The sequence below is a fragment of the Oncorhynchus mykiss genome, chromosome 5 (assembly GCF_013265735.2).
Source record: "Oncorhynchus mykiss isolate Arlee chromosome 5, USDA_OmykA_1.1, whole genome shotgun sequence".
NCBI lineage: Eukaryota > Metazoa > Chordata > Actinopteri > Salmoniformes > Salmonidae > Oncorhynchus > Oncorhynchus mykiss.
The window spans coordinates 54,896,404-54,968,492 of NC_048569.1; the positions used below are offsets into that span (position 1 = coordinate 54,896,404).

At 43.2% G+C, this 72,089-nt stretch overlaps 3 protein-coding genes across 4 annotated transcripts; 2 read left to right on the forward strand and 1 right to left on the reverse strand.

Annotated features, from left to right (window-relative positions):
* Positions 1-2,692: 2,692 nt before the first annotated feature.
* On the reverse strand, positions 2,693-28,349 carry LOC110524065 (elongation of very long chain fatty acids protein 1). Of its 2 annotated transcripts, XM_036977860.1 has the most exons (10): positions 28,243-28,349; positions 18,366-18,476; positions 11,898-11,997; positions 5,685-5,781; positions 5,357-5,547; positions 4,888-4,968; positions 4,636-4,692; positions 4,431-4,536; positions 3,845-3,981; positions 2,693-3,562 (listed from the first exon to the last, which is right to left on the reverse strand). In XM_036977860.1, the coding sequence occupies exons 4-10, from the start codon at positions 5,743-5,745 to the stop codon at positions 3,236-3,238; spliced, it is 960 nt and encodes a 319-aa protein (XP_036833755.1). In that variant the 5' UTR covers positions 5,746-5,781; positions 11,898-11,997; positions 18,366-18,476; positions 28,243-28,349; the 3' UTR covers positions 2,693-3,235. The 2 variants fall into 2 exon arrangements, with proteins under 2 accessions (XP_036833755.1, XP_021459051.1); XM_021603376.2 differs by lacking the exon at positions 11,898-11,997 and having other exon boundaries at positions 28,243-28,348.
* A 1,580-nt stretch (positions 28,350-29,929) lies between these two features.
* Positions 29,930-38,791, forward strand: LOC110524066 (MOB kinase activator 3C). Its single transcript, XM_021603378.2, has 4 exons — positions 29,930-30,301; positions 34,851-35,427; positions 36,729-36,931; positions 37,938-38,791. The coding sequence occupies exons 2-4, from the start codon at positions 35,010-35,012 to the stop codon at positions 37,965-37,967; spliced, it is 651 nt and encodes a 216-aa protein (XP_021459053.1). The 5' UTR covers positions 29,930-30,301; positions 34,851-35,009; the 3' UTR covers positions 37,968-38,791.
* Positions 38,792-58,843: 20,052 nt separating this feature from the next.
* Positions 58,844-60,887, forward strand: LOC110522873 (transmembrane protein 275-like). Its single transcript, XM_021601325.2, has 2 exons — positions 58,844-58,967; positions 59,653-60,887. The coding sequence occupies exon 2, from the start codon at positions 59,807-59,809 to the stop codon at positions 60,629-60,631; it is 825 nt and encodes a 274-aa protein (XP_021457000.1). The 5' UTR covers positions 58,844-58,967; positions 59,653-59,806; the 3' UTR covers positions 60,632-60,887.
* The last annotated feature ends 11,202 nt before the right edge of the window (positions 60,888-72,089 follow it).

The following is a 72,089-nucleotide window of genomic DNA, read 5'->3' on the forward strand; positions in this document are numbered from 1 at the left end:
AAGATCACCTCCTCGTCTCACAAACATTGAGATAAAGGTTGTTGTCTTGGCACCAGATTACAGATACTTTTCAAAAACTAAATGAATTCTTTTTGGATGACTTTAAATCCCCCCTAAGGTTGATGTCTGCGTCCCTGTGTAAATCTAATTAGCATATAAAAAAAATCCCCATAACAAACAGTTTAAGCTAGAGCTATTTTTTTGCGTTGGCGGTAGCTTCCGAGCAGTTTGGCCTAAACTATTATGACCCCTCTATGGAAAGATGAGACTCTCACGAACACGATGGTGTTCGATCTCTACGACCCTCACAAGCATCTTGGGACTTGTTTGGGACTTGTCTGAAGTCGGTACAGACAATCTGCCAACTTCTGTCAGTAGCATCCGGACAGTTTGGGCTACACACTAATGTGTGTAGACTCCCATAAGGTGAGACTCCCACAAATACGTACATGTCGATTGTTTTGCTCTAGGATGCCCACAGACCTCACAAGACTCGTATGAAGGTCCCCTGTTACCAGTTGAAAAAATGAATTTAAGTATACTTTATGTATGTAGAGACTGTTCAGTTCCAAAAATAACGGGTTAAATACATGCAAACAAACTGTTTCCTGATCTTTCTTATATATCTCAGATATAGGCCAGATACTTCAGAACAAACTTCCTTTAGATTTTTGTTTTGGGGGGGGATATCTGTTGTTTGTATGGGCTAATAGCAGTAAGGCCAAAAATATTGTAATATTTTTGTTGATACTACAAAGGGTCTTAATATTCTAAATCAAATAGAAAAGGAGCATTGGTATGACATTCTTAAAACAATTCCATATAGATTAGTATAACCATCCCTTCCCTTTTTAGACTCTTTACGGAAAAATACATTATGACACCCTTCTGTTTTCTCAATGACATTAAATTCAGATTGGAAAAAACTTGCAAGTTTAAGTTTGTTCCACCTTGAGCGAGTCTGACCAGAATGTCGTATACCACTATTATGAAACAACAAATGCACATTTCTGTTTTCTCAACGACATTAAATTCAGATTGGAAAAAACTGGCAAGTTGAAGTTCCACCTGAGCGAGTCAGAGACCACTATTATGACACACCAAATGCATTCAATGGATTATTTTTGTCTTCTTCTAACGCCTGTTAAGGGGAAGTTAATCCAAAAGAAAAGGAAAGTAATCAGATTAAGTTACCGAGTTTAGGTAATCCAAAAGTTATGTTACTGATTAACATTTCGGACAGGTAACTAGCAACTGTAACGGATTACATATAGAAAGTAATCTACCAAACCCTGTGCACAGTGCACTTGTCACCAGCTCCAAGTCAAACTCATATATCTTGTGTTTGACCTAACCCAACCCTGAACCAGGCCCCCTCCCTCACATGGAGAAAGCTGTGGGCTGGGTGCTGACACTGAGCGGTCGGCAAGGCGCTCTGCTCCCCGGGTCTTCCGATGCATCTCATCAAACAAAGCAGAATGGGCCTCTTGTTTACATCCTACATGCTTGACGTAGTTTAGATGGCTGAGATAACACTACAAGGCAGGCATGCTACTGGAAATGCATTCATACCCATTTGAAACAAAACACTGTTCTATTCACTTTGAGCCTAGGCACAAAGAAATTTAGCTAACCGTTTAGACAATAAGCGTTTTGTAAAACCATGTGTGCCTACAGGACCAGAACATTAGCTAGTTTCATGAGAAAGTATGTCAAGGTTCAATCTCATAAGTATGGGACTATAATGCAAAGATGTCAATTAGCGTTTCTCAAATAGTTTAACTTATGAATTGAATCACTTAGCAGCCTCCAGCTACCAAGTAATTAACAGGACACCTTTATAAGACCTGCCACTGTACAGGTGAATTATGTGTGAAATGCTTGATAATGTAGGTGATATCAACATAGAAGTATATTTTCTGGGTGATTTAAATATTGGGGGCGGCAGGGTAGCCTAGTGGTTAGAGTGGTGGACTAGTAAGTAGTTCAAATCCCCGAGCTGACAAGGTACAACTCTGTCGTTCTGCCCCTGAACTGTTCCTAGGCCGTCATTGAAGATAAGAATTTGTTCTTAACTGACTTGCCTAGTTAAATAAAGGTCAAATAAAAATATTGACAGGCTGTCATCAAGCTGCCCACTCAAGAAAAAACGTCAAACTGTAACCAGTGCCTGCAACCTGGTTCAGGTTGTCAACCTACCAGGGTAGTTACAAACAGCACAGGAATGAAATCATCACCATGTATTGATCACATCTTTACTAATGCTGCAGAAATTTGCTCAAATTAAAATTGTATAACTGCCTTAATTTTGTCGGGTCCCAGGAAGAATGGGGAGCCATGATATAAATATAAAATACTTAAGAAAACAAGTGAGTTGTACAAATATACTCCTGGGCAAAAGTTGCACTACTAAACTTCTTCTGAGGATAGAAGGGAAGAAAGATCCACTACAGAGACGAGGCCATTGGTTAACTCCTTATTCGAAGCATACTTGGTCATTGTCGGTCACCGATCGTCAGGGAAGGCTTTTACAGCTTTCATAGCCATAATGCGTTTTTAATGCAGACTGAAATGTGTCAACTAAACTTGTGTGTAAAAAAGGTTTTTGGAACGCTGTCAACCTTTGGGTCTTTTTTAAAAAGCTACAGTATTCAACGAAGGTTCAAATTGTCATGAACATTTCCACAGGTAATACCAGTTACTTAAAATGTAATTTATTGGTATTTCATTTAACATAGATAAAGTAACAAAATTCTAAAGCATACCATTTTCATTAGTTGTTTTTGACAGTAAAACTATTTACAAAGGTGTGTTCAAGTTTGATGATAGAAACTGTACAGTGTCATCTGTCCACAGGGGGTCAGAGGGACATGATCGGGTGGCGACAGGTGAGTGGTGGGTGTAGGAGTGTTTGTGTGCACATGTACATACAGTGTGTAACCTTTCATGGGAACTGTCTTCATTGGCAACATCAGTGAAGATAAAATTAGGCCATAATAACATGTCTTCTCTTCATACATTGTGTTCCATAGTTAGTTTCCCAGTTTAAATTTAAAAACTGTTAATGTGGGACCCCAACTGAGGAAATCATTGACCACGTCATTTCCCCAGGTTGTTGTGCGGAATAAAACTTAACGATCAGAAAATAAACATAACCAAAACATTCTTTGGAATCCATGGTAGTTTGTGCGGGGATCTCATATTCATGCGTCTTGGGTGTTCTTTTCTGAAGATCTTAGGACTTCTTCATCTTGTCCGCATGGGCACTGCCATTTTTGTGGTGACTGGAACTGTTGCTGGTGCCATTGCTGGTACTGTTCTCATGGTATTTGCCATTGGCGACCAAGGTGGTCCCGTTGGCCTTGCCATTGAGGCTGGGCTTGGTATCCTGCTTGGGCAACCTCTTGCCCTTTACGTAAGCCTGGTACCAGAAGTTGGAGAAGAGCACAAAGAAGAAGGTGCCATACATCCAGATGAGGTGGATGAACAGGGGGACCTGGTAGTCACAGCTATTCATGAAGTAATACTGGGTGGCGTGAAGGGACACCATCACAAACTGAACCTGTTGGGTAGAGTTGGTGGAATGATGAGGAACAATGCATATATGGGGATGGATGTTCTGAAGTGGTACAGTGCTTACACTGATGAACAATGGTATTTACTACTTTAGTATTCTGCATCTACAACAGTCCCCCCCCCCCCCCCCCCCCAAAAAAAAACTAGTAAATACAACCTTTTGGAGAAACAACTAAAAACTAAACGGCAATAGCAAACTACTCATAGTACAAATCCACACGGGAAATGACAAAGCCATATAGATCCATTTAAACTAACAAAAACATACCAGCTGGATGGCGGTCATGTACTTCTTCCACCAGAGGAACTTTTGGAATTGTGGTCCAGCCGCAGACAGGCCGTAGTAAGAATACATGATGATGTGGACGATGGAATTCACCATGGCATGGAAAGAGCCCATTCCCCCTGGGGTAAAACACACAGAACACTTCAAAGCAACCCTGCCCACATTACACTGGGTCCACCAACAAAATACCTGTCTACCAAGAGTTTCTTTAAATTCATGAATGAATGGGTGATGAGCAGTTTGTGGTCTGTATTAACAGCTAATACATGACAGTCATTTATGTTGTTTCGGTATCCCTTCTGGGGTAAGCATGTAATCACGGGTAACACAAACACATTTTTTAGAAGGCATGAACTTTTGGACTACTACACTTGAATTGAAAGGGCTCAATTTCCTCCAATCGTTTGTCTACTTCAATTGGAATTGTCTTCCCACCCTTTCACACATCCGGTATTACAATACCAGGCGGCAACATGACGATAAATGTTTTCCTTTTTTTTTTAAATGTCAAAAGTTGAACTAGTAGTCCAGTTGACTGGTAGAAGGCCAGGCGGCAGTATGGACTGACCGGGAGCGAAGCTGACGCCCCACCACCAGGTCCAGGGCATGAAGGAGTGGTGGAAGACATGCAGGAAGGTGATCTGGCCATGTTTCTTCCTCAGAACAAAGAACACCTGACCCAACGAGAGGAATGTCAAACACGGCGATGATTACCTCAATGTGAACAGAGGGAGAGAGACTCCAAATTGAAGGGAAATCATCTGAAGTCTTACCGTGTCCAAGAGCTCAATGAATTTGGAGAACAAGAATAACCAGGCCACTCGAACCATCTAGTGAGGGGAACAAAACATGACAAGGATGAGAATTTGGACAAAACAGCCTTGTCTAAAGATAGTATTGATGCAATGGATCGGTAGGAATATTGTAAGAATGTTGACCTTGTCATGTCATACTTTCTTTCAAAGAAGATGCATCTCATGACCATCACGGGGAACCCATGTGTGAAGCGAAGATTCAACACTTACTCTAAGGCCTTGGGGGCTGTCTGAGTAATCAATTGCGTCACATCTCCATGTGTATGTTGTGGCCCAGCCAGACATCAAGAACTAAGAACACAAGAGGACAAAATCAGTTTAGACATACTGTAGCTACCGGTAGTCAAACTGGATTGGTAGATTGGAAAGAACCCATACTGTTATTGACATAAGCAAGTGTATATTGACTATATGGAAGTATATCGGTCGTCTTTATGTACATCTCAACTCTTATTTACCTCTTTGCCTCCTGCCTATCTAGGCAACAGTAATTTAGCTAGTGTTCTAATTATCCAACACAATCTGGCCAAGGAGGCGAATGACCCATTTAGATAGAGCAGCCACATACCAAACACCCAATATACTGCCAGGGAAAAGACTAGCTCCAAGTGCTGTTGACTATGCCTCTCAAAAGAACCAATCAAGAACCTGATCTTGGCGAGACTTCACAGTGTCTCACCTCATAGACAATAAAGGTTGACATCGCCACCATGGTAAAGTTGTAGGCGATCATGGCCTCCTTGAGCTGGAAGGGCTTGCGGTTGGCCATGAAGCGAGGCCCAGCGACCAGCACGAAGAAGATGTAGGTCAGCAAGATGGCCGTCATGCTCACCGGACTCTGCATGAGTGGGTAGCCCCACAATCGCGGGTCTGAGAAAAAAGAACATTCTCAGAGTTGTAAAAACACACTACAGAACAGGTCTATGAGCAATATGTCAGTTAGCGCTTTCAAAGTACACAAAGCAGAGGTATAGTCACGTAATTAACTATGTTGAAAAATACCTCACCTGTTCCCTTCAAGAGGAACTCGTAGACCTCCATGGCTCTAGCACCAATGTCCTGAAGCATTTTGACTAGCTTCCCCCTGTGGTATCACCCAATCACCTGTGGAAAAGCAAATGGATGAGTCATTATGTCATTTTAATAATAGCTACTACACTCAGCAAATACATTATACTGTATATAGAGGTAAGTGTAATATGCTACTGCAATACCCTTACATATTGGCTTACAGTGCATTCCAGAGGTATTCAGACTCCTTGACCTTTTCCGCCTTATTCTAAAATGTATTAAATAAATAAAAATGTCCTCATCAATCTACACACAATACCTCATAATGACAAAGCAAAAACAGGTTTTTAGACATTTCTGCAAATCTATAAAAATCAGAAAAAACCTATTTACATAAGTATTCAGTCCCTTTGCTATGAGACTCAAAATTGAGCTCAGGTGCACCCTGTTTCCATTGATCATCCTTGAGATGTGTTTACAACTTGATTGGAGACCACCTGTGGTCAATTCTATTGATTGGGCATGATTTAGAAAGGCACACACCTGTCTATATAATGTCCCACAGTTGACAGTGCATGTACGAGCAAAAACTAAGCCATGAGGTCGAAGGAATTGTCTGTAGAACTCCGAGATAGGATTGAGGCACAGATCTGGGGAAGGGTACCAACACATTTCTACAGCATTGAAGGTCCCCAAGAACACAGTGGCCTCTATCATTCTTAAATGGAAGAAGTTTGGAACCACCAAGACTCTTCCTAGAGCTGACCAAACTGAGCAATCAGGGGAGAAGGGCCTTGGTCAAGGAGATGACCAAGAACCCAATGGTCAATCTGATAGAGCTCCAGAATTCCTCTGTGGAGATGGGAGAACGTTCCAGAAGCACAATCATCTCTGCAGCACTCCACCAATCAGGCCTAAAGTACTCTCAGACCATGAGAAACAAGATTCTCTGGTCTGATGAAACCAAGATTGAACTCTTTGGCCTGAATGCCAAGCATCACGTCTGGAGGAAACCTGGCACCATCCCTACGGTGAAGCATGGCGGTGGCAGCATCATGCTGTGGGGATGTTTTTCAGCATCAGGAACTGGGAGACCAGTCAGGATCGAGGGAAAGATGAATGGGGCAAAGTACAGAGAAATGCTTGATGAAACCTGCTCCAGAGTGCTCAGGACCTCAGACTGGGGCAAAGGTTCACCTTCCAACAGGGCAATTGCCCTAAGCACACAGCCAAGACAACACAGGAGCGGCTTCGGGACAAGTCTCTGAATGTCCTTGAGTGGCCCAGCCAGAGCCCAGACTTAAACCCAATCGAACATCTCTGGAGAGACCTGAAAATAGCTGTACAGCAACATTCTTCCTCCAACCTGACAGAGCTTGAGATCACCAGAGAAGAATGGGAGAAACTCCCCTAAGACAGTACAGGTGTGCCAAGCTTGTAGCGTCACACCTAAGAAGATTCAAGGCTGTAATTGCTGCCAAAGGTGCTTCAACAAAGTAACTGAGTAACGGGTCTGAATACTTTTGTAAATGTGATGTTTCCGTTTTTTATTTGAAGTACATTTGCAAAACTTTCAAAAAACCTGCTTTTGCTTTGTCATTATGGCTTGTTCTTGAGACAGGAAAAAAAACAATTTCATCCATTTCAGAATAAGGCTGTAAAAAGTCAAGGGGTCTGAAAACTTTCCAAATGCACTGTACATGCTATGCTATTGCAATACCTTCATTTACTGAATTTACAATGTCATTACAGTGTCATTACCCAAACATAATTTATGGTATTAAACATATCAGTGCTGCCTGCGTCAAATTAATAATTTTGTATTTCCCCAAAACCATCAATTCTTGTCACTCCCCAAAACATAAAATACAATAGAACGTCATAGCATAGCATTACTATGGCATCACTTTATAGCTGGTATTTTAGTTGGTTTCATGACATGAGAGAATGAGAAAGGAAATGTGTGCGCTGCAGTCGATAGTCCTTGTTCAGTGGCAGAGTGCTCTGCTTCTGAACGAGTATCACTGACCCAAACGGGTTGTCGTCAATGACCCAGCATTCCACACTCTGCCCCTCACATCCCAGCATGCCTTGCCCCTGTCCCTGCCCCTCAGCAGACATGGCCTGACAGTAGAGGGGAGGGGCTACAGGAGACAGACGAGCATCTCCATCCCACAGCACAGAGGCAGCCCTCGCCTCAGTTTGGGACTGCCAAGTACAGGAACCAGGCCAAAACACAGAACAACGGCAAACCACAAACTCTCCCTCTGTGCTCTCTGCTCTCCCCAAATGACCCCGGCCGTGAGAGAGAGAAGGCAAAGGCAACAGTCTTTGATGTTTAAATTTGTTCTAGACCGGTCTCAAGCGATCAAGGTGCAGACATAACCACACTGACTGAAGAAGGGAGTTCAAACAGGCTTATTTGAAGACATGTTATCTCTGGAAACAAACAGGGTGTGATGGTTTTACCTCAGGTTTATGAGGACAATTCGATTGAACTAAGTGACCTGCAACTTTTATCCTCTACCAAACTACAAGTATTTTAATCAAACAAAACAGTAACCATCTGATATTTGGATGACAACGAAATATGTGGATAAAGGGAAAAAAGTACAACTGTAAACATTTGTGTTCGTTTATTTTGTTGAAAACAAGGAATGTTTTTTCAAATGTGAAGAGGTTTGTGCGTGTGTGCATGTGCGTGTATGTGTGTGTGAATGTTGCTGACTTTGTCTCACAGATTTTGACAAACAGTTCTGAACCAATCTTAGACATCGATGTTTCACAAGTTTGGACAGCACAGTATAGAGTGAGGACAGTACAGTACAGAACAGTAAAGAAAAGTAGAGTGTATTCAGTACAGTAGAGTAGACTTTAGTTCAGTACTGTAGAGTATGGTTCAGTGCAGTAGAGTAGAGCACAATAGGGTAGAACAGGGTTTCCAAACTGTCTCACTTGGGGCCCCCCTTCCAGCATTGGGGAAGATCCCGTGTTCACATTCTGTCATGTGGTGCAAAGAAATTTGAGCAGTTTTTACGCACATTTTCTTGCAATTCTTTACATTTTGTCATGTCAGAGACCTGGCCGGGTGGTGCCAGAATAAAAACCTATCCCTCAACGTAACCAAGACTAAGGAGATGATTGTGGACTACGGGAAAAGGTGGACCGAGCATGCCCCCATTCTCATCGACGGGGCTGTAGTGGCATCAACAACAAACTAGAATGGTCCAAACACACCAAGACAGTCGTGAAGAGGGCACGACAAAGCCTATTCCACCTCAGGAAACTAAAAATATATGGCATGGGTCCTGAGATCCTTAAAAGGTTCTACAGCTGCAACATCGAGAGCCTCCTGACTGGCTGCATCACTGCCTGGTACGGCAATTGCTCGACCTCTGACCGCAAGGCACTACAGAGGGTAGTGCGTACGGCCCAGTACATCACTGGGGCTAAGCTGCCTGCCATCCAGGACCTCTACACCAGGGGGTGTCAGAGGAAGGCCCTAAAAATGTTCAAAGACCCCAGCCACCCCAGTCATAGACTGTTCTCTCTACTACCGCATGGCAAGCGGGACAAAAAGGCTTCTCAGCAGTTTTTACCCCCAAGCCATAAGACTCCTGAACAGGTAATCAAATGGCTACCAAGACTATTTGCATTGTGTGCCCCCCCCAACCCCTCTTTTTTACGCTGATGCTACTCTCTAAAAAAACATTAGCTAACATTGGAAAGTCGATCTGGATATTTCTGACAAGTTATAAATAACTGACAAGAAGAAAACTACCCAATTTAGAAATGGCACCTTGTGCATTCTACTATTACAACTTTAAAGACAGTTTAAAGCCGGACTGAATTCCTTTAAAAATATATTAATAATTTTTTGGTGGGGACCCCCGCGCCACCCATGCTGACTGTATTGTATACTTAATTAAACTCTACTGTACAGTACTCTAATGTACTGTACTCTACTATACTGAATTAAACTGCACTTTACTCTAATATACTGTACTCTACTTTTCTCTACTGTACTGTACTGTACTGAATTAAACTGTGCTGTACTGTGCTGTCCAAACTTGTGAAACATAGACGACTTTTCATTGTCATTTAGCTGGGTACATTGTTACAATGGGGATGATTGTGACAAGCAACCCTAACATCTATGCTAATTAAGATGCTAGTTACCACATGGCTTGACCTAGAAACTCACAAATAAGCTTGAAATAAAGCTCTCCCTTTCCACCTTTCAATAAAAGTCATTGTTTATGGATACTCCCATCATACAACTATTTATGAAAGAAGGTTTGGTCTATCCCCCCCCCCCCCCCCCCCACAGGATAGACCAAACCTAGTTTACCCTATTTCTGTTCTTGACAAGAGCTCTCTAGGCCTATTCCATATAGGGTGAGCAGTCAATGTTATTGGTCAACAGCTGGGATGTGTGGGTGCGGTCCCATTGTTCAGAGCAGCCTACACTGCACTCTCCCTGCACTTGGAGTACAGTCTCATCCACCCTAAAACAACACCATTAAAGGTAATGATACACTAGAATGTGCAGCGGGAGAGTTTGAGGCCAAATGAGAGGGATATCAGGGCCAACAAAAGACAACATTGCGGAGAGTATAGAAAAGTGTCTTACCATGCAGCAAAAATACACAGTACAGAATCGTCATGGAATGAATCAAACAGTGATGTCTGAGCATACAGAGAGCAGTATAGAAAACATTGTCAAAGTGTACACAGTTGAATCAGAGGAACCCTGCACCAATACTACAATAGTCCAAGTGGAAGCTCCCATCCGCTGGTGTGCTCACGGAAAGCCCTTTCAATAAACCAAACACTAAGCTGGAGGTCTTTAATACAGCAAGAATGTCAAACAACACTGCTTTTCAAGGGGGAAAACTTAAGGCAAGTGCTTTGTTGAGGGTGGCAAACACACAAACATTTTTTTTGTGTGTGTACATGTCAACGGTTACCAGTTCATGCACTTCCACACCGTTTGAAACTTTGACCGAGGTGATTCAGATTTATTCAAGTGGTGTAAATGACGACCTGTGACCTACTTCAATTGAACCTATGACAAACAAAAGTTTGTCAACACTAGGTTAAGGGAACCAGCTTACGTATGCACTATACTGAAAGGTGTTGACTAGCAAGCCATTCCCTTTAATCTGTTTCACCATCTGTAGTCTATCATGAGGAAAATACAGTGTCTTGTTCTTTTCCTTTTGACAGTGGTGACCCACTGGGCAAAAACTGGTTGAATCAACGTTGTTTACACGGGGTTTCAACTAAAATCCACGTGACGACATTGAATCAACATGGAAAGACGATTGGATTTCAAAAAAGTCATTGGCGTAAGGGAATTGTCTTTTTTTTCAACCAACTTTGGACCTAAATCCAATGACATGGTGACATTTGTTTATTTCAGGTTGAATTCAAGTTAGTTGACAACTCAACCAAATGTAAATCAAAACTAGACGTTGAACTGATCTGATCTGTGCCCAGTGGGAATGAACTTGAATTCAGCAGGCAGCCATTTTCAGACCAACAGAGCTTTCTATAAAAGGTATGGACTGTAATCATCTGAACTGCAAACAAACCTGTATGCAAAGGTAACTGGCATTAGGTTATCTGCACTGTACATCTCTTGAACCTTGGTAAAGGTGAGGAGTACCAGTAACTGTAGCCAAAAGGCATAGCAAATGCACACAGCGAAGAGGCAAAGGAATGCCCCGTTTGCGAGATCCAATCTAGTGGCCAATGGCATCTGCACATTTTGTTCACCTGGATCAAGGACACAGATTAAAACGGCACGGCCGGGGATATCAGGTTAAACTCCCATTGTCTTGATTCCGTGTGTGACCATGGCAACATTCCTGAGCAATGTGAGTGGAAATCTGACACGTAGGCCTCAAAATGTTAATGACACATGTCACATGTCACATTATGGATACACCACCTGGAAAAGTCAAGGAAATGCCTGCAACTAAAGTAGAGGTTAGCATTTACGCAAACCACATTTTATTATGAGTTTCAGGCAGAAAAGCGGAGCGCCTACAGGTGAAATAGGGCAAAGTTCACAGTATGTAGGTCTACAGTGCATCGGCAGGCCTCAGAGCTTCCTGGCTCTTGAATGAATGCGCATGTGTCGGTGTGATTGCCCTTTCCATTCCGATTCATATCAGAGACCAAACATTTCAGGAAGCTCTTACATGAAAAGCTGTGGAGAACGCGGTGAGTCGGCATGAGCAAAATATCTGTGGTGCCGGCACACGTCACAGTGCCTTGAACTCATCTGCCGTCTGTCTTGTTCTGAGGAGAAACACTTTCATATTAAGTAATCACGTGAACATTCTGACAACTGTTGGAAATATATTGTAATAATCTATTGGTCCTTATAACCCTAGACAGACTTGTGAGTTGTTAAAAATCTCACTGAACAACTGGATCTATAACTGAATGGAATTTACTGCCAAAGACCTGAGGACGGTGCACAAGAGGATCAGTTTGTATCGACAGGCTTTCTAATAAGGATGTAACATTCTTCGATACACATCGTCCCCGATTCAAATGTTTCAGGTACAAGTGAATCGCCCGGTTCGCCCAATTATTTTGCTCATATTACATTCTTTCTACCTTCCGAAAATACCTCTCATCTTCTGTGACAACTGATGAATCCTCTCAGTCAGTGTCGAACTGAGTGTAACTGTGTTGACAGTCATTAATCCACAGAGTAATTCTTCATGCCGAACGACCTCAGGCAATGTCAGTGGCCTAGTCGAATTGCGCACTGGGCACAAACTGATAGAATCAATGTTGTTTCAACGTAATTTGTCAAAGTATTGTGATGTGGAATCTAAGTGGAATATACAATGTTTTAAAAAAAAAAGTGATCAATGTAAACTGCTGTTTTAAGGGTGGAACTTCAACCCCAGGATTATTTCAACTGGAGATCTATCTACAGCTATTAATTTGGTCTCCCATAAAGGATTTAATCTAAACCCAGCTTTGAGATTACCAATATGCTATCATGAGAATGATTATTGAAAGAGCTCTTAATAACTAAATAGATTCACTGTTGCTAGTAGAGTCACTCCGAGAGGTAGGTTTAACAGAGAAAATGAAATGTAACCATACTTTGTAAGTATATCATCAATGATACTTTTAGGATTATACAGCTTTTGTTTCAATTCAACCCAGGATTCAGCTGGCATAGGGCTTCAAGCTTTGGATGATTTCAAATGGAATCTTCAAGTTAATCATTAATATGTTGGATTCACATCTCCATCTCATCTACAAGTCAAAGTTTAAAAATACGACTCAAATAAAATCAAACCTTACACGTATTTCATTTAAAGTTTGTGTCCTATTCTTGAACTTTGATTCTTGGTTGACATATCAATTATTCATTTGTAGACAAACTGGAATTAAAGCCAGACTAAGTCAGTGGCACAAAACATACGTGCTTTTCAAATGTTGATATGTTGTTGCGTTGACAACCAAACACAATTTGATATCACTTTTGCAATACAATAAATAGCCTATTAACTTTAGCAAATGATATGGTGGATTCACGTCTCCAACTAAACCAAAAATAAAAGTTCAAGGGTAGGATTAAGTCAGTGGCTCAGATTAAACTATCCAAGCATTAGATATCCTTTAAATGTTGATATTTGGTTGCATTATCAACCAAACACAACTACTTTTGTAATACAGTGAATAGCTTAAAGGTAAGGGTGGGTATCTTACAAAGTAATGTCACAGAATTAATCAACTTAAAATGAGTAACACATCCATGGCCACATTTTAAGGTTAGCCTACAGTAACTATGAACATCTTCTTATGTAATCACAGAAAGCCGTGCATGTACAAGATAGCATGCAAAGGTTGCAGGTCGGTGGAGATCTTCACAATTGCTTTAATATTGATCACTTGCACTATGCTGCCATCCAGGTCATTTGTTTCTGCTATTTGATGAAGTACAGTGATATCACTTAAGATGTTGTATAAATACAAAATATCTGACATTGTATTCCCATCCGTTTTTAAATGGTTGAAAGAGTGGCGATAACACATTTAGATGAACACTAAACCAATAATCAGACATTGTTTTTACAATGGAATTTGTCTGTGCTTTTAGATGGTTGAAAATATAGCGATAACGCATCAGGAATTCAATTGGACTGGGTGAATAAAGGTTGAAATCTCATTGATCAACGTCCCAACCAAACATTACCCAGATTTCCACGTTGAAATTATGTGGTGTTCCCAGCGGACGGCTTCGCGCGCTGACAAATGCGAGGTAGGCGGGCCTGTTCCTGATCAAGGCCCTGATCTTGCACATCCGCATGACACCTTCAGCATACAAACGCTAAAATGGCTTGGGCGATATGAGGCTTTACTAGGTGAGTGACAACCTATGTAATTTGCTAGGTTATTGTTATCTATGTGCTCTTGTGTTTTACTGGAATAAAAGTAAGCTATCAGAGACACAACCCTCACATGGCATTCAGTGCATTCAGAAGGTATTAACCACACCCCTTGACTTTTTCCACATTTTGTTGTGTTACAAAGTGGGATTCAAATTGATTCAATTGTCAGCGATCTACACAAAACAACTCTGTAATGTCAAAGTGGAAGAAAATGCCTAACATTTGTAAAAAAAAAAAAAGAAAGAAAAAAATACATGAATATATCTTGATTAGATAAGTATTCAACCACCTGAGTCAATGCATGTTAGAATCACCTTTTGCATTGATTACAGCTGTGAGCCTTTCTGGGTAAATTGGTTGTTGATCATTGCTAGACAGTCAATTTAAAGTCTTTCCATAGATTTATAAGGCCATTTAAAGGAAGATTCCACCCCCCAAAATGATATTTTGGCATTTGTTTAATTTGCTCAGTGTTGACCTAGCCCAAAATGTGTTGCTTGTCAGCAATCAAGTTTTCAAGACATGTAACTTTCAAAATACAGAAATCATTATGATTTGTGTACATTTCTACTCCTGAAGTAATTTATGCTTGCCTTAACAAAGGATTTGAACGCCTGTTGACTATAGATATTTCAGCTTTTAATTTTTTATTGATTTGTAAAAATGTCTAAAAACATTATTCCGCTTTGACATTATGGGGTATTGTGGGTAGGCCAGTGACCCCAAAAAAATCACATAATCCATTTTAAATTAATGCTGTAACACAACTAAATGCGGAAAAATTCAGGGGTTTGAACGCTTTCTGAAGGGACTGAATGAATTTTATTTAGATTGTTCAGATTCACCATCAGCAATAATTTTGGTTTAGCTTTAAACAATCAGTGCACATGGTCCTTTTATATACACAGGGTAAAGTTTATAATTTCATAACAGCAATCACTTTTGCGAGAAGCACTGCATGGCCAAAGCAAGAGGAGAAGAGAAAATCACTCTTTGATTTTGAGATTGGGGTGAAATCCAAAATTGTGATTATACATTCATTGGCTACGTCATAGCTAATTTATAACTGATAAATATTGATACATTTCTAGCTCAAACCCTTAATCTGCAAAAATTACAAGTTAATTAGTGGGTGATGGTTAAGCTTGGGCGATATATACCGTTTATACCAGGATTTGACTATAAATTAAGTATAACTATAAGAAATCGAAGATGTGTGAAATAAATTATATCCAGCTCAGGGCTCCAGCTATGCATTTGGTTTTTGCTAACACACACACACACACACACACACACAGACACACACACACACACACAGACGCCCAGCTCATGAGCTCCATCAGCAGCAGATTTTAATTTAGAATGGAAAATGGATGAGTTTTTGCACATCGAATCGTATCGCAGCAGTTGAGCGCGAGATAACTGGGACGCTGATTACATTTGTTTGATTCATTATAAAACCATTTTGTGGGATAACAGATTCAGTTATAATCTGACAGCGTCATCACTTCAATCTGGCCATCTCCCTACCGAATGCCTCAAGACGTACCGATCACATGAGCTCACGACAAACTCTTGAGCTTTGAAACGCCACCTAAGACTCCCCACTGACAATGTAACAAAGCTCTCCGAATGTTGTAAAGAAGTAAAGACTTCCAAGGAGAATTTCCTCAATGTGTTGTGACTGCTGAGTCAGCAATAGTTGTTTTGCTGTGACTGCAAAGTCAGCAATAGTCGTTCCCCCAGCAGACAGTGGTGGATCCCAAGGTGGCAGGGCTGGCGTTATGGGCGGTCCTTGGGGGGCCTGGCCAGCCAAAACATACCTCCTGGCCCGCCCTGCCGTACCTCCTTGCCCATCCAAATAAAATATTTAAATATTGATCCTTTATTTGACCAAGACACGCTCTGACAGAAAGACCCATCATTGTCAGATAAAGCATCCAAGCGAGCGAAACAGCGCCCCTCTGTCTCAGTATGTGTAGCCCATGTACATGATGCTGTCTGGACTCAAGTAGTATGGCATGACATTCTCTTTTTTTGCCAGACCACTTTAGATACACAGGGCTACATATTGCAAGACAGAAGGGCGCTGTTTCAGTCAATTGGATGCAATTTTGGACTAAGGTGTGAAGGCAATCTACTTTCTTTTTTTTTTTTTTTTTACAATCAAATGAAATCATCATGACTGGTTGTGTTCATGCCACATTAAAAGATAGGCTAATACATGTTTACAGTTGAATTGCATGTCGTTACTATAAAAGCCACAATAGAACAGCTAAAGCAGTCGTTTGTACTGCTCATGAATTAAAAAAAAAAATGTATAACTCTGCCATTTTTTAATGTCATGCCACCCTCTGTCCTTGACTTTTCCTAAATACATGTAAGTCTACAATACACACTGTCGTTGTTCTAATTCTAATATGACAAACAGAACTGTTGTTGTAGACATTTTTTATATGGTTTTCCCCGTTGCCCCTCCTTCTCTCGACAGTAGGGCCTACTCCCGCTCTTCTCCCAATAGTTGAAGAGGCCGTGCCCAGTTGAAAATCACCCCGATAATTGCCTCGAAAGTGAACCGAAACTATACCAAAACTAATTTCACACATATAATAAGAGATTAAATAAATGAAGATCCTCAAGTATGATGGGGAAGAACGGATGAGTTGATGAACGAGGGGAAGCGAGCGATGCATAATTATGTGATCACCAATGTTGAATGAAGAACAGGCATTCTAATGTATTGATCTATTCTAATTATAATCTCAAAATGTTCTGTCCTCTATCATTCTGCTCCGGCCTCCTTGGAGTACACAAGAGAGCGTATGTAATTTACAAAGGCAAGAAGACCAAGATTAATGGATGCACTAGTTAGCATTGCTACAACATCTGAAGGAAAACAACTCCGACGGGTGGGGAAGAAAAAAAAAACATTATGACATCTCCGATGAGAATTCTTCTGATTTTGAACCTCAACCTGGACCTACACCTCTGAGGGCTAAACGCAAAAAAAAGGCAGAATTGTGCGCAGGTGCCCACGCCACCACCAAATGAAACGGTGCGACTGGAGAGGGGACGGCACCGTTTGGAATAGAACACGCCGGTGAGAATTCTACGGGCTACTATCAGCACATAATGTCGTCACTGCGGGAGTAGGCCCTACATATCAAGCAAGAAATAATATCATCAATGCACTCAACAGCTTTTGTTGTTTAGGCTATGTGAAATGGACATGCTGTCTTATCTACACTTATATTCATAATGACATTATTGCTTTTGTGATGATTTTCACTATTATCAAGCACACCTGGCGCTTGTAATGATGTTTAGGCTACTGATGTTTTCATCTTGCTGACCGTGCATCTTGGTGGTTGGGGTATTCATTTTTTTATTTAGTTTAAAAATAATCTTATACCGGGTTCCAACACCAATGCGTTCTGTTTCATAGCTGTAACAAAGGCACTCAACGAATACAAGTTATTGAACACTTATTTTTTTAAATGTACATACATCCACATAAGAGGTGGAGTGAAAACAACATGCCCCCCTATGGAAATCAAATGACCATCCAACAGATTCGGTCACCTTAACACCTTAACCAGAGGGTCACAAGGTCCATGTGCTACACTACCTCAATTCCATGAGGGAAACACCACATAGGCCGAGCTAACCAGCTAACCTTACTGTAAACAAATAGACAAATGTTGCCAATTGGTATTTAGAGACTGCCTGCTCCAGAATGGATGGAGGAGATACTTCCACGAAGCTATCAACCTCGACCTGTCATGTGATGATAAGCCGTCTCGAAACCTTGGCCAGACGCTATTCTCAGTGACTTCACGATTGACATTGAAAACCCAGAGGAGAGGCAGAGGAGAGGGGGGGGGGGGGAAACATCCACAGGGAGAGGGAGTCAAGGAGGAGCCCATTAGAACAAACACACAGTGCAGCATCTGTTTACCAGGAGTGTCTGCAAGGCTGCTACACCTACTGTACACACACACACCGGGTTTTCTACCTCTGCACACACACACACACACACAACGTCCAAACAATGTCTGTGTGTTTACCCCAGCCTGTTAAGACACAGAACAGAGCTATTCCCTGAGGTGATACAAAGCCTAAAACCAACTTAGGGACACAAACGCGACCGGTAAAAACCATTGGCTCAACAAGTGGGCTAACATTTGAGAAAGGGGTTAGGGTTAGTTTCCTGGGTACTCCATCTTGTGCTTAAGTGGGTGGACTTACCTCGTCGTTGCTGTGGTAAACTTCCTGTTCTCCTCAGAGCGGGCTAATGGATGCCAGTGTGGACGCCAAGTCCCGTTCACCGCAGAGGACAGCTTGCTAGCTCTCCCTGTCCTGATGGAGAGAAGGGCCAGGACAGCAGTCGAGGGAGAGATATGGAGAGAGAGGGAGGGACAAAGAGAAAGAGAGGAGGGAGAGGGAGTGAGTTAGAGAGAGAGAGAGAGCAAACTGACAAAGTGTGACTGGTACTGCTGCCCTCCAAGTCCCCACCCTCCCTGACTCATAAACACAGCGGATGAATAACTAGTTCAGAAAAAGAGAGCAAGGCATAAAGAGAGGGAGCGCAAGGGAGGGAGAGAGGGAGGGAGCCGTGTATATGTGTCAGTGAGAGTGCACGCCAGACAAGTGAAAAAGTAAAAGCAAGAGGGAGCTGGCCTTCTATTTCACCCAGCGGTGTGAAAAATAGTATAAAAAGGTGCCCTGGTCTTGCTGGAGTTGCCCCATCCCCCTCCTCTCTCCCCCCATTCCTCTCGCAGAGGTAAACACAGCAGAATATGGTATCCTCCTACGGCTAGTTTTTCTCCCAGGGGGCGGGCTGATAATATAATTCTCAGGCACAGCAGCAGAGAAATCACTGGCGACTCTGTTATCATGAAGGGGGCCATTGTTGCGCCGCTAGCGTCTCTGTCCCCCAGCCAACACAAAGAAAGCGAAGCTAACATCCATTTCACCCTCCATCTGGACTGGAAGTCGAAGTCTTTCCTCAAATAAACATGCACAACCCCACAATGACACCTACAAAACAGCCATGAGATTTCTAAACGTAATTGGAAAAAATGCATTTCTCATCAAACAACATGGAGCCCTTCCCCTAGTCTAGAGACTGTGACATTCAGAACACATAAGAGAAAGAGACCAGTTGGCGGATGCAATAAAACATGTCATTTTCCTGTTTACTCAAGGCTGGTGGTCGAATCTTATAACACAGACACAGCCATTATGGTTCCTACTACACGTCGACAGTGACTCACTGACTAATACCACAGTACGTTGTAAGTGCTGCTTGCTCTCACTCGTGTGAAAGCACTTAGTCTGATCTCCCCGCCACGCCCCAGATTTAAAAGGAGTAACAGATGTTTAGGTGGTCTTTAACGCTGCATAATTGTGACATAGCTATGACGCTAGAAGAAACATGTGGGACACACACACACACACACGTCTTGGTATACCAGTCCTGGGCCACACAGAACAGTTAGGTCGGAGTCAGACACCATTTAGTTTTAAATTGACAGCGTAGCCCTTTCCTGCCTTCATTCACCCCACTCAAATCGAATTCCTGAAGTGTCCTCACTGTGTTTTCAGCCATCTAAAAGCAGAGTCAAATTCCATTGTAAGTACATGGGTGGAATGTTATTCATATTTTTCATCATTTCAGAATTAAATAAAGATTATTGAAAAAAATATATCTATTTCAGATTTTGGTCATGTACATAAAGTATAATATTAGGAGGCAAACTAAAAATGGAATACCTTTCAACTCTATATCTGACATGGTACAGCCACAAATAACCATGTGCATCAGGTCTATACTTTTGTTTCAAAGTAGATTTGTTTCAGACTACCAAGAATGTGTGACCTTGATTTAACCCACCGCGGTAAAAGGTTATTAAGTAGCCTACTAATTTCTCCCTACTTTCAGCAAGCTCTTAGATTATTTGTGATGTAAAACAATTGGCAAACAAGCCATCACTAATTAAGAATGAATCTACTGTAACAAGGTACTTAGCCATGACTAAGACCTTCAAGTGTGCATCACAAATGGCACGCCATACATATTCACATCAACTGTTAATAGTTGTGCAGATGTACTTTAATGGCCTCTTAGTTTCTCTGTCAGCCAAGGCCATGTTACCCTGTCCCACAGGATAGAGTAGAGATGAGGGAGGCAGAGGGTTAGAGGCAGCTCTCTCCCTCCCTCCCAGTCCCTCCCCTGCTCTTATCCAGAGGAAATAATGTTAAGTGCCTTGCTCAGAGGGAACATCAGCAGATGTTTTTCACCTAGTCGCTCAGGGACCTGCTCTTAACTGCCAGGCTACCTGCTGCCCTCAGATTTTTTTTTACCACATGCTAAATGACTGTCAGCATAAACTGCAACACTAACCCATCTCTTCATGTAGCCTATTGTTGGGCCAGAAACCAAAAGGTCACTAGTTTGAATCTCTGAGCTGACAAGGTGAGAAATCTGTTGATGTACCATTGAGCAAGACACTTAACCCTAATTGCTACAGGGTCAGTGTTGATAATGGCAGACCCTGGCCATGACCCCACTCTCTGAGGGTCTCTTAGAGAGAGTAGCATATGCAAAAAAAAACATATGTGTGAAATAGGACCAATACGAGCACCCACCAAATTATTAATCTGTGCCCTGCTGACCTGGTGTGTGAGAGTGTGTGTTCTAATACGAAACAAGTAAGCATTTGTCTCCGAGACGTCTCTCTGTACCCTAGACTGTGCTGTACCAGGGCCTTCGCTATTCTCACATTCCACTGAATGGAATGAGGGCCCAGAAGTGTTTTGGGGTGAAGTTCCCCTTTAATAATGGGTTTCCAATCATATAAGAAAGAAATCACATTGAACATTACACACATATGCACACAACATTATGAACCAAGAGTAATCGAAGAGTGACCCAAGACTGTACTGTACATTCTGGCAACAAAAAAATCCTTCCAATCTTTGCAATATGGCTGGACTCTCAATGACCGACATGTTTATGCCACCACCGCTAGTGTTTTTGGCTGGGAGTAAGCCTGGGGAAGGGGTGGCCGGCACCGTAGGAGTACAGCCCCTACCTGCAGGAGCAGACCAGACAGAGCATGCACACTCTACACTGGTCTCATTCTGTCGTCGTCAACCCCCCTCCCTGTCGTTGTGTCTCCCTCACTGAGTACTCAGGTTTCTGGAACTTTCCACAGAAACACAAGGTCACGTTCAGGGGCAGGCTGAATGCACGTGAATGTGTTCCCATGCATATGAAACCTGGCTGTAAGACATTTTACTACCCTCTAAAGGTGTGGGTGGGGAGGGTGGATAGTTTGAGTCAGAGGTGTCCACTCTTCAGAGGGATGCGAGGTGAAAGTGCTCCACCCTATGCTGAAACACAAAAATCAATGAAACTTTTCTGAAATGAAGGTCATGCTACTGAAATTCTAATATCGTCATTCCAGAACATTGGTCAATGATCAGTCTTGAAATAGCTAAGATATACCAGATATGTACCCAATTGTGTAGGTTGTGTTTTATGTACCATGCCATGGCGGTCTTCTGCATGCCCGGCCACACAAGGTTTGAGACATCTATCTCCACTTCCCTTCAGTAGCAAGGGATCTCAGCACTTCTAATTGGATTGATGTTCTAATTATGTTCTATTTGTGATATGTTTACTGTATTTGTGTATGAACTGTACTATGAGAGAGCTCCAACAAAAATTCCCATGAATGTTACTTTTTTTTTTTTACTTAAAAAAAAAATGTTTTATTTTATTTTTAATACCGGCAAATGGCAAATAAACTACTTGAACTTGAAAAAAGGAGTTACTAGATCTTTCCTCGCATCCTCGCATCCTCTCTCCTCAAGGTACCCCATCTTGGACTTTCTTCTCGAATGCATTTTGAGAATGGGGAGAGAGCGAATGCAAGATAAGTTGCTTTCAAAATGTCAGCCCAGTTGATAGACATTGTTCAGTCTGTTTTTAGTTAGCAGTGAGATCCTAAGCTAAAATTGAGCTGTGGCTCCCTTGCAACATGGTCATTGAGATAAAACTAAGCAGGTAAAAGGTAATAAATATCCTGAAGGTAGACTTGACCTATTTGTGTAGAGCAGGTCTGGCAGACAGCGTACTGTAGGATTATGTAAGACTATGTATATATCGAATGAAATGACACCATTCATGATGAATGTGAGGAATGCCTTGCCTCTGGTATGAAAATAACTTCCACAATCTGATGTGTCCAAATCAAATTCATTCATTCACTCATTCAACGCTCATGGTGAACCTGGGATGATGTATATGCTTGGGGAAACATACTCATGTTCGATCCAGGTGCAGTTCTCTCGGTCGTCTGAGGTGATTAAAAGGGAAGGTTTGTCTGCAAAAGTCTTATGAAAGAAATTATTGTTTAGTACCTTCTAACTACTCACTGTGCTTAGACAAATTAAGCGATTGCATTTCTGCCATCATGTGGTTCGCGAGGCTCCTCTTCAGGACACAAGAAAATGTCTGCTAAATCTAATGGGAAAGTAGAGCACATAGCCAACTCTTAAGAGTAACAAGTTAAGCCATTGTCCTCTCTGTATTCCTGGATGACTGGGGGGAAATGACCCAGGAGAAAGCCAGCCCATTGCTTAGTGGCCAGTCAAACAATGAGCAAGGGGCATAAAATGTTGACCCAAAGCATTTTATTCAGTCCAGTCCGGGTCGTCCTTCCCTTGAGAAGCTGTAGAGGACCGGTTTCTCCGTACAAACTGTAGATTAACCCCAGTCCTGAACTAAAAAGCATGCTCAATGGACAATCTCAGTTGAAATAGATTTAATTTCAGGCTTAATCTGTGACCGGGAAACTGTCTGAAAATGTTCTGACACATCTGACGCAATCGCTTTGTGCAATTAGCCTGGAGAGAAGGCGATCCTTTAGGCAGCAGCCATTGACACTTGACACTGATTGGGGGATAGCAACATTCAAACTAACTGTGTAAACCAGGGGTGGTAAACATATTGTCACACCCTGATCTGTTTCACTTGTCTTTGCTTCTCTCCACCCCCCACCAGGTGTCTCCCATCTCCCCTCATTATCCCCTGTGTATTTATACCTGTGTTCTCTGCTTGTCTGTTTCCAGTTCATTTTGTTCGTCAAGCCTACCAGCATCTTTCCCCTTGTGCCTGTCTTTTCTATAGTTCCTGTTTTCCAGTTTTTGACCATTCTGCCTGCCCTGAGCCTGCCTGCCATCCTGTACCTTGCCCCACCACACTGGATTATTGACCTCTGCCTGCCCTGACCATAAGACTGTCTGCCGTTCTGTACCTTTTGGACTCTGATCTGGATTAATGACCTCTGCTTGACCTGTCATTTTACCTGCCCCCTGTTCTAGTAATAAACTTTTGTTACTTCAACACTGTCTGCATCTGGGTCTTCCCTAAAATGTGATAGTATGAACTGGCCGTGACTGACCCAACAGACTAAGACCAGCTCCACAATGCTGTCTCCCTGCAAGGAGCCATTAATGGACAACACGAGGAGTTACTGTAATGTCTTATGGAGGGACTCCATACCCTGGCAGAACGTCATAACCAGGCATTCAAGACTTTGCTGGAGCAATTCCCCGGATTCATCACTAGGCAGCGCGTCACATCTGTAATCTCCCAGCCTACCCCAGTGTCCCGAGAACCCTGCTTACCTCCTCCGAAGCGCTACGCTGGAGATTCTGGAACCTGCCGGGCTTTTCTCTCCCAGTGCTCCCTCATTTTCGAGCTGCAGCCTTCTTCGTTCCCCTCGGACAGCTCGAGGATAGCGTACATCATAATGCTGATTTCCGTGAGGGCACTCGCCTGGGATACAGCGGTGTGCGAGCAACAGTCCACCATCTACCTCAGTCTAGAGGAGTTCGTAGCGAAAGTTCGGAAGGTGTTTGATTCTACGTTGTCCGGGAGATAAGCTGCTCGTAAGCTGCTCCAGCTACGCCAAGACTCCCATAGTGGCAGACTACACTGTGAATTTTCATATGTTGGTGGCTGAGAGTGCCTGGAACCCGGAAGCATTGTTCGACATGTTCCTTCACGGATTATCGGAGGTGGTCAAAGATGAGCTTGCAGCCCGGGTGCTGCCCATGGATCTTGACTCCCTCATAGCCTTGACCATCCGGGTTGATGGGTAACATCTAGAACGTGGGAGAGAGAGGGAATCTATGCCCTGTCGCCCTCGATTCCTGCCTTGCCTCCGAAGAATCCTGGAGATCCCCGAATTCCACATGTCCGAGTGACCCCGACGTCACCCAAGTTCTCTCGGGAATCACCGTGGGCTGTCAACTCGCCCCCTTCTGAGTCCAGGCACCTGGGCAGGGCTAGATTGACTCCGGCTGAACGCTTACGCCGACTCCACACTCAGAGCTGTCTATGTTGTGGAGCCAAGGGACATATCGTAGCTACCTGTCCATAAAAAAACTAGGCTCATCAAGAAGGGGCACTGGTGGGCCTTATGGAGAACTTTTCCTCTCCCCTTACTCGCACCCCTATCCATGCCATCCTGCTGTGGGGGATCCAGTCGAAATCTCTCCGGGTACTCATCGACTCTGGGGCCGATGAGAATTTTTGGGATGCTACCCTGGTGTCCGAGCTGGGCATCCCCACTCAGCCCCTCTCCATTCCCATGGACGTTAGAGTGCTGGATGGGTGCTCTATAGGCCGAGTCACTCACAATACCACTCCCATCAACCTACGAATGTCAGGGAACCACAGCGAGGCAATCCAATTTATGCTGATTAAGTCTCCTCAGGTTCCCGCGGTATTGGGATTCTCTTGGCTCCAGCAACACAATCCCATTTTTATTTGTTGAATTTTTATTTATTTAACCTTGATTTTATTTAACTAGGCAAGTCAGTTAAGAACAAATTCTTATTTACAATGAAGGCTTACCCCGGCCAAACCCCAACGATACTGGGCCAGTTTTGCCACGGGTCTCTCTCTTCCTTTGAGTGTTCCCTGGGCTATCACCCCCCACCTTCAGCCCAGATATTTGTCCGCAGCTGTCGTCGTACCTGGAAGAGAGCCCAGTCGGCCCTTACTACCACGTCCATGTATCGACTACAAGCGGACCACCACCGGACCCCGTTTCCCCAGTATGTCTCAGCCCTTTGTCTCCTGTTTCCAGGCCCACCCCTTTCCCTGTTTCATTGACGGCCAACCGGCATACCCGGTGAGACGTCTTGCTGAATGTTCGACCTCTGGGCAGGGGATTCCAGTACCTGGTTGACTGAGAGGAGTATGGCCTGGAGGAGAGGTGCTGGGTCCCAGCTAGTGACATCCTTGTCCCAGGCCTCATCGCTGATTTACAAAACCGGCACCCCGGTCAACCAGGTATTCACCCAGGTAGGATGCCAGGTGGTGCCCTTAGAGGGGTGTGTGTGTGTGTGTGTGGGGGGGGGGGGGGGGGGGTTCTGTCACACCCTGATCTGTTTCACCTGTCTTTGTGCTTGTCTCCACCCCTCATCTGGTGTCTCCCATCTCCCCTGTGTATTTATACCTGTGTTCTCTCTTTGTCTATTGTCAGTTCGTTTTGTTCGTCAAGCCTACCAGCGGTTTTCCCCTTGCTCCTGTCTTTTCTATAGTTCTTGTTTTCCCGGTTTTGACCATTCTGCCTGCCCTGACCCTGAGACTGCCTGCCGTTCTGTGCCTTTTGGACTCTGATCTGGATTACTGACCTCTGCCTGCCCTTGACCTGTCATTTTGCCTGCCCCCAGGTCTAGTAATAAACTTTTGTTACTTCGACACTGTCTGCATCTGGGTCTTCCCTGAAACATGATACATACGGCCTGTGGGCCAGATCCGGCCTGCGAGTACACTCAATCCGGCCCGCGAGCCCACTCAATCCGGCCCAGGTAAGGTTTGAGTAAACTTTTTTTTTTTAAATCTAATGTCTCTGCCCAAAATGTTGGGACAAATGTTCCACTGTCCAATAAATCCCTATTTTTGTTGTTGTAAACAGCATCCCTCAAACATTGATTTATGGCACAGTGGAAAAATGCATTGTTGTCAATTGCAAGTGATGGCTCGGCACAATGTGACAACCAATTTTCTCTGTAATGAAACTGGTTTGGGGGATCAACTACTAGCACAGAGTAGGCCAGATTCAGTGGGGATTTTAGCATGTAAATCTTGGTGGGGCAAACAATTACATATTTGTTTATGCATGCCAGCAAAGCCCCTACACTACACAATATGGTGACAAACGGTGCCCCAAACTGTTAGGGCCTACATAAAGCTGTCCCAACACCTTACCACTGCTACACCTGTCTGTCAGCGGAGCCTTTTCTGGCAGTGATCAGTTCATTCAGCCTCATTAACTGTCTTTAAAACAAAACATAACTGATATGGCTGACTTGCTTAAACAAATGTGATTTATACTGAGAATTGAGATGTACAAACTATGGCATAAGGAGACGACGAGCGGATAAGAGGCAATCCGTCATTTTGATGAAGACATTAATGAGTGAACTAGGACGGATGTTATAGTTCAGCACTTTTGAAATGTACAGCGATAGAATTAGGAACACGGGCTGTTCTTACAGTATTCTCCCTGCACACCAAGTCAGAATCGTAGGATAAATAAAGGGGGCATATAAGCAGACAATAAAAGCTCTTGCAATTTCTGGTGCTTTCGGAAAAAAAACTAGGTAGAATCATGATGACGTCAGTGATCTTTAGGTCGGAGCTCTAGAAAGTGGCTTTAGTTCCTGACTTGCAATACAGAGTTGGATGACCTTTCAAAATGTATTTTTCCAGTTGGAATTCCTTTTTTCCGAGTTCCCAGTTGTCTTGAACTGAAGTCAGATTTCCCAGTCCTTAGTTTCCAGTTGTTTGAGCTCGGAAGAAGTCATGCTGAATTGACAGCATGGCCAATGTTGAATATTTATCCTTTTAAGCTTCGAAAAGAGACCCTTAAACACAGACTTGGACCACACATCCACTCTAGTGATTGCTTTGCAACTCTTGCAGTTAGCCACTGATTCCTTCCAAACCACTCATTTGCGATTTGAGATTTCCAACTTGTGTAATGCTTATGTCCAATGACCAATGAGCACCGATACGTTTTAACTATAATTTCTCTTCATTATTTCTCTTCATATGAAAAGGATTAAAAAGGATTTGCCAGTAGATTGTTGACTTGATGATGTCTGCTAGCTTGCTAGCTAAGATTTTGAAAGTATGATGTTGACCAATCAAAGCTACTTTAGATGTAACTTGATTTGACGTCATTTCATCTGTGGCCATTGACCTTGAGCCTTCTTGGATGGGCACTTCTATTGTAACTCTATGGCAGCACCCAAGGGGAATTTTTGAGCTCTACCCTTAGATTAGGAGGTGACGTTGCGTCCCCAATAGTGACAGAACACTGAGCCAATCACGGCACAAATAGAGTACGTTACCAACCCCTATGCTCCATATTTTCTTCTGGCTCCCCACCACCAAAGAAGCACTGAGCTAGGCTGAAACACCTACATTTTGGAGCTGCTTTACTCAAGAAAGCCAAAAAGAGACCAAAGTTTGTGTGCAGCTTTATTAACTCAATTTTTTTTGTAGTCTTTTTTTTTTACATTGTTTGCAAACTGACATGTGACACGTGGTAATGCCAAAATAACATGCAAAACGGGCAACCCCCATCCCCCTAAAAAATGGTCGCCACTGGCCAGATGTAAAAATGACCCAATGGCATTGTGATTGCACAATTGATGGGCCACACACTTCCTGTTCATGTAGTAACTAGGAATAGCATAGGAATTAGGAATAGCATATTCACATAGCATATACATGAAAATAACTTGTTACTTCAAACTTTTACAAGTTTATCAAGTCAAGTGGTTTTGAAATCCCCTACCATGACTAATCATATGTATGCATGCAAGTATAGTAGGCAACTGTTGTGACATTGTGACAGCCTAGCCAACAGTATAATTTAGATCCCCTGCAGCCACATACCTATAGGTTACCTGTTTTACAATAATACAATTATAATAGTTAAACTATACTACAATAGTTGTACTTTTGATTCAAAATGTAAGTGGAATGCAGCAAGTATCTAATAATCTGTCAAATAAAAGTATTACCCACCTGGAACCAAGTGGTGGAGAGCGTGACAAACTTGAAGAGGGAACCGTTAAGTGTGTCGTGTTTCAAGTGAAATGCTTGTCCCTCCCTCCTCCCTGTTTTTAATCCCTTTGATGGAGGAAAGGGTGGGCGGTCAAAGGAAAAGGTGGAGTCGTTTCTCACCAGAACTAGACCGGTGAGAGCATTTTATGTATTTATTTAACTAGGCAAGTCAGTTAAGAACGAATTCTTATTTACAATGACGGCCTACCCCGTCCAAAACCCTAACCCGGGTGACGTTGGGCCAATTGTGTGTCGCCCTATGGGACTCCCAATCACAGCTGTACTGTACACACACAGGCTTATTTTATTAGTAGTTTACGATACATTCTTGGTTAAACTTATTTGATTGAGTTCTGTTATAATCTGTTTTATTATCTCTAATTAGTTTATACTGTCCTATTCAGCGGTGGTGTCATTTAACAGATTACTTTGCTGTAATTTGTGTGGTAAATTTCTAATATTTCTCTTTTTTTATTTCACTTAGTGTGAAAGGAGAAAAAAGAAAGAAGAAACCCGAAACACTGCTCTTGATAGCGTTACTACTATTCAATAAGCTTTACGTATCGGCCTCACGGCCTTCGTCAGAGCTTTTACTTAGTGTGAAAGGGAAAGGCTTGTCATAGCATGGCAAGGCTTGACAATGCACAGCATTTTTGTAAATCTAACATTCATTTCATAATTGATTATTGGCAATTATTTATTGACCGTAGCTTCTGTTTAAACTCTGGATTTCATGAGAAACTTTTCTCGTTTCTGAGCCCTCACGACCAAGAGATATGGAGACGCTGACACCCAGTGGATGTTGTGGGTCACTGCATGGAGACTTTTACCCGTGATTACATGAAAACCTCTTCACTGCAGCTGTGAGATACAGAATTCATGATTTTGAAATATGCACTTTGATGATCAATATTCAACATGTATTTGATTGCGTGGAGGTCTATTTTTGTTTAATTGGTTGCAAACCTGTTATAATCGTTGTGTAAAACACAGTACGTAACATGTCGCGGCCAATTACAATTGGATCGTTTATTCACAGCAACATACCAAGCGGGTAAGCGGGTAAGTGTCTTCCCTACATGACATGCACTTCAGAGAGAAAGGCCTGCTCTCTCTCTCTGCCGGTCCCTCCCTTTCTCTCATGCTGCCGGCCTGGAGCGGCACTGCAGGAGGGTCCACTGAATGCAGCCAGTGTGTGACCAGGTAACTTTAAACTACAGAGAACTCTTCCTCTGGGTGGCGTCCATAGCATCGTTAGACCATTAGGGAACAAACAAGCCTCACCCTTTTACTGTGGAAGGGAGCTGGTGAACAAGAACATTTCTGCGAAACATGCTGAATTTGATTACTCACGGCTGTTGTCTCTTTAATTCGTCTCCTTTGTAGATTTGTGACACTTGCTTGTGTACGTGTGGCACCACGCGATACACTTCTGCGGGCCAAAATTGATGGATTTGCTTATGACTTGACAATGACAGTGAAAGGATATGTTTTTGAGAAATGACAAAGGAGAGAGCGAGAGACTAGACTGCATGCCAAGAGGCCCGCTGTGTCCGCTTCCCCTGCTCTGGCTCTGTGGGATAATAAGAGGGTTTGTTTTCCCAGAGCTCCCACATGAGGGCTGGGCCTCGTTGGCTAAGGGGGACGGGCTGCCTTCCTACAGAATAAGTAGGCAGAGGGAGAGAATGAGGAGTGGCAGAGAGGGAACCTCCTTTGTCGATTTATAGGTCTTCCATGCACACATATACACACACACACACACATAGATAGACACACACAGACAGCAGGGGCCTCTCAGACAAAGTCAGGATGTGACATCACTCACAGGAAGAGAAGCCAAACAACTTTTTGACTTGTACTTTTTTGTCTGCGCTGCTGTCGCTGGCTTCTCAGTGAAGTTGGAGCCTCGAGGTCTGTTGGTAGCTGGGAAGGAGGGAGTATCTGTAGGAACCGGAGAGGGACAGATCTGCCTGGATCGTTGTCCACATTCCCAAGTCGTCCACATTGGGAGCCCCGCCAGGTACTGTGGGGGAAACTTCTCCCCTTTTTTTATGTCTCTGTTGATCTCCTTGTATCTCTTCTCACTCTTTCACTTTGATGCATATAACTGGATCCAACTGTGTTTGGTCCATTGCATTAGCGACTCTTTTCTCTCCCACATATGTGTGTAGGATCTAGAAAGAGCTGCTGTTATTCTCCACTGTCCGAAGGAAATTCCATGGAAAACTCAGTAAAGTGAGCAGTGTGCACAGTGGGTCTGGTCCGCCATCCCCCGTACGTGATCAGACATGCACCAGTCTGTAATTGGAGAGGCATGTGGAGACTGAGAAGCAGTGAAGTCAACAAAGCGAATGTATCCCAATCCCTTGGCCTGTATAGAAATGTATCCTCTGTGCACTGCGACTGTTAAATACAGTAGTACTCTGAGGTGTACGGTCCATGACTGTTATTCACATCTGTGCATCTGAAAGTTAGATACCATAACTAATGGAGTGTAGTAGCCATCACTAAATCAGCCAACTATCCAGTTGTGGACCAGCACATATTTTCTGGTCATTCTCCAATGGACTACAAACTCAGTGCTTTCCCAATGTTGAATGCCTGTATTATCGCCAATAGAAATTCACCAGTAGAGCTAATACAGTGGGGCAAAAAAGTATTTAGTTAGCCTCCAATTGTGCAAGTTCTCCCACTTAAAAAGATGAGAGAGGCCTGTAATTTTCATCATAGGTACACTTCAACTGACACACAAAATGAGAAAAGAAAATCCAGAAAATCACATTGTAGGATATTTAATGAATTTATTTGCAAATTATGGTGGAAAATAAGTAGTTGGTCAATAGCAAAAGTTTATCTCAATACTTTGTTATATACCCTTTGTTGGCAATGACAGAGGTCAAACGTTTTCTGTAAGTTTTCACACACTGTTTTTCACACACTGTTGCTGGTATTTTGGTCCATTCCTCCATGCAGATCTCCTCTAGAGCAGTGAAGTTTTCACACACAAGGTTTTCACACACTGTTGCTGGTATTTTGGTCCATTCCTCCATGCAGATCTCCTCTAGAGCAGTGATGTTTTGGAGCTGTTGCTGGGCAACACGGACTTTCAACTCCCTCCAAAGATTTTCTATTGGGTTGAGATCTGGAGACTGGCTAGGCCACTCCAGGTCCTTGAAATGCTTCTTACGAAGCCACTCCTTCGTTGCCCGGGCGGTGTGTTTGGGATCATTGTCATGCTGAAAGACCCAGCCACATTTCATCTTCAATGCCCTTGCTGATGGAAGGAGGTTTTCACTCAAAATCTCACGATACATGGCCCCATTCATTCTTTCCTTTACACGGATCAGTCGTTCTGGTCCCTTTGCAGAAAAACAGCCCCAAAGCATGATGTTTTCACCCCCATGCTTCACAGTAGGTATGGTGTTCTTTGGATGCAACTCAGCATTCTTTGTCCTCCAAACACGACGAGTTGAGTTTTTACCAAAAAGCTCTATTTTGGTTTCATCTGACCACATGACATTCTCCCAATCTTCTTCTGGATCATCCAAATGCTCTCTAGCAAACTTCAGACGGGCCTGGACATGTACTGGCTTAAGCAGGGGGACATGTCTGGCACTGCAGGATTTGAGTCCCTGGCGACGTAGTGTGTTACTGATGGTAGGCTTTGTTACTTTGGTCCCAGCTCTCTGCAGGTCATTCACTAGGTCCCCCCGTGTGGTTCTGGGATTTTTGCTCACCTTTCTTGTGATCATTTTGACCCCACGGGGTGAGATCTTGCGTGGAGCCCCAGATCGAGGGAGATTATCAGTAGTCTTGTATGTCTTCCATTTCCTAATAATTGCTCCCACAGTTGATTTCTTCAAACCAAGCTGCTTACCTATTGCAGATTCAGTCTTCCCAGCCTGGTGCAGGTCTACAATTTTGTTTCTGGTGTCCTATGACAGCTCTTTGGTCTTGGCCATAGTGGAGTTTGGAGTGTGACTGTTTGAGGTTGTGGACAGGTGTCTTTTATACTGATAACAATTTCAAACAGGTGCCATTAATACAGGTAACGAGTGGAGGACAGACGAGCCTCTTAAATAAGAAGTTACAGGTCTGTGAGAGCCAGAAATCTTGCTTGTTTATAGTTGACCAAATACTTATTTTCCACCATAATTTGCAAATAAATTCATTAAAGATCCTACAATGTGATTTTCTGGATTTTTTTTACTAATTTTGTCTGTCATAGTTGAAGTGTACCTATGATGAAAATTACAGGCCTCTCTCATCTTTTTAAGTAGGAGAACTTGCACAATTGTTGGCTGACTAAATACTGTTTTGCCCCACTGTAGATGTAAAGTACTGAGGAAGAGGAGGATCCTGTTCACACCACACGTACTGTGTACAAACACCATGCGTATGTGGAGGAAGCTGTCAAGAAGATGGATGACACTCTCCTCCTGAACAGTCTAGGGCCCCTCATTCCTACACGTCTCGAGAGTAGGACGCTGATCGAGAATCAGTTCTGCCTTTAGGCTCATAATGAAAAAGATTGTATGGAGAGGGGGGACCAGATCCTAGGTCAGCACTCCGACTCTGAGACGCTTTATAAATACAGGCCACGAGGAGTGAAAGAGGAAGCTCTTTGTCAAACTTCTACTAAAGTCTAACGCCTCTGTCAGACCGACAACGTCATTGCATCAATACTGTAATAAATTCTGCAGTCAAACTTTTTTCATTATGTAATCAAACATTTTAGTGGATATGAATGCAAGAAAAGTTCAACATTCACCTTTTGCTTACTAGTTCTGTCAAGTCAATGCATACAATTGTGTGCATATCTTGTATAAATCCAATGTATGCACGACCCAGAACACAGAACGCACTGCAACTGCCTCTGCAACACAATACTGCAAGGCAAACTGAGCTTTCCATTGGAAATGAATGTACTTCTAGTGCAGCAAAACCCAATGACGCTATTGGTCTAATCGAGGCGTAATAGCAAAACGACAGTAAAACTACACTAAACCAAGTGTAATGCAACATTTCTACTTGCACTCATTCTGCATGACTCTGTAGATTTCAGACTCAGAGCACATGAATAAGCTTAACTTATATAGAAAGAAAAATATTTCCCACTTAAACCACACACGTTGCACCATAACAAAACCAGGAACTGTTGAGAGCAGCTGTGTGAAATGGAACGTGGGACACAAATGTGGATACAGTCACGTACAGTCATAAGGGCACGAGACATATGTGTCATATAGAATGAAAGAAGAAGCTATTTTAAAAGAAGCTTCAGAAGCATTTTAGAACAGCATACTGTCTCTAGTTTATTCAGCGTATAATATTTGGAACAAATACCTGCATGACTTATTGACAGCTGTAAAGCTTGCCTTGACTTTTCAGAGCACTCCACATGAAAGTCATGGAAACTCAGTCAAGTTCAGATCCTTCTTAACCATGGAGCTGAGTAGCCAGTAGCCTGCCCTGTAACTGAACTAGTTTGCTGGGGAGTTCTCGGTAAGATCTGATCCACCACGAGTTATTCTCTTCTCTCTGGTGCGCTTGACTTGATTGATATACGGGTTGTTGTGATGACTCATCCCTCGAAATGACTACCCCCCCCCCTACTCCTTCATCCCCCCTTTTTCATACGATACCCTGATACGGACAATCGTTTGTTATTAACCCTTATGATTAAAAAAACAAAAGCAATTTAGTCTAATAGATTTTGTCCCTCTGCAACATTCACTGTCTGAAAGGAAAATGTCAAACCCATTCAGGCTGTTTGATCCTTAACTAGTCCAGGACACTGCGAAATTATCTCCTCATGGTCTGCCAGATGGTTAATAGCTAATAATGACTCGATGTATGACGCCATTACAGTAATTATCTACTGTGCTATTGTCCATCCCTACAGGGGAGTAGACCTCCGTCAATATTGTATCAGGTCAATGGTGAAGGTGTTAGACAACTCATGGTGCTACAATTGAACTTGAGGCAGTGTAGCTGCGCTGCGCAAGTGGATTTTCTCCAATGGAGTTGTATGACCAGTGAGAGGTAGTGTTCTGCATAGTTAATGTTGAGCATGTGGGTGGTGGCTTTTAAGTGGAAAGTTCAAAGTGTCTCACGTACAGACGACGTAAAGAACCCTTTCACCACGCTTCCTCTTAGCGAAGTGAAGCACGCTCTTCATTTACACAATTACCTTTGGCCATCCCCTCTGATCTGATTTCAGTATTAGATCACACTGGGCCTATTTCAAGGACACTGTGGTTGTTGGTCTTGTGACATTCAACGCATAGTGGCCGCCAGAAAATAAAAGGTCACCAGAAATGAATTCCGCAAATGGATTCTTCTCACCTCATATTTGGGGTCATATTTTCTGTTCCGAGCAGTTTCACAATCCCTACATGCTTTGCTCATCAAGTCCTTCAAGATATGCCCTTTGTAAACAAGCTTACAGTATTGTTTCTACTCTGCTGTTTTCATTTCCTGATTTCTATCATGCTGCCTGATAACATTGTGAACGAGCTGAGCATCTCTAACCTCTCATGACCTATTTTGTTTCCTCTATGTCTCAGAGAGGGGTCCCTCCATTCTCAATCATCCCCAATGTAGAGGTCACTGCCCTCTGAATAGAACAACTCCACAGCGACCTGCAACCTAAACAAACGTATGTTAGTGAAACCTGTCCAATCCATGCTCAGGAAGGCCACACCATAGAGTCCACCATTAAGACAATGGCGCTCTGTCTCGGACAAGTCTTCAGCAAAGACAAAACGTTTAGGCCTCGGAAGCGCTTTGAGCCTGGCACACAGCGCTTTGAGCTGTACAAGAAGGCCCAGGCCTCTCTGAAGTCAGGCCTGGACCTGAGGAAAGTGGTCCAGCTTCCAGAAGGAGAGAACATCAACGACTGGATCGCCGTGCACGTGGTGGACTTCTTCAACCGGATCAACCTGATCTACGGCACGGTCAGCGAGTTCTGCACTGAGCGCACCTGCCCCATCATGTCGGGGGGCCTGCGCTACGAGTACCGGTGGCAGGACGGAGACGACTACAAGAAACCCACCAAGCTGCCCGCCTTGAAGTACATGAACCTTCTGATGGACTGGATAGAGACGAACATCAACAACGAGAACATCTTCCCCACGAGAGTAGGTGTGTAAGGCAGTGGTTCCAAACTAGGATAGTGAATGCACCTGTGATGTGGCTTAATACCCACTCTCTCTGACAGTATCTTTAATGGATCTAGAAAGGTTCAAAGAAAGGTTAACGAGATAGGTTAATTACACAATGAGGGTGGCAGAGTGTGAATTATGGGGGGCCAGTGTGAGCTAAGCTCCCATGAATGAGACATGAGCTCCTCTAAATGCAACAAAAGTCAAACTTTGGGGGGGGGGGGGTCTCTAAATATTGATAATTTGACCAAGACGGGCCGACAGCAAGATGCCCTGGCCGCAAGACGCATCAGTGTCACTGGAGAAAGCATCCGAGTGAGTAAAACAGCGCCCCTCTGTCTCAGTATGTGTAGCCCATGTATCTGATGCTGTCTGGTCAAAAAGAGTACGATGCTTTCTCCGGTGAGATAGATTCAGACATTTGCGAATTGAAGGAAAATGATGAAATATCATTTCATAATTAAAAAAAATGTGTTTATAGTTTTTTGGGGAACCACAGATTCCCTCGGCATCCATGACTGCACACCACTATATTAGGCCTAATGACAATCGCCAAATGTCATTAAATTTATGGTGTTTGTAACAGATGTATTTTTCCATTCATCAAATAGCAAGTGTACAGTGTGCACGGTTTGGATGCTGGGATCATTTTTGGAGTAGACAAATGTGCGCAGCTGCAGTTAGCCTACTTCTTGAAGTGATTTATTTGACAATCAGATGAAAACATCAAGACTGGTTGTGTTCATGCCACATTAAAATTTAATAAAATTATTTTTTTTACTGTTAAATGACATCTTTACTGTTAGGCCCATAAAAAAAAAATCCCAAGTGAGGCTCCCCCGAATGTCACGGTATAATTTACACTCTGGGGGGTGGCATTTGGAAGAAATTGAATGGGCTACTCTGAGTCTATTGTTCATTGTCAAAGGGTTGTTATCAAGCTCTGTTTGAGGAGGGAGATTATGTGCATGAACAATCTATTAAATTAACATGTAATTGCGTTGCGGGCTGCCGAGAGAAATTTGACAGTATACGATCTACCTACAGTATAGGATATTGATGTCCAGTGTGATTTGAATGATCTCCAATGGAAACGAATGTGACAGCTTTAATGCTAAGTGAGATGTAATTATGAAACATAATAGAACATAATTATGGAACATAATGCCATTCTGATAGTTACAAATAGATTTTCATTAATGCATCCAGGGTTGGTCTCTAAAATGAATCGAATGGGGTGGCAGTCTTCCTCACTGACAGTTCTATCCTCTTTGGTCCCAGGTGTTCCTTTCCCTAAGAACTTCCAGCAGGTGTGTAAGAAGATCCTGAGTCGTCTCTTCCGGGTCTTTGTGCACGTCTACATCCACCACTTTGACAGCATCTGCAGTATGGGCGCTGAGGCCCACATCAATACCTGCTACAAACACTACTATTATTTCATCTCTGAGTTCAGCCTCATCGAGCACTCTGAACTGGAGCCCCTGGTGAGAAAGGAGGTGTGGGGGTGAATGGAGGGGGAGGGGGGTTCAAAAGTAGTGCACTAAATATGGAATAGGGTGCTATTTGGGATGTATCCTTAGATAGAGCTTGGGTGGAAGGTTCCATTTCTATGTCCTGTAAGTTCATATTTAGGACAGGGGTAGAAGGGTGTCTGGATATGAATGTATGAGGGCGTATCCCTCCCATTACTATCATAAAGACTGACTAGTTTTGCCGTGGCCCAATAAGGGAGGAGCTTACATTTTCCTCCATAAAACGAAGGCAGTGTATTGTCTGCGTTATTTCACACCACAACAGAACATGTTGTTTTGAGTGTCTGCGCAAACCACATAAACTGGGTGATTATACAGAATCAACTCTGGGCATAGAGCATATTACTAAATCACAGCCCAGTATAAAATAATTATACGATAGCAGTGTGTCTTTCATTTTCCCTTTGGCACAGTCATTGGAATTAATGATGCACCACTTATTTCCCCAGTTTGCATCATAAAAAAACTTGTTAAACTCTTTGTAAGAAATCTGGTTTGCTTTATATAACCATCATAAGTGAAATTGCAGTCTAGCCAGCCATAACTGAGAATCATGTCACGTTCAAGTTGTTTTCTCTAGTGCAGAGAGCTTCGTTACATCTGAACAGATGGAGGTAGGCGCTCCGAGGTACAATAAAATGCCTCTGTTATCATCATTATAAAGGACAGGCTTTACGTCCCCTCCTGGTGAAAAAGTAATGAGACTGTATCAACAACATAATCTGGGGGGAAATAAGCTTTTGGATGACTAGAGGTAAGATGGGAACAGCCGAGTGACTTCTCATCAGATGATGACTGTATTGTAGCCTATCTGTTGGAATATATTCGTGGCCTCATACAGCCTGACGGTAGGTGTGTAGCATTGTCGGTTACGATAAATTAAGCCTGGGGCCATCTACCGGTCATTTGTCAACATCATATGAATTGCTTGTCTCTCCTCTCTTCTCTTTACCCGCAGAGAGCAATGACAGAGAAGATCTGTAACTAAACCACTTGGACAATGGAGTGTACATCATTTCAAAAAATTCCCCGGAGCCCTTCAAGAGACCCACTGCTTCCAAACACTCAAACCAAAGGACAGTTGAATGGATTTTGAGTGGATTTGAAGAACTTAAGTGTTATCCATCAAGCATTAGAACGTTTATTCACATTTTCAGCCAATAGGCTATATGTTTTTATGAAAAAGGACTGTTCTGCTTCTTAGATTTTGTGCTGTGACATGCAGCATTTCAGTATTTTGTGTTTTATTTGAGTAACTGTTCTAGCTCCGTTTTACTAAACATGAATATGTTTTTCTTGTGCATGTTCTTGACATCATTAACTTCCAAAATGTGCTTGCGGTTTCGAGGTGTTTGAGCCATTTTGTGATGGACAGAAGGCGACATCACAAGACCCCTCTCCAGTATTTAGCATTTTGTGACAAGTACGTGTCCAATGTGTCCCAGCCAGAGGCAACAGAGTTAAGGACTTTGAAAAACAGACATTTTGTGAGGTGTCTGGGTAAGTACAGGGTGACAACCGGAAGCAATACTTGTGAAATATTGACTTCATTTTCATTTACCAAAACTAGTTCAACTGGGATTACTCTGGGAGACTAATCTGATTGAGATGTGTAACTGATTCAATTGCCAAGTGTTAGGACAAGTAAGTTCACCCACTACAATTGGTGTTTTTGTTGCATGCCCTGTTCATTTGCATTTTATTATTATGGAAATGTTTTAGCTGTGATCAAACTAAATATCAGACATAGGATATTTTCATTCAGACGATGACCAATTAAAACCTGCCTCATTGCTTTTGTAAAACCTTAAAGTAACTGTCCAGTGTTTCCAGATTTCTATGAAATGAATTACAATATGAGTGAAATAGTTTTTCTTCCAAAAAAAATGGTAATTAAGTATGTTATAAAGCAGCTTTTCTGTGTTGCAGTGGTGTGGGCTTACCTCAACAACAGAATGGTGTGGGCTTACCCCAACAACAGAATGGTGTGGGCTTACCTCAACAACAGAATGGTGTGGGCTTACCTCAACAACAGAATGGTGTGGGCATACCCCAACAACAGAATGGTGTGGGCATACCCCAACAACAGAATGGTGTGGGCTTACCTCAACAACAGAATGGTGTGGGCTTACCTCAACAACAGAATGGTGTGGGCTTACCTCAACAACAGAATGGTGTGGGCTTACCCGAACAACAGAATGGTGTGGGTTTACCCCAACAACAGAATGGTGTGGGATTACCCCAACAACAGAATGGTGTGGGCTTACCCCAACAACAGAATGGTGTGAGCTTACCCCAACAACAGAATGGTGTGGGCTTACCCCAACAACAGAATGGTGTGGGCGTACCCCAACAACAGAATGGTGTGGGCTTACCCCAACAACAGAATGGTGTGGGCGTACCCCAACAACAGAATGGTGTGGGCTTACCCCAACAACAGAATGGTGTGGACTTACCCCAACAACAAAATGGTGTGGGCTTACCCCAACAACAGAATGGTGTGGGCTTACCTCAACAACAGAATGGTGTGGGCTTACCTCAACAACAGAATGGTGTGGGCATACCCCAACAACAGAATGGTGTGGGCTTACCCCAACAACAGAATGGTGTGGGCTTACCTCAACAACAGAATGGTGTGGGCTTACCTCAACAACAGAATGGTGTGGGCTTACCTCAACAACAGAATGGTGTGGGCTTACCCGAACAACAGAATGGTGTGGGTTTACCCCAACAACAGAATGGTGTGGGATTACCCCAACAACAGAATGGTGTGGGCTTACCCCAACAACAGAATGGTGTGAGCTTACCCCAACAACAGAATGGTGTGGGCTTACCCCAACAACAGAATGGTGTGGGCGTACCCCAACAACAGAATGGTGTGGGCTTACCCCAACAACAGAATGGTGTGGGCGTACCCCAACAACAGAATGGTGTGGGCTTACCCCAACAACAGAATGGTGTGGACTTACCCCAACAACAAAATGGTGTGGGCTTACCCCAACAACAGAATGGAGTGGGCGTATACCGTTCAAAAAAATCTTAACACAAGTAGACCACTCATTGGTCAGCTCATTCTCCTCAGGAGAATAACATCATCCTGTATTTGGAATAGTATTTGGAACAGTCTATTTGAGATACAAGTTTGAGGTGTTTAAAAAAACGAACATTTTAATGCTTTGGCTACAAATAAGAGCATAGGATTGAGAATGAGTTAACAGAATTTTCACTGGGCAGTTACTTTAAACAACTTTGCCATTCTCTCTCTGTGTGTGTGTGTGTGTGTGTGTGTGTGTGTGTGTGTGTGTGTGTGTGTGTGTGTGTGTGTGTGTGTGTGTGTGTGTGTGTGTGTGTGTGTCTGTGTGTGTGTTCGTTTTGAGGGCAGCTATTTGATATTAAAATACTAATATGACTCATGGATATAACTAATAGGACGTCCTATTTATAGAGCTAGACTATTATAGGGCATGGGGCCCTATAATAATATGGATATACTCCATATTTGGCCCCTGGGGGGCATGGCAACCATTTTTCAAAAGGCATGCAGATTGTAACAATATTTTGGAAATCTGTTTTAAGATAAATGCTCCAAATTTGGCACAGAGGTAGATTTCTGGACCCTTAAAATATTAAGATATGGAGCCAGCCCACATATGCAGCAATTAAAAGACAGATTTATGTAGCCTGAAAATATTTATTTCTGGAGCCACCACAGATTTGACCCCTGGGGACAGTTACTTTAAACAACTTTGCGATTCTCTCTGTGTGTGCGTGTGCGTGTGCGTGTGTGTGTGTGTGTGTGTGTGTGTGTGTGGCCCCTGTCAGTAATAAAATGTTAGAGTTCTGAAGGCCTTTTTTGAGATAAACACATCAAATTTGGCACAGAGGTAACTTTATTTAGCCTAAAAAGATTTAGATATGGAGTCATCACATATATGTGGTGGCCATCTTACAAAATGGCCACTGTCAGTAATACACTGTTAGAGTTCTGAAGGCCTTTTTTGACATAGACGCACCAAATTTGGCACAGAAGTTGATTCATGTACCCTGACAAGATTTGAGTATGGAACCACTACAGATTTGGCCCCTGGGGGCCTTGGAAGTCATCTTATGAAATGGCCACAGACGGTAATACAATTTACAGTTCAGAAAGCCTGTCTTAAGATTAACAACCCAAATTTGGCACAGAGGTATATTTATGTACCCTGAAAAGATTTAGATATGGAGCGACTCCAGACTTAAGTGCATAGATGACATGTGTTTTTTTCCCACTGCCCCTGTTTCGAGACCGGTGCATGATAATGGTCCATTCTAAATCCAAACAAATCGGAGAACGCAGCAGTCATTGAGAAGAGCACAAAGCAGCACTCCAAGGCCAAGGGCATAATGGCCACTGGCTGCAAAAGGCATGGATTTTTTTTAGGGTGCATTACGGCCACACAAAGGGAATGTCGCGGTGAAATTCGAGGCATTGTGAAGTGCTTGTCAAATGTGCATGAGAGACTGATAAAGTGTGTACAGCCTGCACACAAAAAAATCTAAGCAGAGTGCATGCCATTATTAGAGTCGCTTCATGCCGCCTTACATTGTATTACAAATCAAAAAATATAGCCCAACATTTGTAGAACAACTAAAGTTACATTAATAACTCTAAATTAAGCATATAGGAGTACCTATTTCTTTGTTAACCGGTCAACACAAAATAGCTGCATGTACGCACTCCCTGAAATCGTTTGGAGAAAATATCCTTAATGTTCTATTCAGCTTTGTTCAATTATGTTCTTCATACTATAAAATAATGCCATGGAACTTTAAGCAAATCTTGTCTGCTAAACGAGCTAGTGTAGTCCACAGCCATTTTGGCATAACCAGATCAGAACCTAACATAAGGACATCTCAGAGTATGCTATTCTGTTCTTCTGAAATAGACTACATCTTCTTCATGTCATGCTTCTTTAGAACTGTCTAACATAGATAATGGATTTATTGTAAAAGTGTAGGCTATATTATATGGATTTATTAGACTTTTTTAAATGTAGATGTTCCAAAGGTCTGCATCAGTGGCTTGTAGGCTATGTGTGGAAGCCAGGAGATGCTAAATGTGTTTATGTTAATTAACATCAATTACTCTGAGACCAACAGTTATTTGCTTGACAATCACCGGCTGACGAACATTTGGGACCGCCACAGCCCTAATCTACACCTCGATTAGGCTGATCAAAAACCTCATTCTTTTGTTTCATGGTTTTCAATTTGAGCGTCTTCATGTCTATGTAGCCTACACTTTCTCATCCTGAACTTCTAATGCAAGTGGCTTAATGACAATGATCAGAAGAGCGGCTATTCAATGATTTGACAGCTCCGACACAGTTACACCGTCATTATGTGGGTGTCGGCTATCGCCGGCTAAACCCCTAGAGTCGATGTCCGCGCCCCTATGGAAATCAAATTAGTATAATAAAAATCTGTCTGTTTAAGATAGAGATGTCTGTTTTTTTTGCATGGGCTGCATCCACTGTGTCTGCCAATGGCGGCCTTCCGTAGCTGTGGTGGAGGTGGCCGAGCTGGAGCGGTGTTTGTCAGACCATGAGACATCCCGAATATCTGTCTTCTCACAAAAATGTCTGTAGCGTCCGAATGGCATGGAAAGATGAGACTCTCGTGAACAAGATGGTGTTCTCCGTTTTGCTCTATGACCCTCTATGACAAGCGTCAATGGACTCGTCTGAAGCGCCAGGAACAGTTTGGCCTACACACTAATATGACCACTCTATGGAAAGGTTGAGACTCTGTTTTCCATGTATGAATCTGTTATTCAATGCATTTCAATGGGCTAATAGAAGTAAGGCAAAATTCAATGTTTCATGAAAAAAACGGGGGAACCAAAATTCACATCAATCTACTTTCTTCACAATATGCACGATTGTTTTGCTAAGCTGCCCCACTGGCAGTGGCTTCTTCTTTTCGTCTAATGACTGAACTATAGACATGGGAGGGGGCGGGAAAAGGCAGGAGCTATGTCAACAACTGTATTTAAATGTGGAAGTAATTTTGCATGGCCCCATGCCCCGGTTGAGTGGAGATTTCCTAAGGACCAATGGAATGGTCTAATGTTAAAACCACGCTCAAACGGGGCACCGGGACATTAAAAACTAACAAGCCCATGTTGTCCACCCATCACAACACCCAGAGGATGTCAGAGAATCTGATGGAGCATTTAAAACAAACATTTTTTTAATTTAACCTTTATTTAACTTGGCAAGCCAGTTAAGAACAAATTCTTATTTACAATGGCGGCTGGAGGTTAAGGGAAGTCACAAGTGTGTTTTGACAAGTTAGTAAGCTGGATATTAGCTATTTCTGACACCAATTTAAGTTACCTGGAGAGAGTTCTGGAGGGCTTGCAGCTCTGCCATCGTGCTCTGCCTCACACTATTTACCAACTGAAAAAATAATGAAACATTTCAGGTTAGCTATCTACTGGAGTAGTACATCAGTATGTGAGTGGGGGGAAAACAAGACAGAAAATGTAACAAGAGAAGACCCGATAGCATAGAGCTGGCTTTCCCAAAATAATGATATGGCATGCTCTGACTTGAACACATATTCTACAGAACTGGTTGGACTTTTTCTTACTGTTTTCGCAAATATGCAGAGCTGTTTGTACAGTTTAACTGCGGTAGGCTATGTGTCAGACATATCTGGGTCATTCATTGGGTGAGTTACCTAGTAATTCAAGCAAACCCAGCTCGACTTCTTACTGGTGAAAGCAGTCACGACTTGTTTGTGCCAGACTGGAGGCAATAAACATAGTGTGAACTAGTTATTACAGATTTTCGACCTTATTAGCTAACAATCTAGCTAACCATATAAAGTTATCAGCTATATGAAAATAATTTCATGACAAGCCAAAGCAACCTTAACCAGACATTTGCGCTAGTTGAGTCAGCTAATACGTCTTGCTAGCCAACGTTAGCTAGCTAATGAAGTTATGAATTACTTGTGATATAAACAAAATTCAAACCTGGAATCTGTGTCCAAATAGGCCAAAATCCCAAGTGGATTAAGGCACTGCATCTCAGTGCTAGAGGCGTCACTACAGACCCTGGTTCAATTCCAGGCTGTATCACGACCGGCCGTGATTGGGAGTCCCATAGGGCATCGCACAATTGGCCCAGCGTCATTAGGGTTTGGTCGGGGTAGACCGTCATTGTAAATAAGAATTTGTTCTTAACTGACTTGCCCAGTTAAATAAAGTTTTTTTTTTTTAAACGTTCCTGTTGCCTCAGAGATAATAACAGTCGAGTAGTACCAGACCGCCAGTTATTTCACTTATCTTGATGTTAAAGCAGAAATGTAGCATCATTTTCCATGAGTAATACAAACAGGCCTACACTATCACTGGATGTAAAAGTATGTTTGGGAATATCCATAAGGTTTTTCTCAACTGTTTGTCAGCGTTCAACTGTGCTCCTTCTTGTTCTTTCTCTCCCTCTCCACCGCCTGATCTCTCTGGCTCTGCTTGCACTTTCTTGCTCTCCCTCCCAGATCATTATGAATACGGGGCCCAGCTTCACAACCAACTCACTGTCTGCTGGGTTATCACATTGGCACATAGTGCATAATTAGTCAGCATGCACATTGCCCACACTCTGCAATTTAAGCAATAATTGCTTTATTATCAAATTGGCACATAGTAGTCTAACATGTTAATCAGTATACACAAAGCACACTCTGAGATTGAAGCAATAATTTATTATCTAATTGGCTAATAGTACATAGTTAGTCAGTACATCGCCCTCACTTAGTCCATTAAAGGATCTATCAATGAGCTACGATTCAAGCAATCATTCAAAACATAAGGAAACCATCTTTCCGTTGAGCAGCTAACCCCAGCGGTTGACCTGCATTAACAGTTGACCTGTTTATACAGAGGTGGAGGCCAGCCAGCAAGTGAGCATTTCAGACTCAGCCAAACGAATGAAGAACAGGAGGACAAGAGCAACAGACAGTTTTACTGGAAACTTCGACAGTGATAAGGATTAATCAGACGGCTGTGTCAAATATCTGTTTCCAAATAGCCTGATCTACGGGAGAAAAAAATATTTTCTTCCCAAAGTTGTCTATCTGACCACCCGCAGCATGAAAAATGCCAACCGCGCCACAATAATCTCTGTTGGGGCCCACAGGTCTGCGGGAATGCAAATGTTTCACTTTTACTGTAAAGAGTGTTGTGATTTTAAATGCACTTGAAATAAAATTTGATTTAACTTATGCCCTAACAGTGTGTGGAATTTGTGTTCTCCAAGTCAGTGTGGCTCGACAGAGTACATGGCCCCAGAGGTGGTGGAGGTCTTCACAGAAGAGGTTTCGTTCCACGTCAAGCCCTGTGACCTCTGGAGCCTGGGGTCATACTTTATATTCTGTTGAGCGGCAGCCCCACCTTCACCGACCACTGGGGGACTGACTGTGGCTGGGACCGAGGAGAGACCTGCCACATCTGCCAGGTACACAAACATAGTGTACATACCCCCACCCACAACATCCCCAGTTCACCTTACACAGTACTACTACAGCGCTATTTGTATTAAGCATTTTTTTTTGCATTTATAATGAATGAGTCATGTTATTATGGTGAAGTCTATGTCTATGTTGTCGATGTTGTGTCCGACCCCTGCAGAATAACCTGTTTGAGAACATCCAGGAGGGGCAGTATGAGTTCCCAGAGAGGGACTGGGCCCATATCCCTGCCAAGGACCTAATCTCCAGGCTACTGGTACGGGACGCCACACGCCTCAGTGCTGCCCAGGTCCTGCAGCACCCCTGGGCTCTGGGGGTGAGTGCCAAGGCCAAAACTTAACTGGTCCTCTGAGTACTGTATGGGTGTATGGCCATAACATACTGGATCTCTTGATTGGGTTATCTTAACTGGCTTCCTTGCCTTGTCCCCTCTGCGTCATCTATTCTACACTGATCTGAGAAGGCTGAATGGGTGAAAGCCACCTATAAGAAACCAGAGGGCTTGTTTTCACCAGTCCATTTCCTCCAAACTGTACATCATTGATGAAGGAAAGGATACATTTGAAAGAATTGACACTGTTGTATTTAAACTTGTTATTTATTTCCCCCAAGAATGCACCAGAGAGAGGTCTCCCAACTCCACACTTCCTCCAAAGGTTCCACTTCCAGGTCTCATTGGACAGAATGTATAGTACATAACGGCAAAAACAAATCTCAAAAGGTTGTGGAGAAGTACAGATCAGGGTTGTGTTATATAAACATTTCCAAAACAGAGCACCATTAAATCCATTATTAAAAAATGGAAAGAACACGGCACCACAACAAACTTGCCATGAGAGGGCCGCCCACCAAAACTCATGGACCAGGCAAGGAGGGCATTAATCAGAGAGGCAACAAAGAGACCAAAGATGACCCTGAAGGAGCTGCAAAGCTCCACAGCGGAGATTGAAGTGTCTGTCCATAGGACCACTTTAAGCCATACACTCCACAGAGCTGGGCTTTATGGAAGAGTGGCCAGAAAAAAGCCATCGCTTAAAGAAAAAAATAAGCAAACACATTTGGGGTTCGCCAAAAGGCATATGGAAGAAGGTACTCTGGTCAGATGAGACTAACATGTTTCTTTTTGGCCATCAAGGAAAACGCTGTCTTGCACAAACCCAACCCCTCCCATCACCCAGAGAACACCATCCCCACAGTGAAGCATGGTGGTGGCAACGTCATGCTATGGAGATGTTTTTCATCGGCAGGGACTGGGAAACTGGTCAGAATTGAAAGAATGATGGATGGCGCTAAATACAGGGAAAGTCTTGAGGGAAACCTGTTTCAGTCTTCCAGAGATTTGGGACTGGGACAGAGATTCACCTTCCAGCAGGACAATGACCCTAAGCATACTGCTAAAGCAACACTCAAGTGGTTTAAAAATCTTGGAATGGCCTAGTCAAAGCCAAAACCTTAATCCAATTGAGAATCTGTGGTATGACTTAACGATTGCTGTACACCAGCGGAACCCATCCAACTTGAAGGAGCTGGAGCAGTTTTGCATTGAAGAATGGGCAAAAATCCCAGTGGCTAGATGTGCCAAGCTTATAGAGACATACCACAAGAGACTTGCAGCTGTAATTGCTGCAAAAGGTGGCTCTACAAAGTATTGACTTTGGGTGGGTGAATAGTTATGCACGCTCAAGTTTTCCATTTCACAATAAAAATATATATTTTGCATCTTCAAAGTGGTAGGCATGTTGTGTAAATCAAATGATACAAACCCCCATAAAATCTATTTTAATTCCAGGTTGTAAGGCAAGAAAATAGGAAAAATGCCAAGGGGGTGAATATTTTCGCAAGCCACTGTATACTCACAATGACTGCCTGGTATTGTGATGCAATCATTTCCATGGTTAATGTAGAATGTTCATTCAAATTATGTTAACTGATGAGGCTCATGCAATGGAATGTACTATTTGTCAATTGAGTTTAATCAACAAATAACAACACATATTGATGGGTACACTTCCTGCTTTTACTTCATGCTTTGCTCTGATGGGTACACTCGCAATGGCCGCTCGTCAACCCATTATGCCATCATTGACTAGAATGGGGATTCCTGTTCTATTCATTCTATTTCTATGGCTGCTACTGCAGGCTAGGAGGTGGAGTTTTCTTCTTAGCTCCATTCCCACCTGGTTTATCCTTCTAATATCCTGGTGTGGTTCTAAGATCCTTACAGTCAAATTCACCCTTTTTCTCTACCCAGTTCCCCACTTTTTCCTCCTCAATTCAACTTCATCCTGGTGCTAGTCTCCCTTCCCCGTCTCTTCCTCTCTATGTGGTGTTTGCCATGTGTCCCCTCCAGGATGGAGTCAACGCACACTATCTGAGAATGGACGATAGCTGCCATTGTCAGCAGAATCCTGTGTAGCTTCACTGGTTGGTAGCCCCATTGTGCAAGCCCTCGTCATGGTCAGTCGTCTTCTTATCAGCTAGAAACAGAGACACAGGAGCACAAAGGGAAGAACTTTTATCTTCTACTAAACTAACACATGCTTAGTCACAGCTTTGTATCAGTTGCGGAGTCTGGTTTCAGTGACTGGTTTGGGTTGAGGTTGGTTTCCTGCATTTGATAATAACCTCAAACTACACGGACCGCAATCCCATGTTAAGACCACAGAAACCGAATCACTAGAATGTCCGATGAAGGGATTCTATTTGTATGATTAAGACTGCTAGTGCTGGTGGGTTTGTGCTAGCCATGCTTAATTGCACGGCTATTTCAATTAAGGAATGGATCCTTGATCATATCAGTATGGGGCCTTTAATTCATACAGTATCTGTACTGTAGCTCGGCAGTCTTACTGTTAAGATCCTGTAATATAAAATAGTTGTAATTTATGTTGTGTTGGTCAAGCTGTGAAAAGATTTCTGTACTGAGAGGAATATGGTATCATGTATAGAGTTAATTAATACTGCAAAAGTAGAGCATTACTTTTCAGACACTTGGGAATGCTGCTTTTTGCATTGGTTTTATTAGCCTATATAAACTATGAGTAGGGCTGCACAAATATCAAAACGTTCCTAAAATGTCCTGGGGGGATTTCTGAAACCAGCAGGGAATAAACTATAAGGGAATCCTCCAACTTGGAATTCGTCGACCAAGATTTCTGACAAGCCAGGGTATTTTTGGAAGGTTTGAGGAATTCTGCAACCCTAGCTGTGACTTTCCCAAATATGGAGACATATGAAATATATCTACACAATTAACTAGCATGACAAGCAAGCAGACACTGAGTATGTTTACATGCACACAATACTGCAATTCTTGTGGATAATCTGATTAATATAATAGTTTGATTGAAATGTTTACATGCTTTGCAAGAAGAACGCATACATTCAGTTGTTTTCCCGAACTCACTTCACTCGCACTAAAGAGGGAGGCTCGCTCGGATGGTGCTAATATTTGAAGTCTTGATAAAAACTACAAGCATTACCTCACATTTCCTTTCCAAATGATATCAGGACAATTCTGCAATTGCTTCCTTCATTTATTTTTAAAATATTTTTCAGTAATACCACTAACCTGTTGCTCCGTTTACTGTTAAGTGAATTCATTGTTGTTTGGTCTATTCACAGACATTGTCATAATCAGTGATTTGGAAATGCGACAATGTATATTTTTGTTAATTGTCTAATATTATGTGTTGTTTTTAAATGTTTGTGACTAAAGTGTTTAATATGTGTGTAGTTTATATTCTAGACGGGTTTCTCTGGAGGAAAGGGAGTTTTATTTTATATATATATATATCAGTATTTTTATTAAATGTTTTGTTGTTTGCACAAACATTTAGATGGCTTGTCTGTAAAAGGATCTGAATGAATGTGCCAAAGAAATCATGGAGATATAAATAACTTACCATGTGAAGACTGAAGGCTACCCTGTCACAGTAAATTAGTTTCGTGTTTTTAAGAATGAAATTGGTCAGATGGCCATTTCAGCCTGTACAATATATTTGTTCAAACCCACCTAGTTACTGAAATGCTCTTTGGTTACTGAAATACTCTTTAGTTACTGAAATGCTCATGCTTTTTTTTTTTAAGATTCCTTATTTTTACCGAATTGATTTATCTCTACCAGTTGACTTTTTCACCCCTGTAAGAGCTTGTCCTTTTATTAACCGGGGACACTGATGGAAGTCTAGCACTTATTCCCCTCACCCTATTAACTTAATGTATTACCCGGCTAATGTCAAATGGCATGTACCCACTACACGGATCTCACCCGGTTGCCATGGATACTCCATCGCTATAGCAACTAAGGGCATTCATAAACGGGCATGACTCAACAAAGGGTTGCCGTCAGAGAAAGTGCAACACATTAGGGATCAGTCAGTGGCTATGGTAAAGCCCGCTCACTCTGCCCCTAATCCCTATTGGCGCTGGTCAAGTAGTCTACAATATAAGCAATCGAGAGCCATTTGGGACGAATCAGCCTAACCTCAAATTAGATGGGATGAGACACACTAATTGGCATAAACTATCTGCGAAATACGATGTCCACTGTTTGTTTAAGCCCACGTGTATGAGTTCCTAAATATGCATATGTTCTTATGTTGCACATCAATGCGGTATGCTATTTTCCCAATAAAACCCGTTTATTTATTTTTAAATTATTCAATGTTGTTGTCGTTTTGTCTCACCATCATTGGCAGAACTCAGACGTGACAATTTGACAATTTGATCAACGTCCAGCATGAGTAGATAGACAGATGGAGAGAGCGAGAGATAGCGGTCTACGGTTAGAAAAACGGAGTGAATTGGTTTATTTCGGGCCCATCACTCACCAATTGCTCATAGAGTGTGAATGGTGAGTGAGTTGCGAATGGAGCAAGGACATTGGATAGAGGACATGGATGGAGTGATCGCGATTCACCTGTCCACACTCCTAAAAGAGCTCCTTAAAGGAGAAGGTAGCGGCGAAGATGCATGACGAATTAGTTGGACGGGCATTTGATTTCAATAGGCGGGCGCATTGTTTTCACGGGACTTCCTAAACTGTGCACAATGCGTGTAATAGTAATGACCCGGTAGCTCGTGAGTTTCAAGTTTGGGGAAGTTTATAGTACGTATCCTACAATTTTTACTGACCTGCGTACCAATTATGCACAATTTGGTGCAACATTTTCGTTTCAATAGCCTAATACGTTTACGCGTTATTTTTTTCAAAATCATTGTCACGTGGTTAATCATAAAAATCTGAAGTACAATTATAAACTTGTTACTATTGGCGAGATCACTAGCCTCTGCCATATGCTAACATTGATACGGCTAAAGACATGAGAGCATATAACTCAAATATACTATAGTCTATAGGCCAATGCACCAGGCCTATAACTTCGATCATCAACTAAATAAAATGCATAGGCCTAAAGCCGACAGATAAAAACAGTAAAAAGTACCCTGATGAAAATTAAATCATATTCATATCTCTTCTCCGCCGGTCTGCCTCGCTTTCTATGTCTTGACTTGAGCTATTGCTAGTGAAGTTCAACATTCTATGAAATCATCACACCGTCCAGCCAGAACTGTCCTAACGAATTTGCAACATTGTACCAACTAGCCTGTCTTACAACAGTGAGCTCCTGACAAAAAGCTTATTTTTTTACGTTTCCACTAGATATATGGAATCATCAAATCGTTGTGTTTTCCTTGGTGATCATTATGAGGCTTGGTGATTATCGAGGAACTATGTTAAAAAACAGACTTTGTTGACTTCTGTGAGGCGAATAAAAAATGAGTGGTGTACGTGGTGAGTTGGTCAATCAGCGATAACCGAAGTAAAGCCAGATTCAGGTTGGATATTCGAAGCATATTCGCCTGTAGTTTTCCTTACGTCCACCAACAGCAGTTAGGGACCGTCAACATAGTGACAAATCACGTTTTAAAATTGTAATAGCTCTTTAACCATTACTCCTAAAACGTTCAAAACTGGTTCTAGTTAACCCAATGGCATAGACACATGTTGCACACACTTTTTTTTGTCGATTTACATCTCACACTATTTTAAATTATTTATTAAAATGTTTGAATTTCAATAGCTCTTTGGTCATGTGACCTACTGACTTCAAACAGCATTCAGAATGTACAGTCAGTGGCCCTACACATTGCACACCCTTTAGTTTGTCCATTTTCATCTCACACGTTTTTACATGAATTTTTCAAATGTTCAAATTTGAATTGTGCCTTGGTCATGTGACCTACTGACTTCAAACAAGGTTCAGAATGTACACTCGGCAGGCATAGACATTGCACACCCTTTAGTTTGTCAAAATACATCTCACACGTTTTAATATTTGTTTATACTTTCTAATTTCAATAGCTCCTTGGTCATGTGACCTGCTGACCTGAAACAAGGTGCAGAATGTCCACTGACGAGCCTTCTATATTGCACACCCTTTAGTTCGTCCCTTTTCATCTCACACAAAAAAAATATAACTTTTGATTTTTCAATAGCTCCTTGGTCATCTGACCTACTGACTTCAAACAAGGTTCAGAATGTACAGCCTACACATTGCACACCCTTTAGTTTGTCCATTTACATCTCACACAATTTTACATGAATTTTCTATGTTTTTCAATGTTTCTCAATTCAATAGCTCTTTAGTCATGTGACCTTCTGACCTGAAACAAGGTGCAGAATGTCCACTGACCACCCTTCTATATTGCACACCCTTTAGTTTGTCCCTTTTCATCTCACACGTTTTTACATGAATTTTTCAAACGTTCTAATTGCAATAGCGCCTTGGTCATGTTACCTACCGGACTCAAACTGTGTTCAGAATGTACAATCAGTGGGCCTACACATTGCACTCACCTGCCAAGAGAGACTATCCCGGCGGCCGAGGCTGATTCCGTCAAGCCCATTCCCTTGGCTGTGTTTTTGCTAGATAGTAGGTAGGGACAGTGGGAATCTCGTTCACCATCTCGTTCACCATCAATTATTAGATGATGAGGCATTTGGCTACCTCAAGAAACTCTTAATTATGTCCCGAGGTTTACCGCTGCTTCATCGAATTTCCTCACTTTGACATGAGGGGGTCACAGCAACCCCGAAGGTGGTTTGAGTGCAACCACGAAGGAAAGCATGCTACAGTCAGATATCATCAAATTGACATCCATTCGAGTCACGCCCGGCGGTATCAGAGGCTTTTCTGTCTTACAAACTGGACATCAGTTGCCGCCTTCAGCGGACTTTAACTGGGTTTTTACACCCAATCGACATCAAGTGCCAGCGCAATACTTATAGGCTTGAGAACCAAATACCCCTCGCAGTATCTACCGGCACCATTGACCAGGTGTCGGAAGAAGCAACAGAAAATAATCAACCCCTTTCAATCATTTGCTTGCCCAGTCAGCTCTCCGGGACAGAGCCATAGGAACCACCTTTACCAGCGCTTCATCAATATTCCTCACTTTGACATGAGGGGGTCACAGTCACCCCACAGGGAATTTGAGTGCTACTGCGACAGGTGGGTACACTCCTTTGAATTTCATCAAGTTGACATCAATGGGCGTGGATGGTAATACCCACATCAGATGTAGACCTCTCTCCCCAGAGAAGCTGGAGATACACCCCACTTCGTAGGCCATGAGCCAGATCCATGCAACGGCCTATCACTGCGGGGCCAATGGGTTTAGTTTCCGCCTTAAGTCTAGTGAGCATAGAGGAGACCTCCCCACCTACAATGTGTGGGGCTGGCGAACGCCGTAGCTGGGGACATCCGTGAAAAGGGCCCTGCGCACTTCCAGAGTTTCTCCCGCCAACCGTCAGACCCAACCCCCCTTCGGCCCGCTGACGGACACCACCCCGATGTACCCCCGCACCCAGCCCCTTGCGAGACCACGGACGAGGGACCGCGAGATGGGCCGCACAACAAACTTCCAATGGTGGTGAGAGGAGGGCGATGGAGCGACTGTTCCCGCAGCCGCAGCTCGAGCCCAGCCTCACTTCGCACCCCAGCCCGACCGACCCAGGCCTTAGAGCCAATACATATCACGAAGTTACGGATCTTTTTTTGCCAACTTCCCTTACCTACATTGTCCTAACATGCCAGAGGCTGTTCACCTTGGAGACCGGCTGCAGATATTGGTACGGCCCGGCGTGAGATTTACACCCTCTCCCCCAGATTTTCAAGGGTCGGGGAGAGCTCACCGGACGATGCTTTCCAGGGCTATGGCCCCTCTGTCAGGGCAAACCCTTTCCAGGGCGCCCTGCCTTTCACAAAGTAAAGAGAACTCTCCCCGGGGCTCCCGCCAGCATGTCCGGGATCGGTCGTGTTACCGCACTGGATGCCTCGCTCTGAAAGTAATTTGAGGTCATTAGGTTACATGACCAAGGAGCTATTGATATTTTTAATATTGAAAAATGTATGTAAAATTGTGTGAGATGAAAATGGACAAACAAAAGAGTGTGCAATGTGTAGGCCCTTCCGGCGCCCTTCCGGCGCCCTTCCGGCGCCGACAGAGATGGCCGCCTCGCTTCGCGTTCCTAGGAAACTACGCAGTTTTTTGTTTTTTTACATGTTATTTCTTACATTAGTACCCCAGGTCATCTTAGGTTTCATTACATGCAGTCGAGAAGAACTACTGAATATAAGATCAGCATCAACTCACCATCAGTACTACCAAGAATATGTTTTTCGCGACGCGGATCCTGTGTTCTGCGTTACAAACAGGACAACTGAGTGGATTCCATGCAGCGACCCAAAAAAAAAACAACTCAGAAAAAGAGGGAAACGAGGCGGTCTTCTGGTCAGACTCCGGAGACGGGCACACCGTGCACCACTCCCTAGCATTCTTCTTGCCAATGTCCAGTCTCTTGACAACAAGGTTGATGAAATCCGAGCAAGGGTAGCATTCCAGAGGGACATCAGAGACTGTAATGTTCTTTGCTTCACGGAAACGTGGCTCACTGGAGAGACTCTATCCGAAGCGGTGCAGCCAACGGTTTTCTCCACACATCGCGCAGACAGAAACAAACATCTTTCTGGTAAAAAGAGGGGCGGGGGTGTATGCCTTATGACTAACGTGACATGGTGTGATGAAAGAAACATACAGGAACTCAAATCCTTCTGTTCACCTGATTTAGAATTCCTCACAATCAAATGTAGACCGCATTATCTACCAAGAGAATTCTCTTCGATTATAATCACAGCCGTATATATCCCCCCCCAAGCAGACACATCGATGGCTCTGAACGAACTTTATTTAACTCTTTGCAAACTGGAAACCATTCATCCGGAGGCTGCATTCATTGTAGCTGGGGATTTTAACAAGGCTAATCTGAAAACAAGACTCCCTAAATTTTATCAGCATATCGATTGCGCAACCAGGGGTGGAAAGACCTTGGATCATTGTTACTCTAACTTCCGCGACGCATATAAGGCCCTGCCCCGCCCCCTTTCGGAAAAGCTGACCACGACTCCATTTTGTTGATCCCTGCCTACAGACAGAAACTAAAACAAGAGGCTCCCACGCTGAGGTCTGTCCAACGCTGGTCCGACCAAGCTGACTCCACACTCCAAGACTGCTTCCACCACGTGGACTGGGACATGTTTCGTATTGTGTCAGACAACAACATTGACGAATACGCTGATTCGGTGTGTGAGTTCATTAGAACGTGCGTTGAAGATGTCGTTCCCATAGCAACGATTAAAACATTCCCTAACCAGAAACCGTGGATTGATGGCAGCATTCACGTGAAACTGAAAGCGCGAACCACTGCTTTTAATCAGGGCAAGGTGTCTGGTAACATGACCGAATACAAACAGTGCAGCTATTCCCTCCGCAAGGCTATCAAACAAGCTAAGCGTCAGTACAGAGACAAAGTAGAATCTCAATTCAACGGCTCAGACACAAGAGGCATGTGGCAGGGTCTACAGTCAATCACGGACTACAGGAAGAAATCCAGCCCAGTCACGGACCAGGATGTCCTGCTCCCAGGCAGACTAAATAACTTTTTTGCCCGCTTTGAGGACAATACAGTGCCACTGACACGGCCGGCAACGAAAACATGCGGTCTCTCCTTCACTGCAGCCGAGGTGAGTAAGACATTTAAACGTGTTAACCCTCGCAAGGCTGCAGGCCCAGACGGCATCCCCAGCCGCGCCCTCAGAGCATGCGCAGACCAGCTGGCCGGTGTGTTTACGGACATATTCAATCAATCCCTATACCAGTCTGCTGTTCCCACATGCTTCAAGAGGGCCACCATTGTTCCTGTTCCCAAGAAAGCTAAGGTAACTGAGCTAAACGACTACCGCCCCGTAGCACTCACTTCCGTCATCATGAAGTGCTTTGAGAGACTAGTCAAGGACCATATCACCTCCACCCTACCTGACACCCTAGACCCACTCCAATTTGCTTACCACCCAAATAGGTCCACAGACGATGCAATCTCAACCACACTGCACACCGCCCTAACCCATCTGGACAAGAGGAATACCTATGTGAGAATGCTGTTCATTGACTACAGCTCGGCATTCAACACCATAGTACCCTCCAAGCTCGTCATCAAGCTCGAGACCCTGGGTCTCGACCCCGCCCTGTGCAACTGGGTACTGGACTTCCTGACGGGCCGCCCCCAGGTGGTGAGGGTAGGCAACAACATCTCCTCCCCGCTGATCCTCAACACTGGGGCCCCACAAGGGTGCGTTCTGAGCCCTCTCCTGTACTCCCTGTTCACCCACGACTGCGTGGCCACGCACGCCTCCAACTCAATCATCAAGTTTGCGGACGACACAACAGTGGTAGGCTTGATTACCAACAACGACGAGACGGCCTACAGGGAGGAGGTGAGGGCCCTCGGAGTGTGGTGTCAGGAAAATAACCTCACACTCAACGTCAACAAAACTAAGGAGATGATTGTGGACTTCAGGAAACAGCAGAGGGAACACCCCCCTATCCACATCGATGGAACAGTAGTGGAGAGGGTAGCAAGTTTTAAGTTCCTCGGCATACACATCACAGACAAACTGAATTGGTCCACTCACACAGACAGCATTGTGAAGAAGGCGCAGCAGCGCCTCTTCAACCTCAGGAGGCTGAAGAAATTCGGCTTGTCACCAAAAGCACTCACAAACTTCTACAGATGCACAATCGAGAGCATCCTGGCGGGCTGTATCACCGCCTGGTACGGCAACTGCTCCGCCCTCAACCGTAAGGCTCTCCAGAGGGTGGTGAGGTCTGCACAACGCATCACCGGGGGCAAACTACCTGCCCTCCAGGACACCTACACCACCCGATGTCACAGGAAGGCCATAAAGATCATCAAGGACATCAACCACCCGAGCCACTGCCTGTTCACCCCGCTATCATCCAGAAGGCGAGGTCAGTACAGGTGCATCAAAGCTGGGACCGAGAGACTGAAAAACAGCTTCTATCTCAAGGCCATCAGACTGTTAAACAGCCACCACTAACATTGAGTGGCTGCTGCCAACACACTGACACTGACTCAACTCCAGCCACTTTAATAATGGGAATTGATGGGAAATGATGTAAATATATCACTAGCCACTTTAAACAATGCTACCTTATATAATGTTACTTACCCTACATTATTCATCTCATATGCATACGTATATACTGTACTCTATATCATCGACTGTATCCTTATGTAATACATGTATCACTAGCCACTTTAAACTATGCCACTTTGTTTACATACTCATCTCATTTGTACATACTGTACTCGATACCATCTACTGTATCTTGCCTATGCTGCTCTGTACCATCACTCATTCATATATCCTTATGTACATATTCTTTATCCCCTTATACTGTGTACAAGACAGTAGTTTTGGAATTGTTAGTTAGATTACTTGTTGGTTATTACTGCATTGTCGGAACTAGAAGCACAAGCATTTCGCTACACTCGCATTAACATCTGCTAACCATGTGTATGTGACAAATAAAATTTGATTTGATTTGATTTGACTGTACATTCTGAACCTTGTTTGACGTGAGTAGGTCACATGACCAAGGAGCTATTGAAATTGTACATTTTGAAAAATGTATGTAAAAACGTGTGAGTTAAAAATGGACAAAATTAAGGGTGTGCAATATAGAAGGGTAGTAAGTGGACATCAAACCTTGTTTGAGTCCCGTAGGTCACATGACCAAGGAGCAATTGAAATTCAAATGTAAAAAAAGTTTGCACTTTGTTTAAGCTCCCTAACTAATTCGACTTGGAATAGGAAATGCTGCTCACATTTCCCCATGTTTATTAGCTTTGGAAAGCGAATTAATGTCCATATCATGAAAATAAGACCTGTGCAATGTTGTGCGCATTTTTCCCAACATCATGACACTCATTTGTAGTCTGTGGCTCAAGTGGTTTGAAAGCTATTGAGGTTTGATAGCGTGAATATCCATCGAATATCCAACTTAAATGTCTTTACCTCGGTTCAGCAATAAGACGTTGACCAAATGGGCACCTTCCTACATCTGCATGCATTCTGGAAAGAGACGCACCATATCTTCGCACCCCCCCCCCCCCCCCCCCCCCCCCCCTGTACTTGATCCAACATTTAAAATTATACTCAAAACACATTATCTTCACACATATTTCAGACGCTTTTCACTGACTGCCGCAATTTACTCAGCTAAACCTATTGCCACGCGCACTACCCAAATTGCCATCTTCCCAAACACACTTAAACAATCCACAACAAAAACATTTAAGAAGCGATTGATCATCTGTGGCTAAGTCATGCTCCCTGGTGAAGGGTGAAGTATTTTGAAATAATTTTATTTAGACAGGAGTAATTATATAAGTTTAGGTCTGCATATTATTCCCATAGAAACGCATTGGGCTTACACTGGACAGATTTTGGCCCATAACGCGGCCGTGCTGGAGAGGAAGGTGTTTCACAAATAATGCTTTATTGGTTGCACTGTGTTGGTGGATAGTTCTGAACCAGGTGTCGATTCATTTGTCTGGGCTATAGGTCTACAAAGCAGCTTTCCAAAACAAGCTTTTCACATTGCTATCGCAATAATTTAATTAACAAGAATTACCCCCCTAGTAGGCTACATATTGAGCTTTTTCAATTTCTGCAAAAAAATATAATTTTCCTGCATATGCCACAGATATATGGAATAGAATGAAAGAGTTATTTGAAAAACTATCCTGTCTGTGTTGGTTTGTTTAACCGTTACTCTATGTGGTTTAACAGTTTCGTGGTACTGTAATTGAACTGCGAGTGTTCATCGGTGAATGGCGTTGAAATGGTGCCCCTAGTGGTTTAGCGTTAACCATGCATGAAACTAACGAGCGCTCTTCTCTTTCCCTCTATGGTCCTTCACCTTGTTGGCTGTGTGAGCGCACCAGAGGAGTGTCACCTAAAGTCGACGATTCGTATCGAAATGTGAGGCAAACGACGGGGAATTTCAAACAACATTGCCTAAATGATGGAACTGATCAAATGTAAGTAAGATCAAGGTCTCTCAAAGGCGTTGTAGACTATTTGATGTTTTCATTGCCAAGAGAGGAGTTATTTATCTATTCTATTCTAAAGGAATTGTTAAATGACAATCAGTGATTTTAGAAGATACTGTATGTTGCTCATTAAAGAACGAGTTAAATGAGAGAACTATAATGGTACTAACATTTTTCATTTTTAGGGTAGCCCAATGTGTAAACAGTTTAGACAGTTTAGTTTATTGGCTTTGTCAGTCTTAAACTGATATTGCACATTTATGTAGTCTAGAATACACTTTTAATAAAATAAGATCACTACCACAATGTTGTCTATGAATGTCTGCGTGCAGCTTTGCAAATAGGACTATAGAAGCAATTATTTATTTGACTTGCAGAACAAAGTGTGATTGTAATTGTTCTTTCTGTACCTATGAACAATAACAATGAGTCCTGAATGTATGATTCTCTGTGAAAAAACGGGGCATCAGTGTGTTGCAGAGCTAAGGATAATAATACCCTTGATTTATCTAGTCTTTGTAGAATTTCTTACACATGGATGCATAATGCATCAGATTTTCTCCCTCAATGTCAGTTCAATTACCTTTAGACCTGTGTGACAATGACCTATTTCCAGAAAACCTATTTCTATGGAAGGAACACATCATCTGACTCTTCTGTCTATCTCTTGTAGGGCAGAGAAAACCATGACCTGACCTGTATCTGGGCTGGACTATCTTGTCATTAATCAAGCCTATTACATTGTATCTGAATCCATAAGACAATTAAGTAATATGCAATCATAAAAAGATCTGAGTTACACAGTACCCATCATCAAGCCTAGAGAGATGGTCCTTTCCGAGAAGAGCTCCAGGGCCTCGGGGCCTAAGAAAGCATGCAGAAAATGGGGCCTATGGCCCCAGAGTTTCCCCTCCCCGGCCCTGTGCTGCGCCTGTGGCCTGGGGATCATGCTGGCGGGCATCAACATCACCTTGGTGGGGGCTTTCACTTTCAAGTCCTTCATCCCCGCCAGCAACCCATCCATCGTCATTGGGCCACTGCTCCTAATAGTGGCTCTGTCCTTTTTTGGGGCATGCTGCATGTGTAGCCGACGGGCCCCGGCCCGCGATACCCGTAAGGCAAAGGGGGGCGAGAGCTGGGGGCTGATGCGGATGGGGGCCGGCGCAACGTTTGAGATGGAGACAAGCGAACACACGCTGCAGGACACCACCGCCGTGCAGCTCAGTCCCACCAACTCCCCGACCTCCTCCCACAAGTCTAGTAACTCCACCCATAGGGACACCCCTGCACTGCGGGCCTGTGAGGATGACCCTGCCTCCAGTGCCTGCGAGCTCACCACCTCAGAGACCTATAATATAGATGTGACACCTGATGACCAGGTCTTGACTGCAGAGGACCAGGCAATGACCTCTGAGGACCAGGCATTGACCACTGAGAACCAGGCATTGACCACTGATGACCAGGCATTGACCTCTGATGACCAGGCATTGACCTCTGATGACCAGGCATTGACCTCTGAGGACCAGGCATTGACCTCTGAGGACCAGGTATTGACCTCTGAGGACCAGGCAATGACCTCTGAGGACCAGGCAATAACCTCTGAGGACCAGGCATTGACCTCTGAAGACCAGGCATTGACCACTGAGGACTAGACATTGACCTCTGAGGACCAGGCATTGACCTCTGAGGACCAGGCATTGACCTCTGATATTGATTATAAGGAGAGCATCCAGATGAAGGCTATACACAAGCCTTACCTAACGTAGCAGGGCTGTCTCCTGGCTATTACATAAACTGGTGCCGTATACTCCTCTGGTACTATATACAGTGCATTTGGAAAGTATTCAGACCCTTTCACTTTTTCCGCATTTTGTTACGTTACTGCCTTATTCTAAAATGTATTAAATCATTTTTCAATCTACACACAATACCCCATAACAACAAATATTATATATATATATATATATATATAAAAATATTTGTATTTTATTTACTTTGTTGAAGCACCTTTGGCAGCAATTACAGCATTCGAGTCTTCTTGGGTATGACGCTACAAGCTTGACACACCTGTATTTGGGGAGTTTCTCCCATTCTTCTCTGCAGGTCCTCTCAAGCTCTGTCAGGTTGAATGGGGAGCGTCACAGCACAGCTATTTTCAGGTCTCTCCAGAGATGTTTGATTGGGTTCAAGTCCGGGCTCTGGCTGGGCCACTCAAGGATACTCAGAGACTTGTCCCGAAGTCACTCCTGGGTTGTCTTGGCTGTGTGCTTAGGGTCGCTGTCCTTTTGGAAGGTGAACCTTCGCCCCAGTCTGAGGTCCTGAGCGCTCTGGAGCAGTTTTTCATCAAGGATCTCTCTATTCTTTGCTCCTTTCATCTTTCCCTCAATCCTGACTAGTCTCCCAGTCCCTGCCGCTGAAAAACATCCCCACAGCATGATGCTGCCACCTCCATGCTTCACCGTAGGGATGATGGTGCGATGTTTCCTCCAGATGTGACACTTGACATTCAGGCCAAAGAGTTTAATATTGGTTTCATCAGACCAGAGAATCTTGTTTCTCATGGTGAGAGTTCTTTAGATGCCTTTTAGTAAACTCCAAGCAGGCTGTCATGTGCCTTTTACTGAGGAGTGGCTTCCATCTGACCACTCTACCATAAATGCCTGATTAGTGGAGTGCTGCAGAGATGGTTGTCCTCCTGGGAGGTTCTCCCATCTCCACAGAGGAACACTGGAGCTCTGTCAGAGTGACCATCGGGTTCTTGGTCACCTCCCTGATTGCTCAGTTTGGCCGGGCGGCGAGCTCTAGGAAGGGTCTTGGTGGTTCTGAACTTCTTCAATTTAAGAATGATGGGAGGCCACTGTGTTCTTGGGGACCTTCAATGCTGCAGAAATGTTTTGGTACCCTTCCCCAGATCTGTGCCTCGACACAATCGGAGCTCTACGGACAATTCCTTCGACCTCATGGCTTGGTTTTTGCTCTGACATGCACTGTCAACTGTGGTACCTTATTTAGACAGGAGTGTGCCTTTCCAAATCACGTCTAATCAATTGAATTTACCACAAGTGGACTCCAATCAAGTTGTGGAAACAACTCAAGGATGATCAATGGAACAGGATGCACCTGAGCTCAATTTCGAGTCTCATAGCAAAGGGTCTGAATACTTATGTAAATAAGGTATTTCTGTTTTTATATATATAAATTTGCATTTCTAACATTTCTAACACATTTCTAAAAACCTGTATTCGCTTTGTCATTATGGGGCATTGTGTGTAGATTGATGAGGATTTTTTAGAATAAGGCTGTAATGTAACAAAATGAGGAAAAGGGGAAGGGGTCGGAATACTTCCCGAATGCACTGTAAACTGTGGGTACTGGAGTCTCTAATCAAGAAGTTTCATCCTGGATATTTTTTGGGGATCATTTGAACTCATTATTGGCCATGATCTACGGTGGGCTGTGGTCATGAACCAAATTGTAAAATGGGATGAAGTGCATGTTCGAAAAACGAAAAACAAATCAATATGTTCTACTGTGCATATTTTTAAAGGACTGTTACATTATGTATTTAAACTTAACCTTGTCCCCAGACTCAATTGCTATGACAGAAAGCCAGCTGAAGGATGAGGTTAATTCAGACGTGGAAAGAGGTGTTGACTAGATTATCTCAGATATTATAAGAGCAAGCTCTGCCAGTCAGTCTCAGCGTCAGTTAATGTCTGCGTCCCAAATGGCACCATATTCCCTTTAGGGCTCTGGTTTAAAGGAGTGCACTATAATGGAAATAGGTGCCATTTGGGACACGTAAATATGAGGAGGGAAGAAAATGAAGAAGAGGAGAACTAAAGCCTCTGATTCGTTGTAGATTGTGTCGGTCTCCCTGTCTGGCTAAATCTATTCCTCAGTGTGAGAAAAAAATAATGTTAATCTTGTTGGATGTTGTACTAAGATCTGGGGACTGTGGGTAGGATGATGGCTACATTTACAGCCAAACCCCCTTTGGTGAGGAGCTTATATGAAGTACAGTTAAAGAATTTAAAGGGACAGTTCACCCAAATTAGACAAATCCAGTAAGCAATCTTTGGACAACGTAAAACAGCAATCTGTGCTTTGGTTTTGTGTACTAGGCCACCTGACTGCATATCCGGTAAGGAAACCAATATGTAATGTAGTAATTTGGGTGAACTATGCCTTTAAGACTGTAAAAACATCATGACCAGTACCAGCATAGACCCCGCACAGACCCTGTCCTACTATTTTGAGGTATTCTTCTTTCTTTTCTTGGCCTATTGTGGTAAATCCTGTTACCTTGGACACCGTATGTACAGTACAAAGGGACAACTTAGTATTTACAGCATAGTAAGGCTCCCTGAGTCATGAAAACTGGTGAATCATTGGCTAGCAGAAACTGTGATTCCTGTCATTTTCTCTCTGTGTCACCTGCAGGTATTGCCTTGTAGTACTAATGTAGAGCATTAAAATACACATGTCCTTTGTATTTTTTCTTATACTGTATGCTAGGATGAGGGAGATGTTATTCGATGTAACTGTTGTACAATAAATGTGATGAGTTTGTTGGGAAAACATAAAGAAAATACTGTTTGCAACCTAAAACTGACTCCGATATACAGTATGCTCACATTTCAGATGTACTGCAGGACAAACATTCTGGGAGTCTAAATGTAGCAAGCCTCCTAAACCAGATCTCCTCCTTGTAGCCTGGGGATGAGATTAACATGTAGCTGACACCAGACAGTAGACAAGTTTCAGACAAGACAGTATACACCGAATGGACAAAACAATAGGAACACCTTCCTAATATTAAGTTGCACCCCTTTTTGCCCTCAGAACCAGGGGCACAACTTTCACTGCACCCCCCCACAGTTTTGTCATTGGAATGTGATACAAAACGAGGCAACGGTGTGCTTTAGGACCATGTGGACGCCTCCGAGAGGGCGAGGAGGGTTGGCTGTTTGGAGTGTTTATCCGCTCGGATCAAAAAATGATGCCCCACTTTTCTAAAACCAAAGTTGCGCCCCTGCTCCGAACAGCCTCAATTTGTCGGGGAATGGACTCTACAAGGTGTCAAAAGCGTTCCACAGGGATGCTGGCCCACGTTGACTCCAATGCTTCCCACAGTTTTGTCAAGTTGGCTGGATGTCTTTTGGTTGGTGGACCATTCTTTATATACACAGGAAACTGTTGAGCGTGAAAAACTCTTTTGTCTTGCCCGTTAACCCTCTGAATTGCACACCGAACGAACACATAACACCATCGACGTCTCAATTGTCTCAAGGCTTAAAGATCCTTCTTTAACCTGTCTTCTCCGCTTCATCTGCACTGATTGAAGTGGATTTAACAAGTAACATCAATAAGGGACCTGTAGTCACCTGGTCAGTCTGTCATGGAAAGAGCAGGTGTTGCTGATGTTTTGTACACTCAGTGTAAACTAGACCAGGCAGGATGTGGGGATAATTCTGTCTTATCAGCAAGGATCCTGTGCAGTGAATACAAAACACCTCCTTCAGCTCTTTCCACAGCGTTTTGCCCACCACCACCACTTGGCATTTCACCCAACAGGCCGTGGCAAGGCGAGACTGTCTGTTTACTCATCGTTACACATCTGCTGTCCGCAAACACAGCTAGCCACACAGCCATACATTACAACGAGCATAGTTCACAGCAGACAAGACCAGTGCAGAGGAAGCAGATGCTCCGAGTTGACACAAAATGGCCGTCTGGTATTTCAATAACACATTAATACAATATCTTCAGAAAGTAGTCATACCCCTTGGCTTACTACCACATTTTGTTGTGTTACAGCACGTGTCAAACTCCCTTCCACGGAGGACCGAGTGTCTGCGGGTTTTCGCTCCTCCCTTGTACATGACTGACAAATTAAGGTCACTGATTAGTAAGGAACTCTCCTCACCTGGTTGTCAAGGTCTTAACTGAAAGGAAAACCCAGCAGGACCTTCATGGAATGAGTTTGACACTCCTGTGTTAAAGCCTGAATTCAAAATGGATTAAATAGATGTGTTTTCTCACCCATCTACACGTAGACCAGGGGTCTTTTCACAGTCCCCAAATCCAGAACAAATTCAAGAAAGCGTACAGTATTATATAGAGCCCTTATTGCATGGAACTTCCTTCCATCTCATATTGCTCAAATAAACAGCAAACCTGGTTTTAATAAAAAACAGATAAAGCAATACCTCACGGCACAACGCCTCTCCACAATTTGACCTAGACAGTTTGTGTGTATGCATTGATATGTAGGCAATGTGTGCCTTTAAATAAAATGTATGCAGTTCTGTCCTTGAGCTGTTCATGTCTATTGATGTTCTGTATTCTGTCATTCTGTATTATGTATCATGTTTTGTGTGGACCCCAGGAAGAGTAGCTGCTGCTTTTGCAACAGCTAATGGGGATCCTAATAAAATACCAAATACAAAAACACATAACACCACAGAATGACAATGTGAAAGAATGTTTTTAGAAATTTTAGCAAATAGAAAATAAAATACAGAAATATCTCATTTGCATAAGTGCTCACACAACCCTGAGTCAATACCTTGTAGAATCACCTTTGGCAGCGATTACAGATGTGAGTCTTTCTGGATACGTCTTTCCACACCTGGCTGTGCAACATTTGCCCATTATTATTTTCTAAATCCTTCAAGCGCTGTCAAATTGGTTGTTGATCATTGCTAGACAACCATTTTCAGGTCTTGTCATAGATTTTCAAATAGATTAAAACTGTAACTTGGCCACTCAGGAACAATCACTGTCATCTTCTTGGTAAGCAACTACAGTTTAGATGTGGCCTTGTGTTGTAGGTTATTATCCTGCTGAAAGGTGAATTCATCTCCCAGTGTCTGGTGGAAAGCAGACTGAACCAAGTTTTCCTCAACGATTTTGCCTGTGCTTAGCTCCATTCTGTTTATTTTTTATCCTGAAAAACTCCCAAGTCCTTAACAATTACAAGCGTACCCGAACCCATAACATGATGCAGCCACCACTGTCAACATTCACATCGACAGGGTTGTTGTGGAGCGGGTCGAGAGCTTAAAGTTTCCACATCACTAAGGACCTATCATGGTCCAAACACACCAAGACAGTCGAGAAGAGGGCACGGCAATGCCTAATGCCCCTCAGTAGGCTGGAAATATTTGGCATGGGTCCTCAGATCCTCAGAAAGTTCTACAGCTGCACCATCGAGAGCATCACTGCTTGGTATGGCAACTGCTCGCCATCCGACCACAAGGCTCTACAGAGGGCAGTGCATACGGCCCAGCACATCACTGCGGCCGAGCTTCCTGCAATTCAGAACCTCTATACCACGACGTGTCAGAGGAACGCCCTAAAAATTGTTAGTCACCAGCCACCCTCCAGACTTTTCTTTCTGCTACTGCATGGCAAGCGGTACTAAAGTGCCAAGTCACGGGCCAAAAGTCTCCTTAACAGCTTCTACCCCCAAGCCATTAGACTGCTGAACAGTTAATCAAATGTCTACCAGGACTATTGACAACCTTATTTTAGTACTATTTGTTCATTATTCTTTTTTTGCACTGACTCTCTTGCACAGGCTCGATGTACACTCACTGGACTCTAACCACACACTACACTTACAGTCCAACACACAAACACACACACACGCACGCACGCACGCACGCGCGCGCGCACACACACACACACACACACACACACACACACACACACACGCACGCACACACACACACACACACACACACACACACACATTCCTTCACACTCTGCTACTCTCTGTTTATTATACATGCATAGTCACTTTACCCCTACCCACATGTACCGTTCAAAAGTTTGGAGTCACTAAATGTCCTTGTTTTTGAAAGAAAACCACATTTTTTTGTCCATTGAACAAACATAAAATTGATCAGAAATACAGTGTAGACATTGTTAATGTTGTAAATGACTATTGTAGCTGGAAACGGCAGATTTTTTGTGGAAGCTGCCAGTTGAGAACTTGTGAGGCATCTGTTTCTCAAACTAGACACTCTAATGTGCTTGTCCTTTTGCTCAGTTGTGCACCGGGGCCTCCCACTCCTCTTGGTTAGAGCAAGTTTGCGCTGTTCTGTGAAAGGGGTAGTACACAGCGTTGTACGAGATCTTTAGTTTCTTGGAAATTTCTCGCATGTATTAGCCTTAATTTCTCAGAACAAGAATAGACTGACAAGTTTCAGAAAGAAGGTCTTTGCTTCTGGCCATTAATCGAACCCACAAATGCTGATGCTCTAGATACTCAACTAGTCTAAAGAAGGCCAGTTTTATTGCTTCTTTAAATCAGCACAACAGTTTTCAGCTGTACTAGCATAATTGCAAAGTGGTTTTCTATTGATCAATTAGCTTTTTAAAATGCTAAACTTGGATTAGCTAACACAACGTGCCATCGGAACACAGGAGTGATGGTTGCACAGGAGTGATTGACTCGGTACAGGTACCCCTTGTACAGTAACGTCACCATCCAAAGTCTAGTTGATAACTTCACCATGCTCAAAGGGATATTCAATGACTGCTTTATTTTGTATTTTTACCCGTCTACCAATAGGTGCGAGGCATTGGAAAACCTCCCTGGTCTTTTTGGTTGGTATGTGTGTGAGTGGTGTAAACACTATTATTGCACACAGAGCTAGTCCATGCAACTCATTACGTGACTTGTTTCATCACATTTTTACTCAAGACATTTCAGCTTCTCATTTGTTATGGATTTGTAAAAGATTTGAAAATCATCATTCGACTTTGAAATGATGGGGTGTTGTGTGGAGGCCAATGACAAAAAAACAACTCATTTTAGTACATTTTAAATTCAGCCTGTAACACAACAAAATGTGGAAAAAGTCAAGGGGTGTGAATACGTTCTGAAGGCACTGTCAATCTGGCGACTGGCATTGGTGCCACTTGAGATGGAGTAGGGACAGCGCACACGAAGTTCGGTTGATTTATGTTTGCAGTGATCTAATTTGGCTGGATGCATCCAGAGAAGATTAGGGTTACGTCCCAAATGGCACCCTATTCCCTGTGTTGTGCACTACTTTTGACCCTTTTGGCCCTGGTCAAAAGGGGTGCACATTATAAGGAATAGGGTGCCATTTGGGACACCGCCTGGATGTGTTACGATGAACCAGTCACGGGGGCCGCAGATTCATTTGTATACCTTCATGGGAATATTCATTAGATAGGATCTGAATTGCAATCACTGGCGACAATAATTGCTTACGGAGGCAAAATTCTAATGTGATTTGGGAGCTCATGTCCCTTTCTCTTCTCTCATTGTGGGGCAGTGCTTTGTGTATTTAATAACGCTGGCATTGGGACTAAAGGCCTAATCGCTTGGTCATGTCAGGGCCAGAGCACAAGGTTATTGCCTATATAATTCAGTAAAGCATTGCATTTCTCATTAGCCTGTGCTCAGGGCCATTACACACTTACCATGCAAGCCTTGTCATGCAAATGTGATGCTTTGAATGAAGAATGCGTTCAAAACTCTGACAAATAAAGTGGGGTATAGGAAATACAAATAACCTCATATGAAGATTTGATAAATGGTGAATTCTGGTTTAAATTACATTTGAATTATTGTCATAAAAAAAAATTGAATGATTTGTTGAAGACATGCAATTATTACTCAGACAAAGTTCTTTGAACCCCTGTCTCCATCTAGTGAATAAAGGTGGAAAAGACACCAACGGTCAATTTGTACATAGGATACTGTACAATTCTGTCACTAGAGGGAGATCTATCCATTCACAATAGAAGGAAGAGAAAGTGTGCGACTGTGCAAGGCTTGGCACAAAAGACGTCAGTTATATCTAGATGTTATTTTTACACCTGCTAAATGATGTTAATAGCCAGCAGCATACCACCTGCATCCCACTGCTCGCTTACCAATGAAGCTAAGCAGGTTTGGTCCCTGGATGGGAGACCAGATGCTGCTTGAAGTGATGTTGGATGTCCAGTAGGAGGTACACTATCCTCTGGTAAAACATAAATCCCCCAGGGCAGTGATTGGGTACATTGCCCTGTGTAGGAAGCTGTCCCAATCTGGCCCTAACAACATCATGGCTACCTAATCATCCCCAGCTTCGATGAATTGGCTCATTCATCTTCCTTGTAACTATTCCCCAGGCCGTTACTGTGAATTATACTTTTTTCTCAGTCAACTTACCTGGTAAAGAACAGGTAATAAAATATATGCTCTGTATTGTATTCCATTTTCTGACCAAATGAATCACTAGATCATAATCTTCAATACTTGTGAGAATTGCTTTGATCATAGTGTCTTTGTGAGGTCTAACAATCAGATCAATCTAATCAAAACGATCATGTCTGTAATGGTATCTTAGGGTTCATTACGTTGAACAGAACATATTGCTTTCTTCAATGTTGTACATCCAAGGACTCTGGAGTCGGAAAATATAATTTGTTGACATACAGTCATGTCATAATAGGGTTGAGAAATGATTGTACATTTTCCAAAAATTCCCAGGTTTTCCAGAAATCCTGGTTTGAATTTGGCAACCGTGGATAGGAATATTAATGCCAGATTTTGTCACTGTCCTTGGGCCCCAATTTCTTCAACAACTTTTTGTTCAGAGAGAAAGAGAGAAACGTATCCTCCAGTGGCCCTGAACCGCTCTAGCCAACTGACTTGAGATGCTAAACACACTTCTCCCATGGGAAATATGCCCAGGTGCGAGATGATTCTGGTAGATAGAACAATAGCAAGGTGAACTGTCTTCTGACGCTCTTTGCACAAAACGATCAGCTGCAGGTGAATGACCAGGAACATGAGCGTTTGTAATGACCTCACTATATATTATAATAGCACATTTATAAGGATAAACATTATGATTTCAAAATGGACCACCTTCAGTCAAAGTCAAAATGTCAAACACGATTTTGATTCTCTTAAAATTCTCCACCTTTTCTGAAGCATCCAGTTTCCAGTTATATTGCACATGTGTCCTTCCTTCCTGTCATAACAATATAAAATAAAACATACAATGTTTAATTGAAATTTTTCATTACAAAAAAAAAATATCCATTTTACATTAAAGAAGGAGTGCCTTCTCTTTAGAAAAAGCGTAAGGCTATTAACTAATTCATGTAGCCATTGTCTCGAGCCTTGTGGTGTCTTTGATTTCCTATGTAAATCACCAGCCCGATTACAAAATGAGCCGCGTGGTGCACTTGTCTTCTTGCTGCAGTGGGCTCTTCTATTCCTGATGACTGCTGTAGTATAGGTGCTGCTGAGTGCTGACTCGGCTATTGTAAAACAAATGATATGTCTGTCTTCTTGTCACAATAATCCACATCTATTTCAACAGGGAGGAAGAACGGCATTAAAGCCGAATGGAGGATATTACTATTATTATTCATCTCATGATAAATGCATAAATGTCCACCAAAGCTGAATCCGACATCGTATTCTAATGGCCTGATTGCTCTATTCAGATATATTAATTTCTTGCCTCATTCTCTAGCAGCCCTGCCCCCTCCTTTTAATGCCAAACTGGTCATATTTTGTCCCCAGATTAGCATAGAGGCAGGCTGACAGTTGCCTCTGCTCAAGGTATTTAGGAGACATAATTCATTCATAGATATAGAAGTGCTCTCGTTTGTCATCCCCGTTTTTCTGCCGACTGACGCTTTCCACCATTTCCTCTGGGTGGTGTGTGTGTGTGTGTGTGTGTGTGTGTGTGTGTGTGTGTGTGTGTGTGTGTGTGTGTGTGTGTGTGTGTGTGTGTGTGTGTGTGTGTGTGTGTGTGTGTGTGTGTGTGTGTGTGTGTGTGTGTGTGTGTGTGTGTGTGTGTGTGTGTGTGTGTGTGTGTGTGTGTGTGTGTGTGTGTCAGGGGAGGGGCAGCCCATCTGATGTATTAGCTGGCATATGCAAGCAATGAATTATCAAGGAGGAGGAAAGGGAAAAGGAGTCAATGATCCCCTCCTAGAGAGAGAGTCCAGGCCTGTGTGGCCTAAGGGGCCCTTTCCGTATTCACCCAATCATTTCACAGGAAAGTGTGCAGAGGGACCTAGGGAGTAGTGTAGGAGGGAGAGAAGATGGAGCACCAGTGCTCATGAACATACCCGCTCACACACTCTTTCCTTTCCTCAAGCTTACTCTCACTCTTTGCCCCCTTCTACGCATGCACACACACACACACACACACACACACACACACACACACACACACACACACACACACACACACACACACACACACACACACACACACACACACACACACACACACACACACACACACACACACACACACACACACACACACACACGGCAGGAACTGGAGAGGAGTTCTGATCACTTCAGTAATAATCAATTTTTATACATACTTACTCCTTCTGACTGATTCGGCTGAGCTGGAATAGCCACGCCGTGACCGGCAGCCATTTTGCCATCATGTCCCAGTTTTCCTCCTTTCCTCTCTGCCTTTCCTCAAATCAAAATGTGGCCCTGATTGACTGTACTGCTCTGACTAATAGAGTGGATACGGCAAATGGAATAACAGTTTTTTTCCCCTCTATCTTTCTCCCTCTCCTTCTCTCCCTCACATGTCCACAGATTGAGCGTTTCGATCCTGTTTTTGATGAGGACGAGCCACTCGGCGCCGGCGGGTGGCGGATGCCGATGCCTCAGACGGCGGCGGCACGTGGTGGCAGCCTGGGCCGGCGGAGCCTCCCGTGACTGACAGGGCTGACAATTAGGTCGTTAGACAGCATTATTGTACGTCCCAAATGGCACCCTGTTCACTTTGCAGTGCACTATTTTTGACCAGTGGCTATATGTAGGGAATAGGGTGCCATTTGGGACGCAGCCCTATGAGTGGGCTGATAGATGGCTGATAGCTCCGTAATGGGTTTTTAATGCTGGAATCTAAGCGGAGCGCCACCGGGGACAGCAGGCATTATGTGCAACCAGACAGGTGGGTTCCTCCACAAGAAAGGGAGAAACTCTCCTGGGTTCTGAGGGAAGGGTGAAGGGAGGAGGGGAAGAGGGGAGGAAAGAGGAGGAGAGAGGCTCTAAAAATAAAACAGCCCAGCGACTGATCCTGTTCAACA

Coding starts and splice junctions, on each gene's coding strand:
- LOC110522873 (XM_021601325.2), top strand. CDS start 59,807: ATGGTCCTTTCCGAGAAGAGCTCCAGGGCCTCGGGGCCTAAGAAAGCA.
- LOC110524066 (XM_021603378.2), top strand. CDS start 35,010: ATGGCGCTCTGTCTCGGACAAGTCTTCAGCAAAGACAAAACGTTTAGG. Junction 35,428..36,728: donor CATCTTCCCCACGAGAGTAG/GTGTGTAAGGCA, acceptor CTTTGGTCCCAG/GTGTTCCTTTCCCTAAGAAC. Junction 36,932..37,937: donor ACTCTGAACTGGAGCCCCTG/GTGAGAAAGGAG, acceptor CTTTACCCGCAG/AGAGCAATGACAGAGAAGAT.
- LOC110524065 (XM_036977860.1), bottom strand. CDS start 5,745: ATGCTTCAGGACATTGGTGCTAGAGCCATGGAGGTCTACGAGTTCCTC. Junction 5,548..5,684: donor GTTCCTCTTGAAGGGAACAG/GTGAGGTATTTT, acceptor CTTTTTTCTCAG/ACCCGCGATTGTGGGGCTAC. Junction 4,537..4,635: donor TCATTGAGCTCTTGGACACG/GTAAGACTTCAG, acceptor TCGTTGGGTCAG/GTGTTCTTTGTTCTGAGGAA.